This window comes from Ailuropoda melanoleuca, chromosome 6, assembly GCF_002007445.2.
Source record: "Ailuropoda melanoleuca isolate Jingjing chromosome 6, ASM200744v2, whole genome shotgun sequence".
NCBI lineage: Eukaryota > Metazoa > Chordata > Mammalia > Carnivora > Ursidae > Ailuropoda > Ailuropoda melanoleuca.
The window spans coordinates 85,561,251-85,631,659 of record NC_048223.1 but is presented as its reverse complement, the minus strand read 5'-3'; the positions used below and the strand labels follow the sequence as shown (position 1 = coordinate 85,631,659).

The window sequence follows — 70,409 nt, the reverse complement described above, 5'->3', positions numbered from 1 at the left end:
TAAATAAATCTTAAAAAAAATACCACTCAAAACAGGAAATAAATAAAAATTATATAATAATAATACACAACCAAAAAAGAAATTACCAGAATCATTGGTTGAAGTAAGAAAGATTGAGGGAGGAAATGGCAGATAGGATTAGGAGCCAAGGCTATGAAGTGCAGAAAAGCCAGGAACCAGGACAGTGTGATGCGAGCAAGCCAGAAAGAGAGCAAGAGCAGGAGAATATCACAGACAGGGAGCCATTCTCTGGGCTGAGTAGGACAGACTGTGTGTATTTCATCCCCCAGGAGAACCCTACCACAGATCACTTAGAAGAGCCCAAAATACTCAGTTTCATTAGATGCACAGTGTTACGTTACTGCGAGGTTTAATGAGAGGACAGGATGAGGGACAAGTCTTTCTAGCTGGAGATTTACCATGTATCTATCCAGGTCCTGGCTGCATTCAGTGCTACCTGCTAGCAGATGGCTGTCCCAAACTAAATACTCACAGGGGTGATTCTGGGTTCTGTGGCTGATTCAGATATCCAAGAAAGGAAGGATAAGCCCAGGATCTCTTAGCTGGTTGGTATCCAATTGACCTGGGGTGAATGGGCCAGGGGAATCCCAGGAAGTTGGAGGCCATATTCTCTTCACTTTACTGCCCAATCTGACAATTCCCCTATCCCCTGAGGAAGATAAGAATTTTAGCTTGCCTTGTTGGAAAGGAAGTGGAGGGCTGAGAGAGGGGAGAAAGGAAGCACCAATCTCCATAGATCTAACTTGGTGTTATGTCCAAATTCACAGTATCTATGGCAGGATTTTAATGTCTGTAGAAATTAAAGACAAGGACAATGGTACATGTTGAACCAGTGGAATCCAGCCAAATGATATAAAAAGATAAACTTTTGTCCTCAAATGTTTTATTATATAAGAGGAAAGATTATGCAAGGGGTGGTACTAATGTGAGGAGATGGTACCGAGGGCTTGGGAAGCTGTCTGCAAGAAACACAGCACATATGACACGATCCCATTTATGTAAAATTACCGATTTCTATGTGATTGTGAAATATACCTTTAACGTTCTTGATGCACACCAATAAAGCTTTCCATTTGAGATGTTAGCAAAAAATAACAAAGAAAGCTAAAAGTGAAGAACATCATAAAGGTAACGAAATTACTCAATCTGAAAATAGGAAAGGAGTAGAATTAATAAATAAACCCAACTCAAGAAGCATAACCAAATAGAAGAATGTCCAGCAAATGTAATAAAAAAAGATAACATAATTTCTACATGTATCAAGGACAATATTTTGAAAACATTGAACAATGTATTTCTGAATATTCTCTAAATCATGTTCCCCAGCAGCCGCCCTGCCATTATGGCTCCGGGGAACGTGGCCAAATGTCCACCACAGGAAGAAGGAGGAATTAACAATGGAGAAGTGATTTCCAGACAAGAGGGAAAAATCAAAGAAAGCCTTTCTGGGTCTAGGGGGAAAAGAGATGAGAGAGAGAGAGAGAGAGAGATACATATAATGGCAGGTTCCAGTGTCCTTGTATTAATCTATTTGCACATTTAGATTCTAATGTTAAAACGGGGGAAGATGGTAGGGGAAAATTGCCCCTTCTGATAGAAAGGCTAAAACAAAGAGAGCTTGTATTTCTCTACCACTTTGGTACTCTAGAAGGATGCCTTTCACAGGGAGCTCCCACATCATTTTAGAGGACAGGAGGTGGCATGGAATGCTCATCAGAGGGACAGCTAGAGGAAGTGCTCCCCTACCCCCTTCCCGGTTTCTCCTGTGGGACACAAAGACTCCAGAAATTCTCTTGAGATCCTAGTAACGTGTGGGGTAGGCAGCTGAGTTGAGAAACAGACCAGCCATCAGACCACCACAGTGAGAGCAAAGTGACCCCAAAGTAGAGGCCATAGTGGAGATGTGGTCTAGGGCTCCACAAAGTATGGCCTTTGGGCCCACCTCACCTGGTAGTCTGTTAGAATTGCAAACTCTCAGCTCCATGCCAGAACCTCCTGATCGGAATCTCTGGGTGTGGTGCCAGGAATCTGTTTTGACAAGCTCTCCAGGGGATTCTTCGGCATGCTGCAATTCGAAAAACACTGGTGAAGATAGCCTGGCCAGGAGGCTGATGGAGAACGTGTCTAGACTCAGAGGAGTTGGGAGTGGGAGGCTCAGTTGGCAGAGAGGGGCTCACAAAGACTTCGGGTGCCTGCTGGACCCCATAGTCAGATGTGACAAAGTCCATAGCTGGGAGATCTGCCCAAGGACCTGCCCCTCCATGTCCCCAGTGCACACTGTGCTCCAGTCCATCCAGATACCAAATTCAGAAGTGAATATTGATGGATGATTTATCTCTGATAAGAAACATAAGCCAGAAGAGAGAGCTAAACGTTGAAATAGCAGGTCTAACTTGCTGCCAGGTCACCTGGGCCCCAGCTACTGCTTGTCATCCGAGACAGCACTGAGATGGTGGGGTTGTGTCAGAGGCCCCTCTCCCCTCCCACACCTGTAAAGTCTCCAGGGTCCCCTCTCCCAACACCAGCCATACAAAGCAGACACACTTCCATTTTCTAAATAATTTCATAGATCTCACAGTTTTTATAAAAGTCACGCACACACATGGCTAGGAGTGCTAAGAGGAGGAGGATGATAGTAATAAAGCCAAACCTTGCCGCTCCTCCGACCACACCCCAGCTCTCCCTGGACAAGCACTTTAATCCCAACATTAGTCTTAGACATTCTCTCTTTACTTGCTATAGATTTTAGCTCTCTTACGTCACCTTCTCTTCCCTCCATTCTCCTAATATAACTCTATTACTACTTTTGGTTAAATCAATAAACAGAGGCTACCTTATTATGTTGACATTGACAATATTCTTTGTAGAGCTAGGGAGTGTGTTATGACTACAGATCCTTTCTTGTATAGCTTTGTGTCTTTCTCTCCTGGAGTCCTAACATGCTTTCTTTTCTTTCATTAAATAATAAATGCAAAGACAAGGCCTCGTGGTATTAGGTATGGAGCTACCTCTTTTTTTCCCAGGAGATAGAGACCTTTCCCAGTGCAGCTGTCTGCCTGCTCTGACCTGGGCCTGCTGCCCTGATGTCATTCAGAGGCTTTGATTAAGGCAGTGGAAGAAGAAGTTTTATCTCATAAAAGGTGGCAGTTAGCACTTCTCCCTAGAATCCAAAGAGCACTGAGGAGATGAGCCCCTCAGGGCACCACCCATGTCCTAATCCTGCTGTGGGTCTCCTGCTTGCAGCTGCCTCGCTGTGGTGATGTCTCTTTCTTTAAACCTCCACCCACCATTTGGGCAACACACCCCCCAAATGAGGAACAAGACTTCATTTCCCACGCCCATCCTTTTATATGGCTCTAGCACCTTTCCCCAAGTCTGGGTCTTTCATCCCAAGCAGCCCCCTGGGGAACTCCTACCCCGTCACCTAGTCCCCTGCGAACCCTGGGCCAGGAGGGGCTTTGGTCCTCAGAGGCCAGTGGTGGAGGTGCATGCTGCCTGCTTTTGCTCAGCTTTCCTTTGTCGCATTCCTGCCAGCCCGACCTCTGCTGCTTCCTCAAATGATGCACCCATGAAATCCAGTGCCAACGCCCACATGTCCCATGGACGAATACCAATGCTAATTGTCAGGGACAGCGCCCAAACCTACAATGAGGAAAGTGCGCTTCCCTGACCAGTCTTGTAATTAGTAACATACCTCTCTTTTTCCTGGGAGTCAGTACGCTGCATTGTTAAGGGAGGTCCTGTTTGGTTTATCTCCTTGGGGCTGGCCTGAAAAATAAAGAAGCCATATTATGCTTTGGAGGGGGCCCCCTGGGTTACCCCAAGAGGGACTGTGAAATGACCTTTCCAACAATGCCTTCATTTCATTCTCAGCCAAGAGCCTTTGGTCCCCCAAGCCTTTCTGAAGGAAAGGGATATAATAGCCAGCTCTTCCCAAGCAGGGATAGGTGGTATGTTTCCAATTTTACATGTATCAGGGAAAAAAGAAACTGGAAGGAAATGCACCCATGTGTTAGCAGTCGTTATCTCTGGGTGTGGACATAGAAGTGGTTGTGTTTCTTTTTTATACTTTTCTGCATTTGCTTATTTTAAAAAATATATCTATCATGAGGTGCTATCTAACATTTTTTAAAAAATATTAAAAAATAACTATGTATCTATCTATCTATAAAGTAGGAGGGGTAAGAGAACCCTTCTTGAGTTTGAATTGGAAGTAGGTCTATTTGGACACATTCGACCCCTGAGGTGTTAGGAGCAGAGATCACTTTGCAAGAATGGGCACCCCAGGATGGCAGAGACTGGTCACTGTTGGATGCCCAGAACCTCGAGCAGTGCCTGGTCTTTGAAGGAGCAGGGGAGTGAATAAACTTTCCCTACCTTCTGTAATGCCTTTACTTGGAGTAGTTAAAGCAGGGTGTTTGTCTCTAGAAGTTTTACTTACAACATCCTGTTCTCCTGGCACTTGGATATTAAACACTGGGCTGCGAGACAAAGCCAAGAGGTGCCATGTCTGGCCTCCTCCCTGATGACCAAGTTCCTGACTGGACCGGGCTCCACCTGCAGGAATTCCTCCCCTCTGATTCACTCACCAGTGCATTTTAAAAACATATTCTGAGTGCCCATTATGCACCAGGCACTGCTCTAGGTGCTGGGCATTCAACAGTGACCAGTCTCTGCCATCCTGGGGTGCCCATTCTTGCAAAGTGACCTCTGCCCCTAACACCTCAGTGGTCAGATATGTCCAAATAGACCTACTTCCAATTCGAACTCAAGATGGGTTCCTTTACCCTTGCTATTTTATAGATAAATAGGTAGATAGATAGATATTTTTTAATATTTAAAAACATTTGTTGGATAGCATCTCATGGTAGATATCTTTTTTCAAATAAGAAAATGTGGAAAAGTATAAAAAAGAAAAGCAACCACTTCTATGTCCATACCCAGAGATAACAACTGCTAACACACAGGTGAATTTCCTTCCAGAAGTGTTCCCATCCATTAGAGCTATCACCTTCCATTCTGTACCACACTCGAGTGTGTATAGAAACACTTCTGAATCCCTTCCGTTCACGTGGGTAACTCAGCTGGCTGCAGTCTGGTGTGAGGTAGGGCCCAGGAACTGAAGAACAAGACTCTTTAATTACAACAAGCTTCTTTAGTGTATAGATGTCCTTTGTGAGGACATCTGTAAGACCCACAGAAATTTCAGCAATATCAAACTGTGGGGACGATTAGGATGCCAGGTTAGGTCTCCCAGGACTGGAGAGCCTCTCTGGAAAGCAGCTGCAGATCCACAGGGGGGTGGCAAGTTCTCATCTGGGGGAGGGAGTCCCAGGGACAGCTGACACATTAAAGGGATAATGCCATCCTTCTGGTGGTTGGTACTCACAGAGGAGTGAGCTCAGCTGTCATCTCAGGGTGTTAGAGCCTCTTCCCCCAACCTCTTGACAAAGACCACAAGATCCAGGTAGGGATCCAGCCCCAGACAAGTATCCAGCAGAGAAAATGAGTTGGACACAAGGTCGGTTAAACAAGGACAAGAAAAGGGGTAGCCAGGGATTGAGTGGGCACTGGACATGAGGCTCAGCTGTGGCTCAGCTGGGCGTTGAGGCCATGATGTCCTCCTGTCCTGGTTGGAAATATTTCAGGACGTGGGTGGTGCTGCCTTTGCAGAGGAATGTCACTGACACTTGCACAGGGAGGGCCTGGGGCACGGATGCCCTATCCATCTTGTCTTTCCAGCTCCACTTCAGTGAATATGGAGACATGCTAAGGAGTGTCTCCCTTTTATTGTCAAAAATTTGCAATTTTTCCCTCGGTGACCTGCATCACGGCATGGTAATGATAGTAATACTACTAATAGCTAAATTGTATTGAATACTTTGAATAGGCCAAGCACATAACATACATAATTACATACGATCAACCTTATTGTCCCTATTTTACAGATGGGAAAGCTCAGGCTTATAAAATTAAGTAAATGCCCCTAAACCACACAGCTAGTGGAAACAGTGTGCATGCAGACAATCTGAGTTGACACTTAACCACCATGCTATTATCTTCCCATAAAAGTTTCTTCCCTAAGTCTGTTTATTGCTGAACCGACTGCATCTCAGGCTTCAAGGGAGGCTCCTGGTCTTAGTTTGTGAAGCCCATTCCATTCACTGGGTACCTAACCACACACCAGGAAACCCCTGGGTTGCGGTCAAGCATTGGTACTCTTAGGTCACTGTCTTAGGACATTGCCAATTCACGTCTTCAAGGATGACCTTTCTTCCACTGAGTAGGAATGTAGCTACTTCCTGGCTCTCTCTAGCACCAGGAGGAGCTCCTCTCAAGGCTGAAGAAGTCGGTTTGGAGGAAGTAATACTCCCTGGCCTCAATCAGACCGCTATAATAATAAGTAATCAAAAGTTATTACCTAATCCAAACGCTCTTTAGTTCTTCCTAGGTAGGTCAAGGGTCTTCAGTGCTGTCAACTTTTTGGAAATAGCAGCATCCAGAGTATAAGGAGCTGGAGCTTTGAACAGAAAGACACCTGGAATTAAATTCTCTCTCTACCGCTGGAGCTGACTCATAGGGGTTTGAGAGAGCTAACTGTGTGCAATTTTTCCCAGCTGTGGTGATAGCCTGAGCTTAACCACTGTGGGAATATTTATACCACAGAGCTCAGTAAATACTTAAACTCAGAGCTTTCTAAACTGTTTCTAGAAATAAGGCTATGAGCGCACCACGGGCCCACGTTGTCAGAATAAGACACGGGCAAGGTCAAAGTCTCTCATTCGTGCCTCTGGTTTTTAGTTGGTGGTTTTCTGACTACCTCTATACCACACAGGGGAAGTGGGAATTAACATGATTGGTATATTAGACATGTATTGCTGCATAACAGATTGCTCTGAAATTTATTGGCTTAAAGCAATAGTATGTCTTCTCTCCCGTAGTTTCTTCGAGCCAGGAATTTGGGAGAGACTTGGCTGCGTGGTTCTGGCTTGGGGTCTCTTATAAAAGTGCAGGCAAGATGTCTTCTGGATTTCCAGTTGTCTGAAGCCAGAGCTGGAGGACCTGAGCTAAGTTTATTCACTCCTATGGCCAGCAGCTTCACGCTGGCTGTTGGTGGGAGCTATCAGTTCCTGGTTACAGGGACTTGATCATCGGATTACTTGAAGATTTTCACCAGGTGAGAGCTGGGTTCCTCCTGAATGAATAATCCAAGAGAGCAAGATAAAAGCTGCAATGTGTTTGATGACTTAGCTTTGAAAGTCAGATTTAAATTCTGCATTTCCACAATATCCTCTTGGTCACACATCAGCCCTCTTCTATGTAGAAGAGAACTACAGGAGGGTGTAGGAGGCAAGAATTATTTGAAGATCTTGAAGGTTGCCTACCAAAATTTGTATAAAGAAATTGTAATTTGCTCATCCAAGAGGACTGGTAGCAAATCATTTTCTCCTAAATCCCATGGCCACCTGCCTGATATCTGCAGCAAATAGTTCTTTTTTTTTCCCTAAGCAATAAAAAAGGGGGATGGCCATTGGATGGGCAAACAAATGACAGTGTCTGCCACATTATACACTCTCCAGACAAGAAACCCTTCTTGTGCCCACTGTACAATTGGCCTCTACATGTCTCCTCCTAGCTTATTAACCAGAATAAATTGCTCTTGTGTCTTCTATGCTTGGTTTGCACAAGCCAACTTTGTGTCTCTCTGATTGAATAGACAGCCTTTCACGGGGTGGGGCTGTATCTCTGGGCAGAGAGCAGAGAAAAAAAATAAGGCTGATGTGCAAAATAGAGTTTCTTTGCCTCTGAGGANATCTCTGGGCAGAGAGCAGAGGAAAAAATAAGGCTGATGTGCAAAATAGAGTTTCTTTGCCTCTGAGGAGACAAGGGTAAATGCTTCTACCACGTTTGGCCTGATCACAGCTGCATAATTCTGAAGCTGCTGCTTGCTGGGTTAATGTCCAGGTGGAAGGAAAATGTTCTGTGACTGCTGTCTTGGCGGTTGTCTTTGGAAGGATTTAAAACATTTTCAGAGCAATGTACAATGAAGGCAGGAGAGGTGAAAGCAGTTTTTATAACAAAGTATTTATGATTATTAACATTTGATTCCTTGATAGTATAATGGCACAAATGAGTTCCAAGGCAAGAAGATACTGCGCCCTTCACATCACAGACTGGGCTTTTCACTCAAAACTTTAATATGGAGAGCTCAAAACAATAAGTGGTTAATAAATCTTCACCTTGTAAAAAGCTTTGGATAAAGCAGATGCCATGACTTCCTCTCTGGATTCCCTCCAATGCCCAAATTGAAGACTTAAACCCAAAGATTCTCAAATAGAAAATGTGATGTGTTTTCCTCCTAACAGACATATAACTGGGTCTGGGACAGAAGGCTTTGAAAGTAGCTTTCTTTATTAATTAGATCATTTGTCCCATCCACCTCTAATGAGCGTACTGTGTAGAAAATCACACCATGCACCAGACGCGCCAGACTCCATTGAGCCATTTGTGACGGGATCACTAGGCAGGCAGATTAAAGAGCTGCTTTACACAGTGGTGTCTGGACTTCAGCAAGGCACAGGGTGAGTACCCCCTAATTACCACGGAGACAGAAGTGAGGGATGGGGCTGGATGGCTGTATCATAGGGATAGTCATAATTGGTTGTTTTCAAAGAGTCCCAAAGGACAATCTCTATTGACCTGAGGTTCCAACTCTTCCTAGACACTGTTAAATGTGTTCTTGTCAAAATCCCTCATAACAGGGTCTTTCGCAGAGCTAATGTTTTTAATTTTGATAAAGTCAGATATATCCGATTTCCTTCCTTTCCTTTTGGTGTCTAGTCTAAGAACATTGTGGCTGGTTCTACAGCCTGTAGATTTTTTTGTTAAGATTTTTTTCTGAAATTTTATAGTTTTACACTTTATATTTATATCCATGACCCATTTTAAGTCAATTTTTATATGAAATGTCACACTTCGCTCAAGTTTCATTTTTATTTATTTGTTTTTTATGCCTATGGATGTCCAATTGCACCATATGCTTCTGCACCCTCGCCAAAAATCAGGTGGGCGGGGCGCCTGGGTGGCTCAGTCGGTTAAGCATCTGCCTTCCGCTCAGGTCATGATCCCAGGGTGCCGGGATCGATCGAGCCCCGTGTGGGGCTCCCTGCTCAGTGGGGAGTCTGCTTCTCCCTCTCCCTCTACCCCTTCCCCCTGCTCATGATCTCTCTCTCAAATTAATAAATAAAATCTCTTAAAAAAAAATCAGGTGGGCGTATTGGTGGGGGTCCTTTTCTGAGTTCTCTGTTCTGTTCCACTGATCTACGTGACTGAACTTCTGCCAATACTACACAGTCTTGATTCCTGTAGCTCTATAATAAGCCTTGAAACTGGGTAAATGGATTCCTTCCAGTTTATTCTTCCCTTTCAAAAGTTTTAAGGTATTTAAGTTCCTTTGCCTTTCCATATACGATTTTTTTTAAAGATTTTATTTATTTATTCGACAGAGATAGAGACAGCCAGCGAGAGAGGGAACACAAGCAGGGGGAGTGGGAGAGGAAGAAGCAGGCTCACAGCGGAGGAGCCTGATGTGGGGCTCGATCCCAGAACGCCAGGATCACGCCCTGAGCCGAAGGCAGACGCCTAACTGCTGTGCCACCCAGGCGCCCCTCCATATACAATTTTTAAAAACCTGTATCTATAAAAAATTTTGCTAGGATTTTAGTAGGAATTGCATTACACCTGAATATCAATTTAGGGAGAATGAACATCTTTACTGTGTTGTCTTCCAATTCATGAACAAGATGTGTTTCTCCATTTATTTTTGTCTCTTTTTTAAATTTCTTTCACCAACATTGCACAATTTTCAGCATGTAAGCCCTATATTTGTTTTGTTAGATTTACACCTAAGTATTCCATTGTCTTTGAGCAACTGTAAATGGTATTGTAACCTAATTTCACATGCTGGTTGCTAATATATAGAAATACAATTGATTTTTGTATGTTTTTCTTTTTCTTTTTCATTTTTTTTAAAGTAGGCTCCACACCCAGCACAGAGCCCAACACAGAGCCTGAACTCATGACTCTGAGATCAAGACCTGAGTTGAGATCAAGAGTTGGACGTCTACCCGACTGAGGCTCCAGGCACCCCTGTACATTTTTCTTTAATCCTACAATCTTGCTTGAAGGAAATTTGTTAGTTCTAAGAGTATATTTGTACATTTGCTGGAATTTTCTATGTAGACCCTTTGTCATCTGCAAATAGAGGCAGTTTTATGTCTTCCTTCCCAATCTGTATGTTGTTTACTTCCTTCTCTTGCCCTTATTATGCTGGCTAGAACTTATAGCACTATATTGAATAAGAGTTATGGAAGTGGACATCTTTACTTTGCTTATGGTCTCGGGAATAAAGCATTTACTTTTTCATCTTTAAATACGATGTTAGTTCTAAGATTTTTTAGATGTTCTTTATCAAGTTAAGGAAGTTCCCCTTTATTCCTATTTTTCTGAGACTTTTTATTATGAATGGGTGCTAAATGTTATCAAATGTTTTTTTACATCTGATGATATGATTGTGTGATTTTTATCTTTCAATAGTCTAATCTTGGTGGATTACATTGATAGATTTTCCCATATTGAACAAGCCTTGTATTTTTGGGAATTAAGCCCTCATGGATCATGATATGAAATTGTTTTTATGTATTGCTGATTTCTATTTGCTGATATTCTAAGGGCTTTTGCATCTATATTAGTGAGATATATTGTTCTATAGCTTTCTCATTTTGTCTTTCGTTTTGGTATTAGGGTAATGATAGCTTCTTAAAATGAACTGAGTTTTCCCTCCTCTTCTGTTGTCTAGAAGAGATTGCATAGAATTGGTATTAACTTTTCTTTAAATATTTGATAGAATTCTCTGGGTTTGCAAATGTTGTTTCTGGGAGATTTTAAATTATAAATTCAATTCCCTTAATAGTTGTAGGGCTATTAAATTATCTGTTTCATATTGGGTGAGTTGTGGTAGTTTGTGCTTTTTAACGAAATGGTCCATTTCATCTACTTTGTGAAATTTATGTGTATAGAGTTGTGTGTAGTATTTCCATATTAATCCTTCTGCTATCTGCAGAGTCTCTAGCAATATCCTTCTTTCATTCCTGATATTGATAATTTGTGTCTTCTTTCTTTTATTCTTACCACTCTTATTAGAGCTTTGTCAATTTTATTGACTTAAAAATCTGAAGATTTTCTTTATTATTTTTCTGTTTTCAATTTCATTGATTTTGTTCTTCTCTTTATTACTTCCTTCTTTCTGCTTGTTTTGGGATTATTTTGCTCTTCTATTCATAGAATCTTGAAGTGAGAGCTTAGATAAATGAGTTAAGACCTTTTCCCTTTTTTAAAAAAAATTGAGATATAATTGACATGTAACATTCCACTGATTTCACATATACAACATAATGATTTGATATATGTGTATATTGTGAAATAATCATCACAATAAGCCTAGTTAATAGTCATCATGACACACAGCTACAGATTTTTTTTCTTGTTTTTAGGACTTCTTAAAATCTATTCTCTTAGCAACTTTCAAATATACAATACACTATTGTTGACTATAGTCACCATGCTGTACATTACTTCCCCATGACTTATTTATTTTACAACTGAAAGTTTGTAACTTTGGACCACCTTCACTCAGCTTGTCCACCCACTATCCCCTGCCTCTGGCACACACCAATCTGTTCTCTGTATCTATGAGCTTGGTTTATTTTTTTAGAACTTGTGTTTTAAGATTCCACATATAAGTGAGATCATATGGTATTTGTCTTTCTCTAGGACTTGTTTCACTTAGCATGATGCCCTCAAGTCCCATCCATGTTGTAGCAAAATGCAAGATTTCCTTCTTTTTTTGTAGTTGGGTAATATTCCGTTGTATATATACCACATTTTCTTCATCCACTCAACCATAGGTGGATACTTAGATTGTTTCCAGGTTTTGGCTATTGTAAATAATGTTGCAATGAACATAGGGGTGCAGATATGTTTTTGAGTTAGTGGATTTTTTTTCCTTTGGGTAAATATTCAGAAGTAGAATTGCTGGATGATATGCTAATTCTATTTTTAATTTTTTGAGGGATCTCCATATTGCTTTCCACCTTTCTTCTTTTCTAATAAATGCAGTTAGTGCTATCAGAGTCCTTCTCGGCACAGTTTTAGCTGTGTCTTACATGTTTTCATACGTTGTACTGGGTTAAATGCCCTTTAAAAATTTCCCTCAGGACTTCCTCTTTGACTCACGGATCATTTAGAAGTGTTTTGTTTAGTTTCCCAGTGTTTGGGGGTTTTCCTGTTAGCTTTCTGTTACTGATTTCTAATTTGATTCCATTGTGATCCGAGAACACACTGTATAGGATTTTAATTACTTTAAATTTGTTAAGGCTTATTTTATGGCCCAAGATATGGTCTACTTTGGTGTATGTTCTGTGACCCCGTGAAAAGAATATGTATTCTGCTGTTGGTAGGTGGGCTGTTCTATACAGGTTGATCAGGTATGTGCTTTGATGGTGTGTTGAGTTCCTCTATATCCCGGCTAAAGTTCTATTTAGTTGTTCTCTCAATTGTTGACAGGGAGGCATTGAAGTTTACCACTGTAATTCTGTATTTTTCTAGTTCTCTTGTCAGTTCTATCTGTTTTCGCTTCACATATTTTATAACTCTGTTGTTTGGTGCACACATTTGAAATCGCTGTGTCTTCTTGGAGGAATTTATACTTTTCTTCTGATATAAAATTCTTTTGACTCTGGTAATTTTCTTTGCTCCAAAATCTCCTTTATCTGGGATGATGTAGCCGCTCCTGAATTCCTTTGATAAAGTTTTCCTCTGTCCCCTCTGTTCTGCTGTGAAGCCCATCCACTGAACTTTTCGTTTCAGTTGTTATATTCTTCTGTTCTGAAGTTTCCATTTGGGTTCCTTTTATAGCTTCTGTTTGCTTGATGAGGTTTTCTAATTATTTTTACTGTTTCAAGCATGTGTGTAATTGCTTGTTGAAACATTTTTATCATGGCTGCTTTGAAATCTTCGTGTAATAATCCTAACTTCTTTCTCATCTTGGTGCTGGCATCATTGATTATCTTTTTAAACTCAGTTTGAGATCTTCCTGGTGTTTTGTATGATGAGTGATTTTCAACTGAAAGCGGGACGTTTTCATATTGAGTCTCTGGATCTTCCTTAAGTCTGGNACTCAGTTTGAGATCTTCCTGGTGTTTTGTATGATGAGTGATTTTCAACTGAAAGCGGGACGTTTTCATATTGAGTCTCTGGATCTTCCTTAAGTCTGTTTTTTTTTTTTTTAAAGATTTTTTATTTATTTGACAGAGATAGAGACAGCCAGTGAGAGAGGGAACACAAGCAGGGGGAGTAGGAGAGGAAGAAGCAGGCTCACAGCAGAAGAGCCCGATGTGGGGCTCGATCCCAGAACGCCGGGATCACGCCCCGAGCCGAAGGCAGACGCTCAACCGCTGTGCCACCCAGGCGCCCCCCTTAAGTCTGTTTTATCTGGCTTTCTGAGGCAGGGGATGGTGACACCTCCGAGTTATTTATGGGTGGAGGAAAGAGTCCAGGTTTTCGATCTGGCCTCTGTTGATGTTCAAAGTGGAGAGAAGCCTCTACATTGCTGCTGGGGAGAGGTGAATGTTCAGGCTCCCACCATGTTCTCCATTTGGGGGATTGATTTAGTTGCGGAGGAAAGTCCTTGCTCCCTACCAGACCTTCCCTGATGCCATTTTGGCCGGGGTGTTGGGGTTACAGCCTCACAAGAGTGGAAGCATAGCCTCCAAACTCAATTTTTCCTGGTGTGAGCGGGGAAGGGGGCTGTAATTTTTTACATGGTGTTTGATTGAAGGGGGGAAGTCATTGCCTAAAAGTTTTCTGTTTTCTAGGCTGTGTCTTTGCTATAAATCTGGCTAGAGAATACTTAATACCTCTGAATGATGATTAGACTTATAATAGTGATATTTCGTAACGCATATAGATGTCAAATCACTATGTTGTATACTTGAAACCAGTAAAATATTGTATGTCAACTATACTTCAGTTTAAAAAAAAGACAATGAAAGTTCGAAAAAATAAAAATGACTATGAAAAATAAAGTATTCAGTTGTAGAAGAAACAGCCACTGAAACATGGGTGGACAAATGGGGCTGGGATCGTGTAAATGTGTTGTAAAGCCTGTATAGAGGAAAGGAAGGCACTAGGAAGGAGCATAAGAGTGTGAAGTGTGACCTTACTGCTCTGGAGAGGCATTGCTTCGGGACATGATTGTACGCCAGCGATATTCAGAGACTTGAGAGCTAGGAGAAGGACAGCTTGTGTCACTTCCTCAAGAAAGCCTTCCTGGATCCTTCCGTTAACTTTTAAGTTTCCTCTGAGCTCCTGTAGCACTTTCAATTCACAGACCATAAAATCAAGACATAGGGTAAGATATATATTGAGATATAATTCACGCACCATAAAATTCACCCTTTTAAAGTGTACGATTTCAGTAGTTTTTGGCATATTCACACAGTTGTGCAATCAATACCTCTACCTAATTCCAGAACAGTTTCGATATCCCCAGAAGAGCCCTGTATCCATTAGCAGTCACTCTCTATTCCACGTTTCCCCCGGTCAGGCAACCACTGATCTATTTTCTGTCTCTACGTGTTTGCCAATTCTGGACAATTCCTATAAATGAAATAATACATAATGTGGTCTTTTGTGTCTGGCTTTTTCCACTTAGCATAGTACTTTCAAGATTCATCCATGTTGTAGCATACATCAGTACTTCGCTCCTTTTTAGGCTGAATCATATTTCGTTATATGAATACACTATATTATCCATTCATCAGTTGACATTTGGATTATTTTCACATTTTGGCTATTATGAATAATGTTGCCATGAATATTAGCATACAAGATTTTGTGTAGAAATACATTTTCAGCTCTCTTGGGTATATACCTAGGAGTAGAATTGCTGGGTCACATGATAACTATACGTTTAACTTTTTTTTTAAGGAACTTACAAATTGTTTTCCAAAATGCTATACCATTTAGCATTCTCACCAGCAATGTATGAGGGTTTCATGTCTGCACATCTCTGTCAACACTTGTCATAGCCAATCTTTTTGATTAAAGCCATCCTAGTAGGTGTGAAATGATATTTCATTATGGTTTGGTATTATTAACTAATAACTAATGATGTTGAGCATTTTTTCATGGAATAATTTGTCATTTGCCTATCTTCTTTGCCTATAAAAATATCTTGCCTGTTTTCAAAAATTGGTTTATATATCCTTTTATTGTTGAATTGTAAGAACTCATTATATATTCTGGATACCAATCTCTTATAAGATATATGGTTTGCAGATGTTTACCCCAGTCTGCAAGTTGCTTTTGCTTTCTTGAGTATCCTTTGAAGTACAAAAGTTCTTAATTATGAAGTCCAATTTGTCCATTGTTTTGCTGTCGTTGCTTGTGTTTTTGTTATCCTATCTAAGAAACCAGTTCCTAATCCAAGGTCACAAAGATTTATGTCTATGTTTTCTTCTAATAGTTTTATAGTTTTAGCTCTTACATTTACCTCAACGGTGCATTTTGAACGTGGTAGAAGCCCAACTTCATTCTTTTGCTTGTGGATACCCTGTTGTCCCAGCACATTTGTTGACTGTTTTTTCTCTTTTGATTTATCATGACATCATTGTTGAAAATTAGTTGATCATATATGTAAGGATTTATTTTTGGACTTCATCCTATTTATTGACCTATATGTCTGCCCTAGTTACAGTAGCACACTGTTTACATTGCTGTCACTTTAGAGAAAGTTTTGAAGTCAAGTAGTGTGAGTCCTCCAATGTTGTTCTTTTGAAAGATCATTTTGGTTGTTCTGAGTCCTTTGTATTTCCATGTGAATTTTAGGATCAGATTGTCAGTTTCTACAAAAAAAAAGTCAGCCAGGATTTTGATAGGGATTCCAAAAAATCTGAAGACGAATTTGGAAAGTATTGCCACTTTAACAATATTAAGTTTTCTAATCCATGATTATTGCCTGTTTTTCCATCTATTTGAGTCTTCTTTAATTTCTCTCAACATTTTTTATGGTTTTCAATGTACAAATTTTGCACTTCTTTTGATGAATTTATTCCTAAGTATCTTTAAAAATTTTCTGATGCTATTATAAATGGAGTTGTTTTCCTAATTGAATTTCCAGATTATTCTCTGCTAGTGTTTAGGAAATAGTTAATTTTATTCTGATTCTGTATTCCACAACCTTTCTTTCTTTGTTTCCTCTGATTGTGTGTGTGTGTGTGTGTGTGTGTGTGTGTGTGTGTAATTCTTAGAATTTTTTTATATATGAGATCAGGTCATCTGCAAATAGAAAAGTTTTACTTTTTCCTTTCTAATCTGGATGCATTTTATTTCTTCCCTATTTGCCCTCCAGTACAATGTTGAAGAGAATTTGTAAGAGCGAACACCCTTGTCTTGTTCCTGATCCTTGGCAGAAAGATTTCATCCTTTCACCACTAAGTATGATGTTAACTGTGGGTTTTCATTGATATACTTACCAGTTTAAGGAAGTTCCCTTCTATTCCTAGTCTGTTGAGTGTTTTTATCATAAGAAGGTGTTGGCTTTTTGTTAAGTCCTTGTTCTATGTCTATTAAGATAATAGATTAATGTTTTTCCTTGAAGTTATAAAAGTTTTGACCATTATATCTTCAAGTATTGTTTTTGCCCCCTTCTCTTTTGTCTGTCTTTCCGGGCCTCCCATTATGTGCATGTTGATATTCTGCATTATGTCCCACAGGTCTCTGAGGCTCTGTTCATTTTTCTTAATTCTTTTTTCTTTCTATTGTTTATGCTAGAAAATCTCCAGTAGTCTATCTTCAAGTTCACTGATCCTTTTTTTCTGCCTGCTCAAATTTGTTGTTGAGCCCCTCTAGTAAATTTTTCATATCAGTTACTGTATATTTCAACTCTAGAATTTTTATTTATTTTTTAGAGGTGGGGAGAGGGACAGAGGAAGAAGGAGAAAGAGCATCTTAAACTGGATCTACACCCATTGCACAGCCTGACCTGGGGTTAATCTCACCCCCTGAGATCATGACCTGAGCCACCCAGGCACCCCACAACTCTAGAATTTTTATTTAACTCTTTTTATAAATTTTTTTTACTGATACTCTATACATGGTGAGACATTGATCTCATAGTTTCCTTTAGTTCCTTGAACATGTTTAAAATATCTGATTTAAAGTCCTTGTCTAGTAAGTCCAGTATGTGAGCTTTCTCAAACAGTTTCTATGGATCACTTGCTTTCCTAGGTATGGGAATGCTTTCTTGTTTCTTTGCATGTCTTATAATTTCCTGTTGAAAATGATATTTAGGAAAATTTCCTTAATAAACACTTCTTGGATTGTTGGAAGATTTTGGTTAATGTCCAGAGTTATGATAACATTGATTTTCTAATTTTTTGCCAGTGTTCTCATTGCTTTTGTGGAGATTTTCAGAGGCTCTTAATTCCATCATTTCTGCTGACACCCCATAGAATTTTGAATTAATCTCTACTCTAGCACTTATAACAAATGGTATGTATGACCTACTTTATTCCCCTGTTACGCCGTGAGCTCCCAGAAGGAAAGGATTGTGTTTTACTCACCTCCTTATTTTTCCCTTCCAGAGCAAAACCAGGTGCTTGGTAAATAGCAGGCTGTTGTTGAAGCAATGCGTGACTGAACCCCTAAAGAAGGTAACCATTGAGAAAAAGTTTATGTTGACTTGGGATGCTATGGTCTTATTTCTTAATCCTGCAGAATTCTGGAAAAACTATTCTTGCATTTGTGTCTAGACAGTTCTGAGAATTTGTATCCCAATTGTATCACTTTTTAATAGAGTGCCCTAAGGCAGTTTTCATAATCATTTAGAACCTCAGTTTTCCATATATGCAATGTGGATAATAATACTTAAGATCATAATATTGTGATCCTAGCATGGTTCAGAGGATTAGATGAGATGACACATGTAAAGCCCATAACAGTGTAAGGCAATACTGCTCATAATTACCAGTGTTTATTATTCTTGCCTTTCCTAATTCCAGGAAGCTTTAATCATTTCCTGTTTAATTTGAGCAAGGGTTTGGCAAATGCACTTGCTAACAGCAACTGATGAACAATGCTGTCTTCAACTCCTTCATGCCTGAGCTTCCACAAAGGCCTTCCTTGAAACTCATGCAGACAAACAACCAAGGTGCTTCATCCACAGGGCTCATGCACCAGCAGAGCTATGAACAGAAAACACTTGCTGCCCTGTGGCACTGGCCAGGTGTGGAGACAGAGACTGTGAGGCAGCTTTCCACTAGGACTGGAGGGTTTAAAGCTGGGGAAGGTAGGCAACCGCAGGACTTACCTAGAAAGGAAAGCAACCCTACAGATTCATGAAAAGCAAAACAGAGGGGGTCCTCAGACCTTCCAGGATGATGGTCCTGGGGAAAGAGGGTGGGGGACAAGTTGTGCTGGGATCTTTCTAATTTATTTACTTTCTAGTATGGCTTTTCTTGGGGGGGGGGAAGGGTTTCTTTTTTCAATCTTTGAAAACAACTAACTTAACCCAAACCCCTTATTAGATGAAAATGCAGGCCAGAAAAATTCAATGAGTCACCCAAGATCAGACAGGAGGGAAGCAGCAAAGCTCCAAGGTTGGTGTTGTTCTGACTGGGAGTCCAGGATTTTTTCCATCTTATCTGCTGTGACCCTATTAAGTTACCTCTCCTGTCTTGAGTCATGTACATATCTCATCTCCAAGAATAACTTATCTGACCATAGATACTTGGATCTACGGGGTTTGTAGGCTAGATTTAGAATCAAGAGGTTGGGGTTCAAACACAAGACCTGGTGTCATCAGTGAACTTGTGTGAATCATTGTTTTCATCGAAAAAATGGGGCTACAAATCCCCTTCCTACTTCCCTCCTCTGGTTGTTCTAAGCATCACAGAAATAAAAGACATGAAAAAGAATTTTCATTCTAATTTTTTTCATCCACATATTTACTAAGATCCACCATTTATTCCCTTAGCAGTGGAATACTGATACTCGTGACTTTGTTTGGTTTGGAAAATCACTAGCCCTAACCCTTTAATCAGAATCCTAGGCCACCCTGCTTTTCATGCTAATCCCTGCACTAGGAGTCAAGGAGAGACTGCATCAGTGGCTTGAAGTTTGTCACTCTGTCCCACACCTACAGGACGCTGTGTGCTGTGAGTGACTCCACCCAGGACAACTCCCTTTAGCTCCTGCTCATATTTCCAAATGCTCCCTGGACTCAGATACTTGAGTATCTAAGGGACATCTATATTTACTCCCCTCCAAGCTTTTTGGTCTTAGCCATCTTGAGCATGACACCTCCAAAACCTTCGGTGTCATCCTCATGTTCTTTCCTGCCTTCCAACCTGATATAGTTTACAATAATGGAAGTTGTATGTTTCTCCTCAACATCCATGTGGATCTCCCTCCCCATGTAGCCCCTATGTCATTTGGGTAGGAAGGATCACACACATACCTTCGTTGGTCCAAGCCAACTAAGGTAATCTCATCTCTTATCCATGGTGATTGTGTCTAGTAACTTCCATCAAAGCTAATCAGTCCACTGGCAATGGAGGTATAGTGGGGGCATTAAGCTAACTCTCTGATCCATTCTCCTGGCAATAGACATCTCTTCAGAGATGGCTCGATCAATCCCACAATCAAGATTTTTGTTTTACAGTTGTTGGAAACAATGCCTGCCCCTCCTCCATGCAAATAAAACCATCATTCCACCATGTATGTATCTTGCTCTTGAAGCCCTCTTGCAACCATGTATGCACTCAGCTTAAGGATAAATGGACACAGAAAGGGTGAGGAATAGATGGAGTGGGCCTAAGAATCAGAAAAATATCTAGAGCCCTGATCAAACCTTGCCTCCATCATAGTTTTCATTTTTATAAGTTTGTAAATCATCCTTACTTTCTGAAGAAAATTAATATTGAGTTTTGTTTCCTGAAATAAAAAGAATTAAACTAATAAATGTATTCAAACCACTAGCAAATTGTTATATTTGCTTCCAAAACCATGTATCATATCTGTTCACTTCTTAACATTACCACCACCATCACTTTCCTCATTTCAAGGCAATAGCACCGGAAGCTTGGACTGACATGACAGTCTCCATTTCACCTTCCTACCTCCACTATTGGCTGCTCCAATGTAGTCTCCACACAGCGGTCAGAGAAACTAGTTAAAAATGGAAATCAGATCTGGCTACTTTTCTGATTAAAACCTTTCAAAGACTTTAATTTGTTCTTAAAAAAAAAAAAACCTAACCTATCCTTTCTATCCACCACTTCCCACCCATCCTACCTTGCAGCCCTGCTGGACGTGGTCCCTGTATCTCCTACTGCTTCTCCTTGACCCCATCTGCTCCAGCCTCGCGGATCTTTATGTTCCTTGAACAACCACGCCGTTTCCCACTTGCTGTTCCCTCTTGCTGGAATGCTTTCCCCCCTGCCCTCCAACTGACTGCCTTATTCTCATCCTTTAAGTCTGGGCTCAAATACCTCCTTAGAGGTGTCTTTGCTGACCACACTCCCAGTCTCTTCCTATCTTTCCCTTGTTTATCTTCTCTAGGGTACTTATCGCAATTTGTAATGATCTACTTTATACACTTACTTGTTTATTGTTGCTAGAATGTAAGGTGCTCACGAGGACCTTGACAGTCTTGTCTAAACTGTGTACTGGTTTATAATTAGGGTCAATAAACATTTGTTCAATGAACACCCGAGAACCCCTCAGCAAGAAGAAACCTGTATGGAGGTGTTCCCAGAGCGCCACCCAGTGGTGAGATGAGGCCTGGCATGGAGGTCAGGGGATCTCCACAGCCAATGACACACCTTCAACATTGAATGGTCTGACCAGGTCTCTCACCGCCGGGGGAGAGAGACTAAATGAACACCCCAGTCAGCTGCTGGGACTTGAAGGCCAGGCAGCTGGGATCACGTTATACTGCGCTGCTCTGGCCAAACACATCACAGCTTCCGCAGCATCCCCTTCACTTGGAAGCTTGTTAGAAATGCAGAATCTCACCCCCACCCCAGACCTACCAAGCCAGAGTCTGCCCTTAACAAGATCCCAGGTGATCCTGTGCATTTTATGGCCTGAGAAGCCAGGCTCTCTCTCTACCACCTCAAACTGCACTGCCTGCACCAATACCCGAAAATCTCTGAGCCTGGAAGCTTCCCCAAGCACTTATGACCTTAAGCAGTGTGTTTAACCTTTTTGTGTTAGTCTCTCAATTACTTACAAGATCTGACCCTATTATCTTGTAAATGATATCATGGTGATAAAACAAAAAGCCTTGGGCTGAGGATCTCCTGCTGGTCTATGATCTTTGGGATTTGGGGAATTAGTAAGAGAAAGATGAAAGCAAGCTATAGGACAAGATGGAGGTAAGTAAAAATGAAGGACTTCTGGAGGAAGATGTGTATGCATATGTGTGTATATATTAATATGCATGTGCATATATATATTCACACGTGTACATATCAATATGCATACACATATATTAATATGCATACGCCTATATGTTATATAGGAATATGTACACATATCTGCATGTATTATATATTAATATGTGCATGTGCATGTATATTAATATGCAAATGAATGCATGTTATATATGCAAAGGTGCATATATATCTGCATGTGTGTGTATATTATAGATGCATATGTGTGCATAGATATTAATATATATAATGTGCATGTATTAATATATCAATATGCATATGCATGTGTTATATATGTATATGTGTGCATATATTATATGTTATATGTGCATATAAAACAGCAGAGAATGGCCTCAGAGATGACTCAGTAAATCTCAGCTGAATCACTCTTTGTAAAATGGAAGTCCGTAACACCCACCCGGCCATCAGTGGTTCTTAATCCTGGTTTGCATATTAGGATCACCTGGGAGCTTTTAAAAGTCTCAAGCTCAGCCAGCTCTTCAGACCAATTACATCATCGTCTCTGTGGGAAGGACCAATACATCAGTAGTCTGTAAAGCTCCACCATGCTTCTCGAGCTCTAAGTGCACACAAATTACCCAGTGGGGGGTTGTTAAAAGCTCATTCCAATTTGAGAGGTCTGGGGTGGAGCCCGAGAGTCTATATTTCTAACAAGCACTTGGGCGAAACTGTTGCTTCTGGTCCAGAGACCACACTCTGAATCACCAAGCCCCAGATAATTCAAATGTGCAGACCAGTGCGACAACTGTTTCTAAAGGTGTGCAGGAAATTAAATGAGGTGGTAGATGTGATGCATGTTGCATATAGTTATCCCTCAACCCTCATAACTTTCCTATAGACCCTTTTCTTGAGTGACTAATAAGAAAAATCAGGGGATAGCAAGGAATAGCTGATAAGATCCCTGGTGGAGGAAATTGAATATTGTCGAAGACCCACTCTGTGCCATGTGCTTTAAGTTATGCCACCCAGGGAGTCCATTTGGGTGGGCATGGAACAAATTCAGAGATAAGAACCTCGCTCCAACTTGGTCACATACTGCATAAAAGGCAAATCCTGGATTCATGCCTTGGTGTCTCCAATGCCCACACTTAAGTGCTTTCCAAGCTGCCATGCTGCCTCTTCCCGAGCAGAGTGAAGGACTTGCGTGTATTTCCACAGCTGCAGAAGGAGGGGCAGCTGGGCTGAGGGCGCCTTGCAGGGAGACAATGGAGCCCATTGTAGGAGCAGCTGGACGGATGGAGGAAAGAACAGGTGTGTGGTGTCAGGCCCAGAGAACAGCTTACAACGGGAACAGCAAGTTACCACAACCAAGAGGAGAGGAAAGATTTAGGGATTATGGTTTTGGCCTTCACCCAAGGCTTTTCCAGCACTCGTGGCCTTAGAAACATTACCATCACCAAATGCCATTTACTGCATATTTGTTGAGGCTCAGGCTGCTTCTCTGAGTGTAGTTCTCGGAATGCCCTCCTAACCAAATCCCATGTGCAGGCAGACTTTGGAGATTTATATTTGGTAGACTTCCAGTAACTGTTCTGTCGGAAAAGTGAAGGGGAACTCTTAGGGCCATCTGGGCGTTCTCTGACCAAGGGGCATGCAATTTCTGTTCCCTTTAAGGAGAGATGGGGAATCACATCATCAACTGAGGTAGAAAATAGCTAGACAGCAGGCTTCTGTACTAAGAGCAGAAAAGAAACCTTGCCTGAAATCCTGCAGGAATCAAGAATTCACCCAAAGGGCCTCACCAGGGAACTCCCAAGCTCTTCGGAAAGGTACCGCCGGGGCAGGTGCTCAGGATGAATTTATCATTGAGTTCGCACTGCCACCTTGTGGTAGAAGCTAAGCCCTGCGTGGTCCTAACCTGCCAAGTATTTATGCGTATCAGATCTTTGCTTTTTTTCCCCCTCATTTTCTTTTCATTTAGCTTATATGACAGGACAGAGAGTAATGATATTCACTGAGAGAGGGAAAATAATACTGGAGGCAGTTTGATGGGAGAGAGAGTGAGCTTGTATTTGAGCAAATTGAACCACAAGTGTCTCTAACAGGGAAACAACAGAAATCCTATCAATTTCATGGCAAGGAGAAAGATATAAATAAATTAGGCCTGTTACCTTCTGTTGAATTTATTTCTCTATGTGGAAAATCTGCAAAAATCCCCTTACTTTTAAGCAAAAATATAGGCGTAGTTTAGCATGATTAATTTATATTTCCTTTTTTTCCTCTTTCTTTCTTTCTTTCTTTCTTTCTTTCTTTCTTTCTTTCTTTCTTTTCTTTCTTCTTTCTTTCTTTCTTTCTTTCTTTCTTTCTTTCTTTCTTTCTTTCTTTCTTTCTTTCTTTCTTTCTTTCTTTCTTTCTCTTTCTTTCTTTCTTTCTTCATCTCAGGCACACAGTCCCTTCCCTCCACAGAAAAATTGTTCCAGTGGGGATTTGGGGGCGGGGAGGCTAGGGATTGTACATTCCTATACCTCAGAGATAACTTGCTATTTTGTTTGTGACTGTAATTCAAGTCCATTTGTCAATAGGCGGAGCCATCTTTCCAGCAAGAAGATGGGGGTGGGGTGGGGGATATTATTCTACTGTACTTTTACTCTTCACAAAAATAAACTTTGAAACAAATGGATTTGAGAATGGTAGGTGATCTTAGAAGACAAATTTTGTGCCTTTTAAATTGGGTTTCATACAGTTCTAGGCTCTGCAGAGGTGAGATTGGGTGGGTACTCTGGGTACTCTGGGTGCCGGTGAGCAGGTGGCAACAGCCCATCCCTTCTGCTGAGCTTTGGTGTAACATTGTATTAGCCTGCTCTGGCTGCTATAACAAAATACCACTGCTGGGTGACTTAAACAACAGACATTCATTGGCTCATAGCTCTGGAGATAGAAATCCAAGATCAAGGTGGCATCAGGGTTCATGTCTGATGAGAGCTCTCCCCTTGGCTAGCAGACATTGTCTTCTCACTGTGTCCTCACGTGGCCTTTCCTTGGGGCATATGCACAGGGGAGAAAGGACAGAGAGAGGGAACTCTCTGGTATCTCTTCTTACAAAGAGATTAGTCCATTAGATCAGGGCCCCACCCTGATGACCTCATTTCATCTTGATCATTTCTGTAAAGACTCTATCTCTAAACATAGTCACATTGGGGGTTAGGGCGTCAACATGTGAATTTTAGGAGGGGACGAAACCATACAATCTCTAACATACATCTTGTTTGAAAAAGACTTAGACTTTTCATAGAGTCTGAAAACCTCATGTCTTTGTCTGAGCCTGTTCAGATTGAGAAGATAGAGAGGATGGGCCAGAGAGGGCTTGTGATTCACCCAGGCCCCCCAGTAAGAGGATGGCAAGGCTGGAGCCTCATCACCACACGTGAGGGCTGCACGGGGCTCTCCTCTCCTGTAGGTTACATTTTTAAATTAATGGAGACATACAGGTTAACAAGTCAAGCAACGAAAACTTAAGGGAAAATCCAGAATGGGGCTGAGATGCTCTGCACATTGAAAGTCAGTGGGGGACAATTCTGTTGAAACACGTGATTAAACCAAGCACACCGTGCAGCTCAGAGGGCTTGTTTAATTTACCTAGAATGAGGGAAAAGAATTTAGTTTTGACCTAAGACTTGCAGAGATTCTGAAGGAAACTTCTGGGTAATGTTGATAATGCTGATTACTATGTCTGACTCCATGTGTGTGGACACATCAGGACCCTAATCTCTACTTTTGACCTTCTTCACCAGATTAGCACAGTTTTTACTCACAAAAGCCAGGAAGAGATAAGGAAGCGTGCACTTTTTCTGAGAGACTGGAAAGGATCTCAGACCTGTCTCACGCCATCAGCACCGTGTCTGACACAGACACGGCATCTTTGCCACCATGCAGTCCAAGCAGGAGCTGGGGGAGAGCGTGATGGCAATAGAGATGGATGGTGTGGGCTGGGGACCAGGCTGGTGTGTCCCCCAAAGCCCGTTGTGTCTGTGTGTGGGGGGAGCAGGGCACTGTCTCTACTAGTGGCGCTGGGAGCCGCATACTCCCATGGAGGAAAGAGACCTGGGGTAGACTGCTTAGCAGGAGCCTGAGGGGGCAGGAGAGTGAGGAGGGAGGGGGGACACTCACCAAAATCAGTGAACAGAGGGGGCCAGGAAACAAACACTTCAAGGGGACAGAAGTAACTGCTTTCTTCATATGTTTTCCTGACTGTAGAATTGCCTGACGAATTCTATAGTGAACAGGGAGAAAATCAGCAGGCAGGATGAGGGCTGTGAATGGGCCTGGGTGGGGGCAGGGCAGAGCCGGGGGGGAGCCTCAGAAGGTTCCAGGGCTTTGGGGGTTGTGCTCTAATTTTTTTCAGGTGCTGACCGTCTTCTAGGGACTGGCTGATTCCTCTCCTGCCCGGTGCCTGTGCCACGGGCTTGCAGGGAGGTGGGCATCAGAAAGGACCCAGCTACCTCCTTTGTCCCTCTGGCCCAGGAGGTGAGCTGCTCCGTGGAAGGACAGGGTAGGATGCTGGAGGGTGGTGGCAAGGAGGGCAAGGAGGGCCTCTGCACACAGTGTCCACAAGGACTTGAGATCCTTAAAGTGCTTTGGGACACGGGCAGAGAAGCTCAAAGGTGACAAGACTCCCTAAACCCATTCCATGAGGGAGAGGTGGGGTGTGGGGAGAGACTTGGGGCTTCCCATGGGGCTTTGGTCATTCCCTGTGGGACGCTGCTTCAGGCCATGCCATCTCCTGCCAACCCAGTCCAGTGTGGAGATGCCCTGAGCCCACCTTTTCCCCTCTACACAGGTTTGGGGTGCAGGGCTGGAGCTATAGGCGTCCTTGACTGTGCCTGGCCAACCTGCATCCCTCCTCACCTCTTTGAGCACAGGCAAGGGCAGCATCTGTTTGGGGACACTGGCTACTCTTGCTGGGCATCCTCACCGTCTTCATCTCCCCCCCTTCTCTCTCTGAGTCTGGGGGTCACCTCCCTTCTCTTCTCATTGTGTTCCCTTTTTCCACCTTACGGGGTTAGTGTCTTTAATGGTGGAGTGAAGGGCAGGTCCCCAGTAAAGACAATTTAAGGACTTATGGACTGTGGGGGCAGGGTCAGTATCTCTGGGCTCTGGACACTATCACATCTGTGGTCACCCACTCAGCCGGTGTGCGAGCCCAGCTCAGGCCCCGGGACTTCCCCAATCAGTCCCACTGCAGGACTGAAGACAAGGACCCCGCCTGGTCCCTGGAGTGAGGCTGAGTGGCATCTTGTCTCCCCAGCACCCAGCTCAGGGCATGGTCTAGAAAACAGGGCTGTGGGAAGGCTGCTTCCCTTTCCATTCCTCTTGGTTTTGCCAAATGACTGTACCAGCCTCTGTTGAGTGCAGACTTGCGAGTTATGTTTAAGTGACCTGATTGACCGCATCTGCAAAGCCGAGCGGCAGAACCTGGTACACAGGGACCCCAGATGCTGTTCTTGTGACCACCCTATCCCCACCCCTCCGGGGACCTGTTTCTTCCCTGTTCCGAACCTGGGGGTCGAGCTTCCATCTTTCCTGCATCCGAGTGCCTGGGGCAGCCGGCTCTCTATCATCAGACCTTCTGCAGAGCCCACGACCTCCCTACCAACAACCTCCACTTCCCTCTGGGACAACGGGTCCCGCCCAGGTCTGTGACCTGCCACACCTTGTCCCCAAATGCTGACTCTGCTGGAGGTGCAGATGTGCATCTGGGAATGGGGACCCCATCACTCTCACAAACCCAGATGCCTACAGGCTCTGCAGGGAATATACAAGCCCCAGCTGATGGAAGGGGAGGAGCCCCGGGCAAAAGGCAGAGCTGCCTTGAGTTCTACAGACTGTCTCCATGGAGCCTCCTCCAGGCTGGGGCGGGGGGGGGGTGCTCATCGTCAGACATCTGGACTTTTAAATACATTATCTTGAGTTTTTAATGCTGGCAACTAAGCAGCATGCAGCCAGCTGTCTTTGACGGGCGGGTGCTGGTGGCTAACGGTCGGTGAGCACTGAATGTGCCAGGTGATGTTCTTGTCTCTTCTGCTTGGTGAAGTCACCATGTCTGTCACCACATCTCACAAGCTGGGAAACAGATGCACACACAGTCGCTTGCACCAGATCTCAATTTAATAAGTGGCATTGGAACACTGACAGCCTGGGTGGGCCCTGTGACAAGTAACTGGTAGTTTTCATGCCTTTCTATGTAAGACTCTGAGCCCTGACAGCTGTTTTAATGAGGTTCCGTGTGCATGGTGAGTACACATTACCTTGCTTAAACCTCACAGCTGCCCCGTGGAGGCCTTACATTATGGGTCAGGAAGCTCAGTTCCGAGAGAGCAACTTTCCCAAGGTCTCTCAGCCTCTGTTTGGAGGGCTGTGATGGCAACTCGTGTCTGTCTGGCTCCAAAGTCCCAGGTCCTCCCTTGCAGCCTGGGTGCTCTCTGAATCCCCCATGTCTGACCTAGGGCCAGGCCCAACAGGGCCATCCCGGGGGGTGGGGGTGAATGAGTGTCTGGAGCTTGGCTTCTGAGGCTGCTGGGCAGGACTCTGGGGCAGCCACCTAGCACGGGGCTTAGTCTAGGGTGTCAGAGGTGGGCCTGGGTCTCAGCAGCCCCCCGGCGAACCTCACCGGGCTCGGTCCAGCTCGCTTCTCTGCAGTGAGAGGCACTGCCAAATTCCCCTGTGGACCATCTCACTGCCCAGGGCATAGTTGATGGCATTGATCGTGGGCACTGTTTTGGCAATGAGGGCAGGCACCTGTTGGGACAGAAAGGTTCAGGGAAGAAGCCTCACAGCCTCGGTTCCTTTCCCTGATCCCACGTGGTGACCCTAGTCCCACCCCCACCGCCCCACCCCACAGCCACCAGTCATCTGTCCCGGGCTGGATTCTGCAACTCGCAAGGCCTCCTTGACCAGTTGTCAGATGATGTACAGAAACACACTCTGTCCTGGGCACCAGTCTCAGCCTTGGTCCCAGAGTGTGGCTGTCCCCGTCCTCTCACGTGAGGCCAAGGCAATGTCAAGCAGCAGCCCTGTGTGGCCCCCAAGACACGCAAACTCCCAGTGCAATATGAGCGTTCAAAGGAAGAGAGGAAGAGACTACCAGGAGACCCTAAAGCAGGAAAGAGAGATGGGGCAAGACAGAGAGATGCAGAGATGGAGAGACTTCTAACTCTGGTCCGGGAGGTGTCTGTACCATCTGCAGCCTGGGGGAGATGGAGCTCACATCCGCGACGGTTGTGTAGAGATACAGGAGGGCGTAGGGGCCCCAACCGAACAGCAGCGTCCTGGCTGGCAGAGTGGTGTTCACCTGCGGAGAGAGTGTCGAGGGAGGGAGGCACTGACTTGCTCTAGCTGGCTGCGACCCCACGCGCCGAGGGCCCAGGTGGGCACTCCGCAGAGTGGGGCAGCGTGACCCAGCTGTGGGAAGGGGCTAAGCCGGCGGACCTCGGGGCCAGACGGGCCTCTCGGGCGTGTCAGCTGTGTGACCCTAAACCTGTCATTGAAGCTTATTTGACCTCAGTTGTCTTGTTTGCAGAAATGGTTTGATAATGCTTCCCTTACCTGGACGCAGGGACTAGGGGCCGATTATGAGCTCCCTTCCTGGTCCCCTCTCTTTTTGAGGAACTCTGGGCTCCGTGAGTGTGGCTGGGTGAATGAGGCTCCCCAGGCTGAGCTGCCCTCACACCTCAGCCCCAGAACCAGCTCGCCATCAGCCATCAGCAGCTGCAGCCTCCTGGCGGGTCTACCTGTCCTGGGTTCTAAGCGGCTTGTAGAGAGCAGGCCTGTGCTGCCGCCTCTGGCCACAGAGTGGCGCACGACTTGCGATCTAACTTCAGGATGAACGCTGCTTCCCGCACCCGCTCAGATGTTAAAAGGCTAAAAAAATCAGTGCCTATTTTCTCTTTGACTCCGCCTCCCTTTAACAAAGAAGGTGACTTAAGTTGAAAGAGGCCACATTTTTTTCATGAAATAAAAATATGTTAGTTGGGAGACATTTATTCTCTCGAATTGCCCCTCCCTCATTCCAAAAAAGAAAAGAAAATGAATCATGGAACACTACGTCAAAAACTAACGATGTATTATTGTATGGTGACTAACATATCATAATAAAAAAAAAAAAAAAAGAAAGAAAGAAAGAAAAAAGAAAACAATGTGCTCTGCATGGACGGAGCGGCTCCGGGGCGGAGCTGAGGCCGGAGGAGCATTGAGCCCTCAGCTGAGACGGAAGCCTCTCTGCTCTGGACCGAGGTCCCTGGGCCCACCCGCAGCGACGTCTGCTAAAGCCATGGCAGCTGATGGTTTCAACTCAGGCCAGGGAGGGGGAGAAAAGAAAAACGGTGTGGCAGCCCTCTCTCCTGGCCGATTGAACTTCCAATAAATGTGGCGACTTTGAGCCACCCAGTGGTCGGGCAGGCTGCACGGAGGACAGCCCGGGGGCGGTGAGGGACAGGAGAGCCTGAGCCCAGAGCCACGATTCTGGTCCCTGCCCAGCCCTCGTCCTCCAGTTGACTCAGAGCAACCTGGATCTCCGGCTAAAATAGATATGCACAGTCCTTTTCCAATTTACAGGAAAAAAAAAAAAAATATATATATATATATATATATATATAATGTGGCAGATTAAGTGTTTCAACAAAGATTGAGTGTTTCTTTTCCACACTATGACCACTTGGGTCATGGAGTCCCAGACCCGGGTTTGATCCAACTCTGTTATTACTAGCTGCGGGGCTTGTAGCTAGTTACTTAACACTTACGGCCTCAATTTACTACCCTGTGGCAAAGTGATAACAAAACCTTCCTTCGAGAGTGGTAGTGAAGATGAAATGTCTTAATGCACAGAAAAGCAGTATGAGTATCTGATTTTTTTTTTTTTTTTGGAACTTTGGTGCTTGTTACAGCTCATTTGCTAGAGATTGTCCAGGTAGAAAACTGTGGAAAGGGGATATTAATGCAGAAATTCAGAAATGGCCAGGAGGGCTTATTTTGAAAGATTGTTTTTCTTGGATAAATGTGCTTGCAGGTGTGATTTTATGTTGTGGATAACAACAGTCCATGCCTGTGATTAAATTAAACATCTTAGAGCAATTTAAAAGGAGCATTTGAAAAGTACATCATTTTGTGCCAACCCACATATCCTTGGGAAGGATGAAATGTGACAGCATGGATGGGGTCCAGCAGGGTGCCCTGGCACTTGAGGTTATGGGGTCCGGTAAGTCTGAGCAGTCCTGACCCTTCCTCCCAGGTCTTGGCAATGCCTAGCAATGGGGAGGGTGCATTCCTGCCCTAACACCCCAAGCTCTGTGAATGCTGAATTTTTTCCTGGTCACTGAAAACACAGAAAACCCCTAACTACTGTCTCTCACATCATTCATGTTCCCTGAGAGGGACAGAGGGATTTCTTCTGCTCTGGGAGCTGGTCCTCACCTGGAGGTGGCCAGTCTTCCTGAGTTTCTGCTCCATGAGCCGATAGGATACGAGTGTGATGAAGAGAGGCAGGAAGAAGTTGAAAAAGGCCATGGTGAAGAGGAAGCTGGTGAAATTTCTGCAGGCAGAGCGGGCAGAGGAGTCAGGACCATCTCTCGGAGGGAGGTGGGGGAGATCAGCTGCCCTTGAAGGCTTCGCAGTCTTTGCTCTAGAGAGCCACACATGAGGAACTGCTCTCATCAGACAAAAGCTCTCAGTGTGGTCGCCCCCGGGTCCCATGCAGACTCCGCTTAGAGACGGGGAGCCACTAGGTCCTTCTTGAACTTGCCTTTAGGAGCCAGAGGGCGGAGATGAGGGAGAGTCCTCCTTGAACTCTCTGTGGGGCAGTTCAAGTGCCAGTCCTGCTTTCCGTATGTGCCCCAAGCATGGAGAATGGGACACTTCAGTTTGGGAAACATGTTTACCAAGTGGAAGGTAGGTCAGTGGACCAAGAGGAAGGATCATTCACAGGGATTTGAAAAGGGTCCGCAGATGACTAAGAGACTGGACACTGTGTCACTGAAGAAATCATCAAAAGGACCACAGGAGATCCTGGGGTCCCAGAGAGGGTCATGGGAAAGTGGGAGTGCTGACCAGGACCAGGTGGGAGTCACAGGAAGGCAGACTCCTATTCTGTGAAGGGAAGGCCATGTTACCTTGGTGCTGCCCAGTAGGGAGGGGTAGGAGGAAAGGCTGCCAGAGGACTGGACACTGGCTGGGAGGATACCTGTAGGGAGTGTCCTGGAAGGACACTCATACCAGACTTGGGTTCTCAAGCAGGTTTCACCTGGAAAGCCTGTCATCAGGGGCAGATGTGTCATGAGTGAACATGTAAAGCAGATGAAAGCAGCGTGGCTCGAGTAGAAGCAAGAGGGGGGCTGGAGCCCATGTGGGCCCTCCCCAAGATGCTCCCTAAAGGGTCTCTCTAAGCCCTGGTGTCCCCAGAGCCACATGGATGGGGCCGCACTAGACAAATGCTCCATGATGGTGGGGGCCATCATGCATCAGTCTTGTCTCTCTAGGGCTTGGCCCAGGGGTTGGCTCACAGCAGATGCTCAGGAAATGCAGGGAACTAAACTCTATGCCAGGGAGGTCCCTCCCAATGCAAAGACCTTAACGTTCTTTGACTGTCTTGAGCAAAGGACACAGCTCCCTTTAGAAACTGATCAAGTCAGAGCTGGGACAGCTGACTGTGCTGAAGATGGCAAAGGGGTCATGGGACTCAGCGACTGTTGTAACTGACACAGGCCAACAGCTCACCGGGTAGTACTCGTCTTGGGCACAACTTTATACCCCAGTTTGTGCATAACATGCCCAGTACCGGGCCAGCTTTCGGAATGGGTCTTCCCTAGTCCCACGTCAACTTGCAAGTGGGAATCAGGACCAAGGAGTTGAGATTGTCTGGCAAATGTTGACATTTCCCCCATTTGGATTCTCAGCTGTGACAGTGTTGTTATAAGAACTCAAAGCAAAGATTCCCAAGGAAGGGAGCCTTGAATTTGCTCCTTCCCCTCACCTGTCCACCCTGGAGTAGTCCAAGGTGCAGCACGTTCCCAGAGGCTCATAGTCATAGTGGCCCCAGCCCAGGAGGGGCAGTGCTGCCCAGAAGACAGAAGACAGCCACACACAGATCACCAAGGAGATGGCCGTGTTCCATGCCAGTTGGCGGCCTGCATGGGAGAGAGGAGGAGGAGGTCGAGAGGAGGTGCTAGCTAGGCAGAGTGCAGAAGAATGGACTTCATGGTCACACAGAATGTTCCTAAATCCTGGCTCTGATGCTACTAGCTTAGGGCCTCAGGCAAGTTAAAAGTTTCTCTGAGCCTCTATTTTCTCCTCCACGAAATGGGAATGATAACCCCTGTCTTAGAGGGCTGTTAGGAAGAATAAGAGAGATAGTGGGTGGTGAAGGCCTCCTAGTAGACACTCTATACTATCTTCTTTAGAGGACGGAGAAGCAGGGAGTAGCACAGAAATGGGTGTGCTCCCCCAAGCCAGCTAGGAAAGAAGCATGAGCAGTGGTTCAGGCGAGGGTCATAAGGGAGGGAAGCAGAAGTCTGGACTCTCCACTGTCCTTAGCTGTTGCTCAGACAGAAGTCACTGTCCCTGCTTCCAGGATGCCCTCTGAGGACTCTTGATTTGGGGTGCCATCTCAGTGCTGAGGGCAGGGGCTCGGTCCCAACAGCGTTTTTCATGTGACCAGTCCCGCTGACTTGACCTCCTCCATGCACCCTCGTCCCACGCCTCTCTCTGTAGCAGCCTCATCCAGCCCTTCCCATCCAGCGGTTCTCCTGGTCCCAGCTTCAGAATGCTTTTCCCTTGGGCCTCCCCTATCTATGGTCTATTTGTCATGTTCTTTTGTGGACAAGGCCCCAGGGCAGAGGGCAGGACTCCAAGTGGGGTTCGATCCGAAGAGAAGAGCAGATCTACACACTCCCTCATCCTGACAGTGCCTCCACTGACAACAACCCCGGATCCAGTTGGCTTAAATGTGTCCTCCTGCTATGGACTGAATGTTTAAGCCCCCACCAAACTCCTGTGTGGAAGCCCTCATCCCCGTGCAATGGTATTCCAGGGGAGAGCCTTTGAGAGGTAATGAGGTCATGAGGTTGGTGTTCCCTCAATGTGATCAGAGCCCTTATGTGAGAAGACGCAAGAGAGATGACCTCTCTTCTCCGTGTGATGACACAGCAGGAAGGCTGCTGTCTGCAAGCCAAGAAGTTGGCTCTCACCAGAACGCAGCCACGCTGGCAGCCTGATCTCAGAGTTCCAGGGTTGAGAAACTGCGAGAAATCCATTTCTGTTGTTTAAGCGTCCATCATATGGTATTTTGTTATGGCAGCCCAAACCGATGAAGACATCCCTCCCCCTAACTGTGGACACAATAATTAATATCTACCATGACCCATGTATTGCTTTTTGGCTTTGGAAATGGATGACCACGGTGACATGTCCAGGGTCACCCAGTAGGGAGTAGACAAGCTCACACTCCCTCCTTTCCCCTTCCCTGTTTTCATAATGCTCCCGGTGCTGTCCAGCCCAGGAAAGGCTTTGCTCTAGGGACCACGGAATAGGGATCAACTGCTCTATACTGAGGGAGAGAAGCGTGTTGCTGTCCGAGAAGGTGGGCAGTGTGTATGTGCATGTGTGTAAGTGTGTATGTGTGTATATGTGCGCACACAGTGGTCTGAGGGAGCTCCGGGGGCCAGACTGGGATAGGAGCAGCAGGATAGGAGCTCCGAGGTCAGATGGAGCAGGTGGGGCTAACCTGCCCCTAGAAATGATAGTCTTCGTTCTGATCATTTCTATCAACTTTTTGGCCTGGGGAGAGGTGTGCAACTTTGCCAAGGGCGGGGGGCTGTACATGTGGAGTGAGGGCAGATCTGCAAATTCCAAAGGGGCCATGCCCCGGGCTTCAGGCCATGCTGCCATGGCCACCACAGCAGCCTCCAAGCCAGGCAGAGCCACAGTTCAGGACGTGGGGCCCAGGAGACAAAGGGAGGGATTGCCTCAGGAGGCATCCAGGCCATGCCCGATCCCCCCTCTGCCTCTATTAGCTGGGTGACCCTGGGCAAGCGACTTAACTTCTCTGAGCCTCTGCTTCCCAGTCTGCAAGTTGGGGTTTGCGATAAGGGTTAGCAGAGTCACAGCTCCTCAAAGTATGTTCCCACGTCCCTGGTGGTGAGTGGGATTCTGGATGGCCGGTGGGTGAACATGCTTTTTTATTTTAATGTGCTCTAAAATTATAAGGACATTAAAGTTGTGATTTCAGAGATACTGCTTAGGATGAGACTAGAGCAGGTGTTTAAATTTTTTTCAAATGAATCACTTTAAAGAAAAACAGTCAAGTAAATAACAGAGCAGGTGGTACAGTGACATGGCCAATTATGAAGGTGGTATTTGACAATACGGCTTGGGAAATCTGGGGCTGGACTGGTCTTCATGAAGCCCTGTAATGGTGGAGGTCCCATGGAAGTATGAGAAGCAGGGTCACATGCCCACTACACACACACACACACACACACACACACACACACACACACACACACCGCCTCTCTGCCCCCCAAAGGGGCCTGTCTGCAAGGGCATTTTCTTATCCACGATCTCATTTGATTTCCAGAATAAAACTGGGAGGTGGCTTATAAAAATCCGCTCTTAGAGGAGACAGAGGTTCAGAGAGGACTCCTGACTTGCCTGAGGCTGTGCTGACATTGAGGCCACAGGCAGCCTTTCCAGCACGTGCCCTGATACCTTTCCTCTCCATTCTCCCCGCCTCCCTCCTTTCCTGAATGCCCACACCACATACTCATGGACACCCACGCCCATCCACACTCCCCTGGACTGGGAAACACACCAAGCAGACCTTTGTCCTGCTCACCTTCAGTGTGTAAATGTCCCTCCCCTCTGGGAGCACAAAGACTTACGCGTGCAATAGTGGTGATAGCGCCCCCAGGCGATGGCCGCGCTGCTGCAGATGCTGGCCAACGACGCGATAAAGCCCTGGAAACCATGAGCCTGGCAGCCATCAGAGCCATAGGGCCAGCGCCTGTGGGAGACACTGGGGCCAGTGACGCTTTCCCTCTGTCCCTGCCCTTCTCCCACACCTGCCCCTCAGGAGCTTGGAGGGCACCCTTCTGAAGGTTGGCCCAGCTCCCCAGAAGAGGGCTTCATTGTCTGTTTTTCCTACGAGGAAACAGGGGCCCCAGAGGTCAAGTCCCCTAGGAGAAAGGGTGGAGCCCGATGCAAACTCCCTGGGCTCAGTGTCTTTCGCTGCATCTCAGTAGGACGAAAGGGTCCCTCCGTGTGCTCAGAAGCCTCCAGCGAGGAACACCCTGGCAGGAAAGCCCGTGCCTTTATTCTATAGATAGGGAAACTGAGGCTCAGAGAAGAAAAGGCACTGAGCCAAGGTCAGACAGCAGATGAAGGCAAGGTCAGAGCGTAGACCCCAGGGCTCCCAGCTCTCAGCCCCATGGGTCAAGCAAGAATAAAAGCTTCCATTGCTCCCTCCCTGAACCCAGGAAAGGGCAGGAGGAGATCAAGGCAAGGAGTCCTCACGGGTTCTGACCCCCCAGACTGGTCAGCCCTGAGCATGCACACCCAGGTGGACTCCAGCCTCCATTTGAGTGCCTGGAACCAGAGCAGGAATGTTCTGTTCACTTAAGAAAACAATCTTGTAAACACCGGACATCATGTTGAAAGATCCTGGTTTGCATATTGTTTGCACCTGGTTTTAGACACTTGTTAAAATCCTATGGGCTTTTGCAAACACGTCTGTCGGGCTTCGTGGGTGCCATGCATCGTTTTCAGTTATTTCCACGTAATAATAAGTGAATACTTCCAGCCACATAGGAGTTAGGTAATAATATTCAACTTACAGGAGAAGCCAAGAGAAGAAACATGAAGCCAGGACTCGAATCTCGGCAGCCTGGTTGCAGGGCCTGCGCCCTTCGTCCCTACAGTCAGCCAGCTCTGCGGGTGGGGTTTGAGCAACTCCTGTGCTTCAGAAATCAGCTGTGGCTCTTCAGGGATAGTGTGGAATTTGGATTTAGCCATGTACTCCCTGCCCACCCTGTCCCCGACAGTTTTCTATAGGTGGGAAGAATGGCTCTGGCCTGGCTGCCCAGAGCCCAGAAGTCAGGCCCCTGAACTCAGGGAAGGGGTGGGAGGCTCGTACCGGAGGAGGCTGGATGTGGCTGCTACAAGGGCATTCAGGCTGATCCCAGTGTCCGCCAGAGCCAGGCTCAGCACCAGCAGGTGGGTGGGGGTCCGGAGCTCCGGGGTCTTGCAGAAAGAGAGGATGGTGAGACTATTGAGGCAGAGGCCAGCGAGAGCTGGAAAGAACGGGGAGGCTGGTGTCAGGGCTGGAGAGGCCGCCTAGGGTCAGAACCAGGGCCTGGGGTGGACGGAACCTCAGCAACCTGCCCCCTTTGCGCTCAGCAGCCTTGTCCGTGCAGCTCGTCAAACATTTCTGAGAAGGGCTGGCCCTCAGATACTACAGGCCGTAAGAGGCACACCCTGCCTCCTTCTTACTCAAAGCTAAGGAAGAAGCCAATAAGGTGCACCGCAGTTCACGCGGGGAGAGTCGCAGTCACTGACAGCTGCTGACACCTGTCACAGGGCGGGCACTGGGTTGAGCACCTTCTGTGGGTCCCCCCGCTCTGTCTTCCCCTGGATGCTGTCCTCCCCATGTGCAGCTGGGAAACAGGCTTAGAGAGACTAGTTGACTTGCCCTGAATGCACAGCTGGTGAGTGGCAGAGCTGGGACTCAGACTCACGTCTGTTTAATTCCAAAATGCCACTCTGAGAGGGAGAGCCTGGGAGGAGGGGTTGAGGTACGAGCTGGGGGCTGCCCGGACAGCAGGCAGTGAGGCGAGCGGGAGGGGGCAACCTCAGGCAGCAGGCAGACCAGACCTGGAGCTTTTGCTCGGTCAACCAAGCTGCTCCTTTTGCTCTCTGAACCCTGGCTTCCCCATCGAAAGGGAGGAATGGGGAAGGATCCTGCCTTCAAAACTCCAAGTGTTTACTAGGAGGACAGGGTGTGGAAGAGCCTTCTAGAAAAGGGGTGCAGCATGTGCAGAGACTTAAAGTGGTAAAATTTCAATCATGTTTGAGGACTGAGGGGTTGCTGGAAGGTGAAGCTCCTAGAAGAGAGGAAAATGGTCAGGGCCGCCACACGATGGTGTCTGGGGCCTTTGGGACCAGCCTAGTGGCTGCCACTCCTTTCTCACTGTGCATTCTCGTTGGGGGAGGAAATGGGCTGCTGATTTCTCTGGATCATCTGTGAACAAGGGCTGCATTCCCGATTAACCTAGTCCTGAGCTGACTCAACTCCAGGGTCTCAAGTCCCAACTCTGGCCTCAGGGAGCATCTTAGGGATTCTGGGCTGAGGCAGGCACCTCAGGGAGTCAGACAGCCCCTGTAATGGAAATGCATAGGGCTGGGGAATGGACATGGTGGGAGCAATGTGGAGCTGGAGCAGATGGGGGCAAATGAAGTTAAATCCTGAGTGTTTATCGAGGTTAGCACTTAGCACCCATGACCCCTTCTAACCTTCACCACCACCCACTCGGGGTCTGAGAAACTGGCTGACTGTTATAGTCACACGGAGAGCAGGTGACAGAGCTGTTTGTCTCCAGAGCTGATCAGAGGCCTGAACTTATATGAGATTCTCAGCAGGATTTCCAGGGTATAGATGAAACTTTCTCCCAGCTGGAGGGACATGGAAAGGCCTGAACCTGGTCCTTGGTCATGTTCTGGGCAGGTGTCCTTCGCTCCCCGGACCTTGCCTGGCTTCTCTCTCTTGGCTCCCAGCCTGTAGCCTGCATCCAACAGGTACACCCATCAGAAGCCCCATGGGTATAGGCACAGAGGAGTAGGGTTTGGGGACCTCTTCTTGTCAGCTCCATAGCTGTGGCCTGGATCTGGGAGGCCACTGGGTCCCTCCTCCACCCAGGCCCTTCCTGGCTCACCTTCTACCAGCAGCACCGTCCCCACAGCCAACACCTCCAGCTCCCCAAAGCCGGTGGGCAGGGACCCAGATCCTGCCATGCTGGGCCCTTCTTCCTGCCAGCCTGACTCTTCTCTGGCTCTCTAAGCCAGGCCCCACCTTTTAAAGGGCCATTCCACATGCTGGCGCATGCAGGTGATTATGCTAGACCTTGGGCTCCTCCTTGCTGCCCCCTGCCCTAAATTGTGCTTTTGGCCCAAGTAGAAGGAACCCATTCACCAGTTGGACAGTGCAGCCTTTGTGAAGCTGGAATGTAACCCTTTCTCATTCATTTCAGCCCAATTGGACAGGATTAAGTTCCCAGAATCCAAACGGTGTGTGGCTGAGAGCCAAATTAGAAAAGAGTTGCATAACCAAGGACGAGGTAGGGAGCAGAAAGAAGGATTTGAGCGGCAGCTGTGCCTGAGAATTGGTTAGGAGCCAGGCCCTTCCATGTGCGTCCTCACGGGCTAGGGGGAAAGGATGATAATTGGCAAGCCAGCCGTTGTCATAGAAAGAATCCCAGCTGGGACCGAGTCGGAGTTTGTGATTTGGAACTTGCCTTTAACCAGCTATGTGCACTGGGGTGGGACCCTTGGGGTCTTCTCAGTTCCCTCCTTTGCAAGGTAAACAAACATCTTTTCCCACAGCTTGCATAAGTCTTGGTTAGAAGAATAGGTCATGGATCTGGCCTCTAGGGCTGCAGCTCCCAACTCCCACGGGGCATTTACGCTACGCAAGCATAAAAGTCTCCCAAGGCATGAGCTTGAAACAGAGGGGCTGCTGTCCTAGTGGTCCCTCGCCCCGCTAAGAGCCTTGGCTCCTACAAATGAGAAGTAACGCATTGGCCGATGGTGAAATTTACATCCAGAAACACTGACCTAGAGTGATTTCACTCAATTTCAGATAAAGAAGCCAAGGCCCGGAGTTCTATCAGCAATAGAGCTACAGTTTCGGCCCCGCTAAGAGCCAGGCACTGGGCTAATCGATCTGAGGATGATTCCTACAGCAACTCCATGATTTAGAGACCACCAGCCTTTGCATTTCCTGTGAGGAAGCAGGCTCAAACAGTTAAGAATTCACACAGTGATTTGTGAATGAATCTGAAACAAAAGCATGATCTCCTGTCCCCAGACTCCGGGTCAAGCAGCTCATTCTATTCCATAAATGTTCACTTTCCGTGCTTTTCCCGCTGTGGGTCCCCACTTAATCAAGCCTAACCATGCCACAGGGCTGAGCTGATGGCCCACATCCTCCTGGAAACTTGTTAACCCAGTTACCCCTTTTACCTAATTTCTATCTTGCATTACTGGTTCATACCTATGTCAGGATTTTTTCATGCCTACAAGATCACGGAAGACTTCAAGGGACAAGGGAAAGCAGGACAGGGCCAGGAATCTAGGGTAGAGCTCAGTTAGGCCAAAGAGAGATGGGAAGACATCCCCAACATAAGGCAGAAAAGGCAGAGATGGGAATAGTAAGGGCTGCCCTTTTTGGTTTGGAGAGGAGGACGGGCAGGTGGGAAACATTGAGAAAATCATATTGGGTGGATTGGAAGAGAGGAAGAGAGGGAAACCAACATTTCCTGGAAGCCAAGATTGTCAAAACAGGCCTGGGACATTATGCTTGCGCTGGGGCCTGGGTATCTGCTTGGTCACACTTCTTTGGTCTAGGCTTTCCTAGGCCTTTAGGTGTGAGGGACTGGGGAATCTTTTGGAAAAGCTGAAGGAGCCAGAATGGGCAGGCTGGACCAGAGAGCAGAGCCTTGGGGTCAAACATGAAGATTGAATGAGTGAAGGGTGATGTCTATGATGGGGCGAGGTGGGAAGCAGGCAACAATCAGCAAAAACTAAAAGTGCTTTCTCCAAGAACTTCTGAGATCCTGCTCTGGGACTTTCCTGAGTATGATACCAGAGGAGAGGGATGCTCTCTGCCCTTACACAGAGACACCTCATGCCTTTGTCATTGATGATGATGTCCTCCATGAGGGCCTGGCTTGGACAGTGCGTCCTGAGACCGGATGTCCAGGAGGCATTCAGGGAGGCAGCTGCTTGCTCAGCAGAGTGAGAAAGTTCATGAGTCCATGGGACATGCCTCTGCAGTCTCCCCCAGATCTTTCCAATATCTCTAGGACCAGGTGCTTGTAAGTACAGTGAAATTGAATGGTTACCACTTAGGAAGGAGCTTCTATTCCCACAGGCCATCAAATCAGGGAAACTTGGGGTGTTTAATATTCACAAGCATGTAGAGTAGAGTAACATTACTTCCCTTTTTCAGATGATGAAGAGACTGTGTGTGTAACTTACCAAGGTCACAGCCTGTAAATGGAAGACCTGGGATTTGAACCCTGACCCTTGAGCTTGGGCTCTTTCTAATGTCTTTATCACCTTCATCTCATTTCTTTCTCCCAAGAGAGAATTTCCAATGGCCCTCATCAGAGGCCAGGTCTGTCTTCATCTTCTCTGAGCCCCCACACCCCGGCAATCTGTGGAGCCCACCGGCCTGGCTAGCATGGGGAGACTTGGCAGGTGCACAGCCAAGCTGGCCGGTCCAGGAGCCACTTGGCCCTGGGTGGCTGCCCACCCGCCCCACCTTGCCACTCCCTGGCCTCTCTGGTCCTGGGGCTGTTGTCACGGAAGAGGATCCCCCGCCCTCACCCTCAGGGCTGAGTGATTCCAGGAGCAATAAGCCGCTGAGTGCTGTGGCCAGGGCTCCCCTCCCTAATCCCCAGTCTGTCCCTGTTTATCTGATGGCTTCAGGAGGGGGGCGGGGAGGGTTGATGAGCCAGTGGGCAGCTGCTGGGCTTCCTGGGCTGGGATGACAGAGCAGTCCAGGGACAGGCCCCTGCCCGGGCTACAGAGGAGCCAGGAGCCATGAGGGTGGCAGTGGGCATGCTCTGGCTCCTGGCCCTCTGGGGGCACCCCAAAGCCCAGGGCTCCTGCCCTTCTCAATGCAGCTGCAGCCTCCACATCCTGGGTGATGGCAGCAAGGCCAGGTATGGCACCAGGTGTGCGGGATGGGTAGCCTCTCCCCCCCGGCTCTGTAGCAGCTAGGCTGGGTGGGCAGGGCTGGAGGCAGGGCCCCCAGAATATGGCTGGGTGAGACCTCCATCTTCTGGGCCCTTGAGACCTAGGTAGGGGGCTGGTTTGCTCTGCATTGTCCTCCAGCCAGCAAGGCATGGGAAGTACCAAGTCCTTTCACACATGGGGGTGGGTGTGGGGCACAAGTGTGCCCACTCCAGGAAATCCTCTCTGAGTACTCTTCCAGGATCTGGTGGTGAGGAACCCTCTGAAGGGCAGGGGGAGTCTCACCCTTCCCTCTTTCTTTTCCTCTCCTTCCTTTCTTTCTCCCATTCTACCATCCCCCCTGTACCTCCCCAGCCTATTTTCTCCCAGGCCTCTTCTATTCTCTTGCCTCAGCTCCTGGGGATACACAATCACGTCCCAGGTATTTCTTACCATCTCACCCATAATGCGACGACCTGTCTCCTCACTCTGGCCCAGCCCCCAGGAGCCATTTCTATGGGCTCTCTGAAAGACCAAGAGTGCCCATTCCATGCAACCAAGCACCCCTCCATCCTCAGCCTTTTCTTTCACTTCCCAAGCCCCACCTGAGCCCCAAGAGCACCTCCATCCTGTCCTCCTCCCCTTCCATGGGATGTTCCAAAGCCCCTGTGATTTGTGGACCCTCACTCTGCCTCCATGGCCCACTCTCCTTTTTCTCTCTAGCCATCTTCACACCATCTTTTTCCTGACATCTTCAACTTATCCACTAATGACCATTGCATTTCCCAACTTGTTCAGGGATTTTAGCTCCTGGTGCAGGGCCTTTTCTACCATCTTTTTAACACTTTGGAGTTGCATTTTCCCTCGTCTTAGATGGGTGCTGGGAGCCGCTGATGGTTTCTATCAGGACAGCAAGTTATCAGTGCGACTCTTAAATCATCCTGGCAGTGGGTGTTGTTGGGTTGATTGGGCGTGAGGGGATGGAGAGAATGGAGAGGCACCCCCGAGAAAGGATATCCCATGTGGTCTGAAAAACAAGAACTCCATTCTTGACCCAAGTCTCTGACACTCCAACGATACGAATCCCCAGACATGAGGATGCTCTCCCCAAGGAAAGCCAGGGCTGAGCCCTGAGCAGGCCAGGAGATAGCGCGAGGTGAAAGACAGCGTGACCAGGGTGATGAAGAGCGTCTGCTGTCCCTACCTCCCACAGAAAGCACCGGGCTCAAAGGCACACAGCATTGGGGGCAGGCCTGGTCTTAGAACCCAGGGCTTAAAGAAAAAGGTTTAGGAAATCGCTGTCCGGGCAGAAGGACCATCGCAAGGAGCTTGCAGTGCTGGAATGCCGGAAGTTGTGACAGTAGTCAGTAAACAGCATTGCGCTCCGACAGGTGACAGATGCGCAGAGCGGGTACACACATGACCTCATTTAAACCCCGTAACCACCTTGTGGGGTGGGGTCTATTCCCGGAAACTGAGGAAATAGAAGTTATATAATATCTCAAGGACATATAGCCAGCAAGCAGAGAGCCCAGATGTGACATTATATGTATATAATGAATATATCTATTTGAATTTATATTTATATATTTTAATGAAGAAAAGCCAAAGCGGTCACAAAAATTAAGGTGTAATTTAACAAAGGAACACTTTTAACACCTACGTGCCGTGCCGCAATGCACAAAATCTCAGGATTTCTGAATACTCTTCACTTCAGTGCACAGCGGGTGGTGTGAGCTGTAAGGAGAGATAACAGTTTAAGCTCGGGGTCCTTCAGGCCAGTGACGAGACCAGGGGCCCCCTGGGACGCCCGTGAAAGGGTCGGAAATCGAGAGCCACTCCCCTCCGCGCGCCGAAGGTCAATCAGGTTCCCGGCCCATGCCCAGGGCCCACCGCAACTCCGAGCCCGGTTCGGGGGTCCGGTGTCCCTGTGCAGACCAGGAGAGGCCTCGCGAACGGAGGTCCGGGAGGGAGCGGGGGAGGATCTCGGACCCGACAGGACCGTCGCTCTAATGTCCCCCATTTCTGTGCCCAGGACGGTGGTGTGCAGCGACCCCGACATGACCCTGCTCCCCGCGTCCGTCCCTCCGGACACGTGCAGACTGCGCCTGGAGCGGACGGCCATCCGCAGGGTACCCGGGGAGGCCTTCAGGCCGCTGGGCCGCCTGGAGCAGCTCTGGCTGCCCTACAACGCCCTCAGCGAGCTCAGCGCCCTGATGCTGCGGGGCCTGCGCCGCCTGCGCGAGCTGCGCCTGCCCGGGAACCGCCTGGCCACCTTCCCCTGGGCGGCGCTCAAGGACGCCCCCCAGTTGCGGCTGCTGGACCTGCAGGCCAACCGGCTCTCCGCCGTGCCGCCCGAGGCCGCGCGCTTCCTGGGGAACCTCACCTTCCTCGACCTCTCCAACAACCAGCTGATGCGGCTCCCGCAGGAACTGCTGGCCACCTGGGCTCACCTGCAGACCGGGCCCTTCCTTCCCGGCCACCGCACCAGACTGGTGCTAGGTAAGAGGAGGCCTCCTCCGCTTGGAGCCATCTTGGGGAGCCTGGGGGTCTTAGGCAAATTATAAAGCCTCTCTGAGCCTCTATTCGTTGCCTGAAAAATAGAAATCATGCCTGCCTTGTGGGTTCGAGTGAAGATTGGGTGAGAGCCACACACGGCCGCTTTGGAGCTCAAGCTGCTGCCAGTTCAAATCCCAGCGCTGCGGCTTACTAGCTGTGTGTCCCTGGGGAAATTGCTTAGCTTCTCTGTGCCTTGGTTCCCTTCTGTAAAGAGAAAATGATGATAATATCTATCTCAAAAGGTTGGAGTTGTGGGTAAAAAGACAGTCGTTAGCACACAGTAGGTACATGTGACAGGCACAGCGATGTGCCACCCAGGTCCCCGCCAAAGTAGGACTGGCTGCCCAGCTTTTGCAGGCGCGGTCAGCAGCAGCCTTCAGCTGTCAGCCTTTGCTGCAGAGTAGCCTTGCCGGAGACCACCCACCCTTTCTGGGCACAGCCCCCATCCGAAGACTTGTGAGGTGGGAGTTTAATGCCCAGCCACTTGGCATGGCTAAGATGGGCTGTTTCAGCTCCGGAGTCCCCCAGGGGTCCCCCAGGCCCCCATTCCTCTCAGCTCCATGTCTCCCTCCTGCTTCCTTCCTTCCTTTCCTTAGTGAACATGCAGCATGCTAATCTTCATCTCAGGGTTTGCTTCTGGGAAACCCAACCTCCAACAATCTTCAAAGCATGTGAACACCCCCATCCCCTTGAGAGTCTCCTCCGAGCACTAAGTACGAAGACATGGCAGGAAAGTGGTCCTAGCTCTTTGCTCATTGGTCAGTCCTTCCTGGCCATCTGCATTAGTGTGGCCCTGAAGCTTCCCTAAATGTCTTGCCCCCTTATAGAATTTGACCCTCACCACGTCCCGGGGTAGATAGGACAAGTACAACACCCTTTGTTTTACAGATCAACAAACACAACCTAGGGGTTAGTAAGTAGTGGTTATGTCTAAGGTTAGGTTTAGGCCTAAGTCTCATGTCAGATAGACTGGGTCTCTTTCCTCTGTCCTATGTGGGGATGGTAACCTTGGTGGCATGGTGGCAGAGGATGGGTGGTGGGGAGTGGATGAGTAGTAGCAGAAGGGAGACCTCCTAGCGGGATGTGCCTGGAGTATGCCTTGGCTCATATGGGGTTCAGCACGAGGGGCTGGGGCAATCTTAGAATGGTTTGGTGCAGTTCCTGCCCTATGGCCCAGGAGAGTCTCAGGAGGAGGGAATATTTAGAAGCCTCACTGCCTGGAGGCAGGGCAGGGAACGGCAAGCCCCATTCCAGCTCCATCCACCCTGCAGACTTTCTCACCTGATAAAGGCTAACATAAAGTATAGTACTTACATAGAAAAAATTATTTATTTGAAAACAAAATTTAATTAAGTGCCCTTGAAAAAACATTTTTTAAATCTCCAGGTCATGCAGCCAGGAGAAGGCCCCCTGAGACTCAGTTTCCCAAAGCAGAGTTGAATGGGTTACCCCAGCTGACCCCTCTCTTTGATTCCTTCTTGTTTGTAATGAACCAGTGGCCTACCAGGTGAACCAGATCTCTTTTCTTGCCCAAGGCACATGCATAGCCACAAGGATGACAGGTGGAATAACTCATTCCAGAAAATTATTAATTTTGATTTTAATTACATAACTCACACCTGGATATATGTAAACCTTTAAAGTATTACAGAAAAAGCTAAAGACTCTTTTGTTCCCTCTTCTGATTCCAATTCCTACTCCCCCTTCTAATAGGTAGCCACTGTTATGCTTATTTGCATGTTCCCCATCTTTTAGAATGCATTTACATCATATACATATATTCACATAGAAATTCTTTCTGTGTTTTACATAAAATTTCATGTTGTCTAGACCATAATGTATATATCAACCAGCACTAACTTTTTCACTCAACAATATGTCTTGGAGATCTTTCTAAGTTACTACGAATGGATCAATTTCATTTTTTGTAAACTACTGCATAATTGTCCCTAGCATAGTGATACTACAGTTAATTTAGCCATTCTCCCTTTAATGGGCCTTTAGATTGTTTCCATTATTTTACTAACACCTATGATGGCACAGAGAACATTCTTGACAACGCATCCCTGTGCCCGAAGACAAATGTTTCCCTAGGATAGGAACTGAAAAAGGGATCCTAGGTCATGGAGTATGCACATTAGACATTTTGCTATGAGTCTGATAGTCTCCAAGCGGCTGGGCCAGCTCTGACCCCTCACAGTAGTGAGTGAGACCACCCATGGGGTGTTCCCACTCTGAAAGTTTATTGTCTATCAATGTGGGGTCTTAGCTCTAGGTGCTGGGAATAGAGCAGTGAGGTAGATGAAAATCTCTTCCCTCACGAGGCTAATAATGAAAATGGTTGGAACATTTAGCTTTTGCCAGTCTGAGGGGTAAAAGTTTCCCTGTCATTCAACTTTGCATTTGCATTAAATCTTCGGGGACTCTTTTAGAACGGGTGAAAGCCAGCTAGCTCACCACCACAGCAGGGCACTGATGATTCTCAGGGTGCAGATGTGTCATTAAATGTGTTTAACCAATGACACAGGGTAGCAGCTGCCAGAGGGATGGGGCGAGGATGGGTGGAGGAAGGAACTGGCATCTTCCCAGCTGGTGTTCAGAAGGACCAGAGAGTCATGGCTGTAGAAGCAGATGAATGTAACCTCCTCAACCCTTGACATTTCCCCTTCCAACTCTATCAAATATATGTATGTAAATAAATCATAGGCCATTGATTCTGAGACATACCATCAAATTTAATAACAATGTTTGCAGGATAAAAAGACACCACATTAAATGCATTCATCTCATATTTCAGAAATGCAAACATATAGAAAGGAATTGTGCCTTAGAAGTGAGGACACATGATACCCCTCTCTCTGTAGAAGGCTTTTGGGCAGGGTGGGTACAGTGACCTACTTTCATCTTTATAAAGAAGTTCAACTTTAAAGTAAAGAGGGCTGGAGATATGACATAGGATTTGATTTCCTGGCCTCCTCGCTCCTCCCCCTTTGAGCTTGTGCCAAAGGGACCATGGCTCAGAACAGTCACCCTCATTGCTGGGGTGATGCCGAAAGTGCCACATAAGCTGGGAGGACAGAGGCCAAGGGTCAGGGGTCATGAAACATTTTGAGAAATGGATTTTGGCACATGGCAGGGATTGCTGAAATGCTCACTGCCTGACCAGTAGCCTGAAAGGATCAGTCCAAGAATGGCAGCAGGAATTGCCAATTTTGTCAGCACGCTGCATGGCTGACCCAAATGCTTAATGTGATTTATCTGTATTTTCGCTTATAGCACCTCTGAAAGGGAAGTACTGCTATCATTCAAGATTAAGAATCAGCCTTAAGGTTCCACAGCTAGTGAGGCAAGGAGCTGGACCTGGAGGCCAGTTCTGCGGACTCTGAGCTCAGGACTGCCTTATCTTCCCTGAGGGGGAAGAGGAGCTGGGCATGGGGATCTGAATATCAAGGGCTCACCTCTTGCCTCCCCTCTCACCCCTGCAGGGCTGCAGGACAACCCCTGGGCTTGCGACTGCCGCCTCTATGACCTGGCCCTTTTCCTGGAAGGCTGGGCCCCAAATCTGGCCTTCATAGAGGCCACGCTGAAGTGCGCCAGCCCACGCAGCCTGGCCGGAGTGGCCTTCAGCCAGCTGGAACTGAGGAAGTGCCAGAGTCCGGAGCTCCGTCCAGGGGTGGCCAGCGTCAGGTCTCCACTGGGCAGCGCGGTATTGCTACGTTGTGGGGCCACCGGCTTCCCTGGGCCAGAGATGAGCTGGAGGAGAGCCAACGGGCATCCACTCAACGGCACAGGTGTGCAGCTACAGGGACTGTACAGGCTGATGGGGGAGGTCGGGGGACAATGGCTCTCAAGCTGTCCTACGTGTTCCAGGAGCCACTCCATCCAGGCTCACCCTGGAAGGAACAAGATGCTGCCATTTTGGTGGAAGATATTCTTAGTATATTTAATATTTAGAGTAAGTGTCCAAGTTGTAATTGTCAAGCCAGTATCACGAGGCGTAATTAACCATGTGAGTTACCATCTGTTGAGCTCCTCTCATGTTAAGTATATTACTCACACAATGTCATCGAACTTTAAAGAACAACCTGATTATCCTTCTTGTTTTGCAAGTAAACAGACTCTGAGAGTCTAGATGCTTGGCTTACAGAGCACAGCCTGTGTTCTTTTTGCTGTGTAGACAGAGATAGTTCATCTCCGGCAAGGGATGGTGGGGTTTGCAGGAGTCACAACCCACCTATGGGCAGAAAGGGGGGTCGAGGAGGAATAATTTCTTAGTGCCTGACCACAAAACCTCATGTCTCTCACCATTTTCTTCGGTGTCTCCTTCAATTAGGTTGGCAAATGTTGCTCTAAGACTGAGTTTGAAATCAATTGACAAATGAAATTGGATAAGGATCTCCATTATGTAAAACAGAGTTGAAAATGCTAGGATTGAGGCGGCAGTGGGTCTGGACAGGGTGGCCAGGCACTTCCAGCTGGGCCTCTGCCTCATGCTTACCCTGACCCACCTTACCGCCCCCTCCCCAAGCGCTGCCTGCTGGCCTGAGGAGTCCGTTCTGTAGGACTCCAGGGCCCTGAAGAATGTTGCTTGAAGACCTCAGATTTAAAAGACAGATCACCTTTAGACTTGGCCTGAGCCTAGGTCTTCCCACTTTGAATCCCCGGTAATCTTGGTCCCCTTGGCTAGTCTAAGAAAAGTTGAATGACTCCCAGTGTTTTCCCGGGATGACAAGGTCTGCTGTGTATACAAGAGCATGCACGGTCCAGGGGCTGTGAACTTGGCCCTGGCGGGAAGCTGGGGACCAACAAACCCATTCATTTTCCCATTTATGCCTTTTCCCCCTGCAGTGCACCAGGAAGTCTCCAGTGATGGCACGAGCTGGTCGCTGCTGGGCCTGCCTGCTGTGTCCCCCCTTGACTCTGGAGACTACATCTGCCAGGCCAAGAACTTCCTGGGAGTCTCTGAGACTGTCGTCTCCCTGGCCATCACTGAGCCTCTGGCTTCCACAGAATGGAGTGGGAGCCCAGGGGCACTGTGGGCAAGGACAGGTGAGGAGGCAGAAGCTGCTGCATACAACAAGATGGTGGCCAGGCATGTCCCTGACATCCCTGGACCTGCTGTCCTGGCCACTGGGCCCCCTGTGCCCAACATGAAGGGGGAGCTGACCCTCCAGCACTTCCAGATGGGGATCCCAGGAGAGCGCACAAGTGGGCCGGCAGGACGCCAGGAGGCCCGAATGGTGAGGTCTCTCAAGGTGGTGGGAGACACTTACCAGAGCGTGACCTTGGTGTGGAAGACCCCCCAGGCTGGGAACACAACCTCCTTCAGTGTCCTCTACACGGTCTTTGGGCAGCACAACATGCGGCGGGTGGCTGTGCACCCTGGGAAGACCAGCGTCACCATCCACGGGCTGGCGCCCAAGACCAAGTACGTGGCGTGTGTGTGTGTGCGGGACCTGGTGCCCCAGAAGGAGCAGTGTGTCATCTTCTCCACGGACGAGGTGGTAGACGCCGAGGCCACTCAGCGGCTCATCAACGTGGTGGTGATCAGTGTGGCTGTCGTCATCGCCCTGCCCCTCACCCTGCTTGTGTGCTGCGGGGCTGTGCAGCGGCGGTGCCACAAGTGCCACACGGGGGGCGCGGCTGAGGCCACAGGGGCCTATGTCAGCCTGGAGAGGCTGGGCCACAGTGAGGATGGCTCCGAGGAGCTGTCCCAGCACAGCCTCAGCGAGGCCGACAGGCTCCTCTCGGCCCGGTCCAGCCTGGACTCTCAGGTCTTGGGCACCAGGGGGGGCAGGCGGATCAATGAGTACTTCTGCTGAGGGGCGCGCTCCCCTCCAGATGCCCACACAGCTGCTCCCGTCCACTCTCCCTCTGCTCCTCCCACCTGCTTACTCTGACACCTGGGTCTACACCCACCCACTCTTGGCCGCCCGGGTAGCTGGTTCCTCGTACATTTACACACAGCGACAACCGTGAACACTTACTAAGCACTTACGGTGTGCCAGGACGTATTCTAAGTGCTTTATGTACATTAACTTAATTCATTCTCATCACAGCCCTTTGCAGCAGGCCCTCTGTGTTCTCCCCATTTTCCTGGAGAAGAAACCCAGGGATTAACCAACTTGCCTGTATCAGTCAGTTTTTTCTGTATAACAAATAAAAACAAAATCTCAGCAGTAAGCAGCAATAAGCACTCATTTTCACACAATGACAGGGTTGACCGGGGTGGCTCTGCTCCATGAGTTCTATTTGGGGCCCAGGATGGAGAGTCCGTGGCTACTTGGAGCAGACTTCTTTCTTGGAGGGGTCGGATGACATCAGAGGAATGAGCAGAAATACACGTGGCTTGAGAACTGGCACGCTGCCATCGCCGCCCATATCCTACCTGCCAAAGCGAGTCCCATGGCCAAAGCCAACTTCCACAGAGCAGCGAAAGACAGTTCTCCCAGGGAGGTGATGGTGGGGCAGGAAATAGTTTGCTGAGCAGTGACCAGATCTACCACATTGTCCACAATGTCCACAGCTAGGAAGTGGCTGGAATCTGGACCAGGAATGGGTCCTGGAGTTGGCAGTCCCTGCCACTCCCCTCTCTGGCGTCTTGATTATGTTTATGCAAACTCATAGACACTCACACACACAATCTCTTTATGCATTAGCCACATTGTACAGTTATATACACAGAGAGACACATGCTGTGCCCTCCCTGTATACACTTAGGGATTCTAACATTTTTTCCTCTGGGTGCCATTCTGCCTAGATCATCATTTAATTTTCAATAAATTCTATAGGTTTGGATAATGCCAAGGAGACTCCTGTTCATTTACTCTCAGGTTGGAGGAATCTGAGTCTGAGAGGCCGTTCATTGGGGGGGGACACAGTACATTCAATGCTGTGGGGCACACGGCTCACCTCTGTCCCCATGTAGCAGTTATTTGACTGAAACTTACCTGGGTTCCTGAGGGTGTCTCAGGGCCTTCAGGAATTATTCAGGAATTTCCCATTTCACCGTGGGATTCCTGTACAGTTTGCTTAAAACTGGGAAACTGCTGAGATATTGTCTCTGCATGCAAGTGAAAGTGAGTGTTCCCAGCCAAAGGGTCAAGGTTGTGTCTTGTCTGCAGACTGAGCTCTAACAAGGGAAGCATCCAGGGTGTTTGACGCCAAGGTCATTGGATAACAACTGAGGAAATTTGGGGACAGCAAGTGATCCAAGGAAACTATTTTGCTGGTACCAACTAAGAGACCCCATATTGTTTTGAACCATTGCCATATATGAAACAGTGTGATGTAATGATTTCTTTTTTTTTCTTCAAGATTTTATTTATTTAGGAGAGGGAGAGAGAGAGAGAGAGGAGGGAGGGAGAGAGAAAGACAGAGAGGGAGTGAGCAGGGGGAGGAAGAGAAGGAGAGGGACAAGCAGACTCTGTGCTGAGTGAGGGGCTCAATCCTAGGACCCTGAGATCATGACCTGAGCTGAAACCAAGAGTCAGACCCTCAAACAGTGGAGCCACTCAGGTGCCCCAATGCAGTGATTTCTAAAGTTACTGTACTCCCTCTCACATTTACAAAACATCTTGCAACATATGACCTTACATCATATTTTCCTGTTTTCTTTCATTTGATCTTTACAACAACCCATTATGGAGGCTGGGCTGCTTGATTTTACGGATGAAAAAACTGAAGCCCAATGAGTTGAATAATTTATAGAGGGTAGTGATTGATTTTTCTTGGAGGGTCTAAGCCTTTGATAACTTTCTGCCAGGCTGCAGGTCTCTATTCAGTGTTGATCTCTGAGATGCAATCTATAGCAAGTTCACTATGGAAATGGATGTTTTCAAGTCATTGAAAACCATAAGAACCATAAGACTACCAGTATACTTGAGCTTGGAATTTCCATATATGAATATTTTCTGTCCATCACCTGGAGGATACATCTGACTATAACTTACGGGCCATAGCCATTGGTAAGAGGAATTATTTGGTTGGAAGATGACAAAACCACTGTCTACCTCATGGGTCAACAAACGTATATCCTGCAAAGAAAATCAGATAGTAAATATTGTAAGCTCTGTCACTACTACTCAACTCATATGATGGAATGTGAAAGCAGCAGTAGACAATATGTAAGTTAATGGGCATAGATGTATTCCAATAAAATGTTATTTACAAAAACAGGTGGCAGGCTGGATTTGGGTCCCAGGCTATAGTTTTCCAAACTCTGATGTAGATTTATCAAGGTATTTCTGCTGTTGAGACCCAAGCCTCAATTCTGATTGTTTGATGTATGAGATTGATGGGCACTCCCCAAATTAGAACAAATATAAGTGCAATAGATGATTGACAAAGCCAAACAAGATTGAGCGATTATTGGCCCAAAGACAACTAACATCCACTCAGTTTTATTAAACCTTGTTTAAAGAAAATTTAAGAATTGAAAGCAAGAATTTGTTAGTATTTATCCAAATTCACATGAGTGTGTGTGTGTGAGAGAGAGAGAGAGAGTTCAAACTTTTCAATGATTCATTAAGACCTACTTTGGTGGTCTGGATGGAATGACCCCCAAGATGGTCAGCATCCTAGTACCCATCTGTCAGTCTTCTTTTGTGTGTTCTCTTTTCCCTTGTTTGCTCTTGTAGAGAAGAATCATCCTGGATTATGCTCATGAATGAATATTCCTGTAACTGGAAAAAATGAACTCCCATTGTGAAAAAATAAAATGATGTCTGGTTTATATATTGGTCTTTTGGTATATGAGTCTGGTTAGTATAAGTTGGTCCCTGAAAACCTGCTTAGAGTCCAGGGAAAATAATTTCTGGTCTCCCAGTGATGAAGACCAGCCTGCACCATGGTGACCCTACAGCATGCTGTACTTGGAAGCCTTGTTTGGAGGTTGATTGAAATTGTGGCATCTCCGTCGTGTCTTTTTCTGACTGCAACATGGTTATATTCCTTTTGACCTAGGGAGACGGTATGTCCCATGTCACTTATCTCAAGTTACACATGTAGGTTGTAGGGTACAAAAGGCAAGTAACAGAAATTGTATCCTGGAAAGTGGATGTAGGCTACTAAAATTAGGCTATCACTCAAGGGACTCAGTTAACAGTGTGTTTAGAGGTCCTAGAGCTGCAATTTTTGTTTTAACTATCATATAAGCCAGTAGAGACAAAAATAAACTTAAAACTTGACTGTGTTATTTGATTGCAAAGGCATTGTAGTCAGGATAGGTTAGGCTGATGCTATGCTACCAATTACCCCATTTTGGTGGCTTAACATAGAAAGATTTATCTCTGCTTTTACAGAGTCTCTTGAGTCTGTGGGGAAGTGTGGATGGAGGGAGGGCTCTGCGCCGTTTATTCACTCAGGGACCCAGGCTGATGAAGACTCCACCACCTGAATGTCAACAATTGCTGTAACAAGGGGAAAGAGAAACTGGAGAATCATGTAGGGGCTTTTATTTTTTATTTTTATTTTTTTTTAATTTTATTTTATTATATTGTGTTAATCACCATACAGTACATCCCCAGATTCCGATGTTAAAGTTTGATGCTTCATTAGTTGCGTATAACACCCAGTGCACCATGCAATACGTGCCCTCCCTACTACCCATCACCAGGCTATCCCCTTCCCCCACCCCCTCCCCTCTGAAGTCCTCAGTTTGCCTCTCACAGTCCATAGTCTCTCATGTTTCATTCCCCCCTCTGATTACCCCCCTTTTCTTTATCCCTTTCTTCCCCTACCGATCCTCCTAGTTCTTATGTTCCATAGATGAGAGAAATCATATGATAATTGTCTTTCTCTGCTTGACTTATTTCACTTAGCATTATCTCCTCCAGTGCCGTCCATGTTGCAGCAAATGTTGAGAATTCGTTCTTTCTGATAGCTGAGTAATATTCCATTGTATATATGGACCACAGCTTCTTAATCCAGTCATCTGTTGAAGGGCATCTCGGCTCCTTCCATGATTTGGCTATTGTGGACAATGCAGCTATGAACATTGGGGTGCATATGGCCCTTCTCTTTACTACGTCTGTATCTTTGGGGTAAACACCCAGTAGTGCAATGGCTGGGTCATAGGGTAGTTCAATTTTTAACTTTTTAAGGGACCTCCACACTGTTTTCCAGAGTGGCTGTACCAACTTGCATTCCCACCAACAATGTAGGAGGGATCCCCTTTCTCCACATCCTCTCCAACAATTGTTGTTTCTTGCCTTGTCTATCTTTGCCATTCTAACTGGCGTAAGGTGGTATCTCAGTGTGGTTTTGATTTGAATTTCCCTGATGGCTAATGATTTTGAACATTTTTTCATGTGTCTGTTAGCCATTTGTATGTCTTCATTGGAAAAGTGTCTGTTCATATCTTCTGCCCATTTTATGATTTGTTTATTTGTTTCTCGTGTATTGAGTTTGAGAAGTTCTTTGTAGATCTTGGATACCAGTCCTTTATCTGTGGTGTCCTTTGCAAATATATTCTCCCATTCCGTGGGCTGTCTCTTAGTTTTTTTGACTGTTTCCTTGGCTGTGCAGAAGCTCTTTATCCTGATAAAGTCCCATAAGTTCATTTTATCTTTTATTTCTCTTGCCTTTGGAGATGTGTCGTGAAAAAGGTTGCTCTGGCCGATGTCATAGAAGTTGTTGCCTATGTTCTCCTCTAGAATTTTGATGGATTCCTGTCTCACATTGAGGTCTTTCATCCATTTGGAGTTTATTTTTGTGTATGGTGTGAGAGAGTGGTCAAGTTTCATTCTTTTGCATGTAGCTGTCCAATTTTCCCAGCACCATTTATTGAAGAGACTGTCTTTTTTCCACCGGATGTTTTTTCCTGCTTTATCAAAGATTAGTTGCCCAAAGAGCCGAGGGTCCATTTCTGGGTTCTCTATTCTGTTCCATTGGTCGATGTGTCTGTTTTTGTGCCAGTACCATGCTGTCTTTGTGATCACAGCTTTGTAGTACAGCTCGAAATCCGGCATTGTGATGCCCCCAGCTTTGTTTTTCCTTTTCAACAGTTCCTTGGAGATTCGGGGCCTTTTCTGGTTCCATACAAATTTAAGGACTATTTGTTCCAGTTCTTTGAAAAATGTCCTCGGTATTTTGATCGGGATAGCATTGAAAGTGTAGATTGCTCTGGGTAGTATGGACATTTTAACTATGTTAATTCTTCCAATCCATGAGCATGGAATATTTTTCCATCTTTTTATGTCTTCCTCAATATCTTTCAAAAGTGATCTATAGTTTCTAGCATATAGGTCCTTTACGTCTCTGGTTAAGTTAATTCCAAGGTAACGCATGGTTTTTGGTGTTATTGTAAATGGGATGGATTCCCTAATTTCTCTTTCTTCAGTCTCGTTATTCGTGTATAGAAATGCAACTGATTTCTGGGCATTGATTTTGTATCCTGCCACCTTACTGAATTGTTCTATAACTTCTAATAGTTTGGGAGTGGATTCCTTTGGGTTTTCCATATAGAGTATCATGTCATCTGCAAAGAGAGACAGTTTGACTTCTTCTTTGCCGATTTGGATACCTTTGATCCCTTTTTGTCTTCTGATTGCTGTTGCAAGGACTTCTAGTACTATGTTGAATAATAGTGGCGAGAGTGGGCATCCTTGTCGTGTTCCTGATCTTAAGGGAAAGGCTTCCAGCTTTTCCCCATTGAGAATAATGCTTGCAGTAGGCTTTTCATAGATGGCTTTTATGAGATTGAGAAATGTACCCTCTATTCCTACACTCTGAAGGGTTTTAATCAGGAAAGGATGCTGTATTTTGTCAAATGCTTTTTCTGCATCAATTGAGAGGATCATATGGTTCTTGAGTCTTTTCTTGTTGATATGATGTATCACATTGATTGATTTGCGAGTGTTGAACCATGCTTGCATCCCAGGTATGAATCCCACTTGGTCATGATGGATAATCCTTTTAATGTACTGTTGGATTCTATTAGCAAGGATCTTGTTGAGGATTTTGGCATCCATATTCATTAGAGAAATCGGTCTGTAATTCTCCTTTTTGAGGGGGTCTTTGCCTGGTTTGGGGATCAAGGTAATATTAGCCTCATAGAATGAGTTTGGTAGCTTTCCTTCTGTTTCTATTTTTTGAAATAGCTTTAGGAGAATAGGTATTATTTCTTCTTTGAATGTTTGGTAGAATTCCCCAGGAAAACCGTCTGGGCCTGGAGTTTTATTATTTGGAAGGTTGTTTATCACTGACTCAATTTCTTCATAGTTAATTGGCCTATTTAAGAAATCTATTTCTTCCTGTTTCAGTCTTGGTAGTTTATAGGTTTCCAGGAAGGCCTCCATCTCTTCCAGATTGTTTAGTTTTTTGGCATATAGCTGTTGATAAAAGTTTCTAATAATCCTTGCAATTTCAATGGTGCTGGTCGTGACCTCTCCCTTTTCAGTCATAATTTTAATAATCTCAGTCCTTTCTCTTTGTTTTTGGACAAGTTTTGCCAGTGGTCTATCAATTTTATGGATTCTCTCAAAGAACCAGCTTCTAGTCCTGTTGATCTGCTCTACTGTGGTTCTGGTCTCTAATTCATTGATTTCTGCTCTAATCTTGGTCAACTCCTTCCTTGTCAGTGGGTTAGGCCTGTCCCTCTGTTGCTGTTCCAGTTTCTTGAGGTGAGAATATAGAAACTGCATTTTAGATTTTTCTATTCTTTTGAGTGAGGCTTGGATGGCTATGTATTTCCCCCTTAGGACTGCCTTTGCAGTATCCCATAGGTTTTGGACCGTTGTGTATTCATTCTCGTTGGTCTCCATAAATTGTTTAATTTGTTTTTTGATTTCCTGGTTTATCGAGTCATTCTTGAGCAGGATGGTTCTTAGCCTCCAAGTGTTTGAGTTTCTTCCAGGTTTTTCCTTGTGGTTGAGTTCCAATTTCAGAGCGTTGTGGTCTGAGAATATGCAGGGGATAATTTCAATCTTTTGGTATTGGCTGAGACCTGTTTTGTGTCCCAGAGCATGATCTATTCTTGAGAATGTTCCATGGGCATTTGAATAGAATGAGTATTCTTTGGTTCTGGGGTGTAGTGTTCTATATATATCTATGAGGTCCAACTCGTCGAGTATGGCATTCAAAGCCTTTGATTCTTTGCTTAGTTTTTGCCAGGGTGTTCTGTCTATTTCTGATAGTGGGGTGTTGAGGTCCCCTACTATTACTGTGTTCTTATCTATATGTCTCTTTATTTTGGTTAAGAGTTGGCTTGTGTATCTTGCTGCTCCCCTGTTGGGGGCATATATATTAATAATTGTCATATCCACTTGTTGAATACTTCCTTTAAGAATAATATAGTGCCCTTCTGTATCTCTCTCTATGGCCTCTAGTTTAAAATCCAGTCTATCTGATATGAGAATTGCTACTCCAGCTTTCTTTTGAGGTCCATTTGCGTGGAAGATGGTACTCCATCCCCTTACTCTAAGTCTGAATGCATCTTTGGGTTCAAAATGAGTCTCTTGTAGACAGCAAATGGATGGGTCATGTCTTTTTATCCAATCTGCAACCCTGTGGCGTTTTATGGGAGAGTTTAAGCCATTTAGATTGATAGAGATTATTGACAGATATGATTTTAATGATGCCATTTCTCTTTAAAGTCTTTGTATCGGTTGTGACTTGCTGCTCTGTATCACTCTTGGGGCCTTTTTACCTTTATAGAGCCCCCCTTAATATCTCCTGTAGGGCTGGTTTCGTGGTTACGAAATTGGTTAATGATTGGCGATTTTGGAACGTCTTTATTTCTCCATCAATTCTGAATGACAGCTTTGCTGGATAAAGGATCCTTGGCTGCATGTTTTTCTCTGAAAGAGCTTTAAAAATGCCCCCCCAAGCCTTTCTCTCATTCCAGGTCTCTGTAGACAGGTCTGACGTAATCCTGATACCTTTGCCTTGGTACGTGAGAAATTTCTTTGCCCTGGCCGCTTTCAATACTGTATCCTTGGATCTAATATTTGCGAATTGCACTATGACATGCCGTGGCGTAGGTTTGTCCTGGTTGAGCTTGGATGGGGTCCTCTCTGCCTCTTGGACACGAATGCTTGTTTCCCTTGCTAGATTAGGGAAGTTTTCAGCTACAATTTGTTCAAATATCTCTTCTAGACCTCTGTTTTTCTCCACCCCTTCAGGGATGCCGATGATTCTGACATTGGATCGTTTCATAGAGTCAGTAATCTCCCGTAATCTACATTCGTGGGCGTGGATTTTTTTAAGACCAGCTTCTATTTTCGTTTTTTCTTCTACTAACCCATCCTCCAATTCGCTAACGCGTTCCTCTGCCTCGGTGACCCTGGCCGTCAGAGCCTCTAGTTTTGACTGTATTTGGCCCATAGAATTTTTAATTTCTGTCAGATTCGCTCTCATTTCTGCCCTTAGGGATTCTATATTCTCAGCAACGCTTTCTCTGATGCTTTTTTCAAGTTTACTCATCATCTTGACCATTGTTGCTCTGAATTCCATTTCTGATAATTGGGATACATCCATATGTATTAATTCTGTGGCCGAGGCCAATTCTGTGGCAGAGGCCACAGACTCATTATCTTTTCTTTGCTGGGGGGGACTTCTCCTTCTCGTCATTCTGATGAAGAGAGATTGCAGGGTTGTCCAGAGCCCAAGTGTTGACTGGGACCCAGGCCGTGCGCCCTTGTTTTATAGAGATCTTAGGGATGTGGGCTTCTTCCTTAAAGAGTTTATTTATTTATTTGAGAGAGAGAGAGACAGTCAGCAAGAAAGGGAACCCAAGCAGAGGAGTGGGAGAGGAAGAAGCAGGTTCCCGGTGGAGAAGCCCGATGAGGGACTCCTTTCCGGAACGTTGTAAACACACCCTAATCCGAAGACAGGTGCTTGGTGACTGCGCCACTCAGGCGCTCCGGGTTGTGGGCTTCTTGATTTTTCAGCCTGCCTTCTGGGGGAGGGGCCTGCCTGCCGGTACTCAGAAAACCCTGTTTGGGTAGAGTCTCTGTGTCCCTTGCGAGGGGGGATGGGGATGGGCACCCTGTGAGCCGGTATTTCCGGGCTTTTGTTCTCTGGCGGCTTTCCCTGGCGGTTTGCTATGCCTCTTCTGAGAGAGCAGCAGCGGCTGAAATTCAGCCTCTGTCTCAGAACAGAGGGATCGCGGATCGTTCTCCACTGATGTTCTGGCCACTTTAACTCTGTTTCTGTTGGTGCTGCTCAACCCTGCAGCATCCCGGGCTGTGCGCCCCACACCCGGCGTCCCAGCCCTCACTTCCAGGGCCGGCACGTCTCTGTCCTTTGTGTTTCCAACCCCGCCCGCCGCCAGCCGCCCCGCGCGGGCTCCCGGAGCTCCCCGTCTCAGTCTGGTGTCTCACGGGTGCTGACCGCGAGTCCGCCTGCTCCCCCGTGCAGGTGGCCCTCCAGCCGCCAGCCGCCCCGCGGACGCTCCCGGAGCTCCCGGTCTCAGCCTCGATCCAGTGAGCACACCGGAGCTCCGGAGCTCCGTGAGATGCTTGGTGGTGCACGCTCCCGGCTCACGGACTCAGTCTGCCGTTTCCAGAGTGCGGGTCCGCGGTCCGCCCGCTCCCCGGTGCAGGTGGCCCGCCAGCCGCCCTGCGCGCGCGCTCCTGGAGCTCGCGTTCTAAGTCTGTTGTCTCGCGGGTGCCGTCCGCGAGTCCGCCTGCTCCCCCGTGCAGGTGGCCCGCCAACCGCCAGCCGTCCCGCGTGCGCTCCCGGAGCTCCCTTCTCAGCCTGCTGTCTCAAGCGTGCGGGTCCGCGGTCTGTCCGCTCCCCCTTGCAGGTGGCTACCGCTTCCCGGCGCCCTGACACGGCGGCTCCCTCCCCCTTCTGTTTAGCTTCCGATATCTGTGCGCGGTTTCACGGCTCCCCGCTTCGTACCTCGATACTCAGCGCTGGAGATGTTCATTTGTAGAGATCCAGATGTATCTTCCTGCGTCTCAGGCTGATTCCGTGGATATTCCTGCGTCTGGTACCTATCCAGCTCAACTCAGGGGACCGGCTGAAAAAGGGGTCCCCTACTCCTCCGCCATCTTAACCTCCCATGTAGGGGCTTTTAAAACATATTTCCTCTAACATTTCATTAGCCAGAATATTAGTCACCTATTAGTCACCAGCCTGCCTATTTTAAGAGAGCTTGGGAATGTAGTCATCTGTGTGTCTATCACAGGCATGCCACAGAGCATGGGTAGCCAGGAAGACATCTCAGATGTGGTTGGCAGCAGAGGGAGGAGTGAGGGAAGATCACCAGCTTGAGCAAGAGGGAAGACATCATGTCTGCTTCTTGATATGTCACCTATTTCTCTGCCTGAGCCATCCCAAAGCTCTACTGACATTGGGGTAGCATTTTCCAATCGAATATATAGAAAACTGTCTTATTAAGCTTCTATTAAGACTAGCCAGGGAACCACCAGCAAGAAGTTAGTTATATCTAATTGTTTCATAAACAGAGTGACACCCCCTCTCTGATGACTATCTCTACGAATAACTCTAAGAACCAAGTTCCCCAAAAACATTCTGCAGGAAGGGAAATGGGGGTGTCATATTCTCAAACCCCTTCTCCTTGTTGTTAAATCTCTTGAGTTTAGGGACACCACCTAGTTATTCAAGGTAAATGACATAACCCAGCTTAAATTGTCCCAGTCTCTTGCCTTAATTGACAACACAGCTACGCCCCTGTGCCCATATGCCAAATAAGGAAACCAGAAGATGAGGGGGTCAGAAGAGGAGAAGGAGCAGTGCAGAAGAGGCCTGCATAATTCCAGAGATGACATGCCAGTGGATGTTTTCTCAAGCTTTCAGCAAACTTATGGAAGATTAGGTTCAGCTGGATTCATTGGAATAGGTTAGCATGGGATGAACAGAGAAGAAATTGTGGGGGATGGAGATCTCTTTAGGTCCTTATATTTTGAGGTGAGAAAAGAATTCACTAGTGGGTTGTGATGCAGTGATTTGAATCACATTTTTTCCAAAAAGCAAGCTTGACAAAATCTTGGCCAACCTGGTGCAAGTCTCTGGAGTGAGATCAGAGTAGCCCCCAGTCAGGCCAAACTCACTGGGCCCTTGGGCCCTCTTCACCCTCAATTGTTGTATATGGGTTGCTCTGGGAAGGGCATGATCTCATGCAAGCAATCTTTGCAGCTGAGCACGCACCCATTCCTTGAAGGGGGCCTAGACTGCACATCTCCATGTCTAGCACAAGCTTTGCGCCCATTGCACTCTCTTTGTTTTGATTTTTACCTTGAGAGGACTTCAGACATCTAGCCAGATTGTAGAGCTAGACAAGAAACTAGAACAAATATATCTGGCTTGGATGGAAAGCCTGGAGTGTAATCAGCTTAGTTGGTGACCCATTTCCCCCATCACTGGTTAACTACTAAGCGGATTTTCTTCCTTGAGGCCTTTTGTAGGGTATAATGTATATCATGAGTCTTAGGGGAACTCATGGAATGTCAATATTCACCAGGAAGTACTCCAAGTAATAAGGAAATAGACTATGCTGCTCTTCACGATTCTGTTGGTGTAGGAAGGGAATTAACATAACTACTGTATGTTAGGTACTTTATTTTATACAGCCTCAAAGTTTCTTAGAACACTATGAAGTATTTATTAATTTCCTCACTTTGCAGAGGAGAAACTGAGACTCATGGAGGTTAAGTGACCTTCCAAAGGTCTCAAGACAAGGAAGCATCAGCTAGAGAGAAGACTCCATGGCACAGGGTCTAAAAAGTTTTGCCCACCAGTGAATTCGCTTGCACCTAGAAAGTGTGTGCAGATGGTCAATAATTATTTGTTGAATTATTAAGGAGTGGCACAGCAAGTATCCAAAATCACATATATCTCACCTTAAAACATAAGTCTCTCATTTTTATCATGTGAAATACGTAGCATTCAGGGAAAGTTGTGAGATCCAGGATAAGAAACACACTTTTGCTTAATCAGAAAATGCAGTCTTGTGGCTTAACCTCTGCACTATGATGCTTCTCTGACTTTGCTCATCCATGTGGCAGAGGCAGCTGTCTTAATGCAGTATAGGATTGAATCCATCACATGAGGTGAGGGGAGAAAGCCAGTGATGGGAGTGGTCACATCTTTGTCACCCACCATCTGCATTAACTTCTAGAGAGTGGTTGAAAATTCGAGCTTTCAGGAGTCAATTGTAATGGATGAAGAATGAGATGAATTCTGGCCAGATAACTAGAACCACAGTGCTCATAATAGTATTACCTGCTTGTTTCTCAGATCATTTTGTAAGAAACTGAAGGAAGGCAGTATGAGTGCTGAATAGGACAACTGGCTTAGAGTTTGCTTTCCAGACTTAAGAATGAGACAAAGGGTGAATTTTGTGAACTTAGTTAAGAGACATATTTCCCTCTTCATGAGTTCTTACTGAGCTTGTGATCTGGGCCATAACAGAACTCAGAGCATTCAGGGGCTTTGCCACTACTGTGCTGACCTACATCACCATGGATTACCAATAATAGGATTTGCCACTCGGAAGCTTGGACTATACTTATTCAAAACTTGCAAGGTAGTTCCTTACAGAGGAATATGGCTTCAGTTTCTCATTATTTCCTGCTAGTTCTGGTCTTTCTGGATTCACACGCAGCTCAACCATCCTGTCTGCCAGGATGTATCTGTTCAGAGGACAGTTTCGGCAGGTGCGCTGTGCTGACAGGATGCCAGGAGGTTGTAGGGGATGGGCTTTCTTTGGGGATGATGTGGAGTGGGAACAGGCCTAGATTTGGCAGGAAATCAACAAAATCTCTAGTTAGTGCGGAACTTTGGAGAACTGTGCACTTTACCAAAATGGGTCTCTTTTATTTCATGTGAATAACATCTATTTTTTCTTTTAATTCATACATTTAATGCCAGAATAAACCTGTTCTCACTTCCCTGATGTTCATCTTTTTTGAAAGATATATGTATTTATTTTAGAAAGAGAGAGAGAGAGAGTGTGTGTGAGAGAGCATGTGTGAGTGAGGGGAGGGGTAGAAGGAGAGAGAGAGGTGAGGTAGACTCCCTGCTGAGCTGGGAAATCATGCGTGGCTCGATCTCAGGACCCTCAGATCATGATCTGAGGGTAACCAAGAGTCAGTTGCTTAGCTGACTGAGCCACCCAGGTGAGCCACCCCCTCTCCCATGTTCATCTTAAAGCTTTTGTGCTTTTGTGGTTTCTTGTACAGGGCTCTGCAATGCATGTCTATCTCTTTGGGAAAGATCCCAAAGAACCATCCTGAAGAGTTAAAGCTGTTGAGAATTGAAAATTCACCCTTATTTGAACTGCCCCAAGGGTCCTTCATCAACATGAGCACGTTGGAATACCTCTGGCTTAATTTTAACAATGTCACTGTAATACACCTAGGAGCCCTGGAACACCTGTCAGAACTGAAAGAGCTGAGACTGGAAGGGAACAAACTCTGTTCAGTACCATGGACAGCATTTCAAGCCACTCCTCTCCTGAGAGTCTTGGATCTCAAACACAACAGGATTGATGTGCTCCCTGAGCTAGCTCTTCAGTTTTTGGTCAACCTGACCTACCTAGACCTATCCTCCAATAGACTTACAGTTGTATCCAAGAGTGTCTTCTTGAACTGGCTGACCTACCAGAAACACCAGCAGCCTGGCTGTGGAGCCAAGATTCTCTCCAGCATGGTGCTGGCGCTGCATAACAACCCTTGGCTATGTGACTGTCGCCTACGGGGACTTGTCCAATTTGTAAAGTCCTTCAGCATCCCAGTCATCCTGGTGAATTCCTACCTGATATGCCAACGCCCTCTCTCCAAGGCAGGGCAGCTTTTTCATGAAACTGAGCTCAGTGCTTGCATGAAGCCACAGATCTCAACCCCCAGTGCCAGTGTCACCATCCAGATGGGACAGAATGTGACCCTGAGATGCCTGGCACGGGCCAGCCCTTCACCAACCATTGCATGGACTTATCCCCTGAGCATGTGGAGGGAATTCGATGGTAAGCCACAGGCACGTCTCAATGTATCTGGGGGAATAGTGAGGCCTTACAGCAACCCTACCCTCAGTAGGGAGGTTCTAAACTGGATCAGTGGTGAAGTAAGGGTTTGGGTAAGATTGGGATGGGCCTGAATTACACCCACCACAGCAGGAAAGTTTCCAAGATAGTGTTCCACTATTGGCATGATTTTAAATGGTTGCATACAGATCCCTATGGGATGTGTGTGTGTGTGTGTGTGTGTGTGTGTGTGCATATGTGAATATATATATTGGAGTTGACTTGATATAGTGTATAAATATTATAAAATTATATATGAACAAATATGTTCTTTGAGAGTCTTCTAGATGCAAAATACTATATACCATGTATTATTATTTTTTTAAAGATTTTTTATTTATTTATTTGATAGAGATAGAGACAGCCAGCAAGAGATGGAACACAAGCAGGGGGAGTGGGAGAGGAAGAAGCAGGCTCATAGCAGAGGAGCCTGATGTGGGGCTTGATCCCAGAACGCCGGGATCACACCCTGAGCCGAAGGCAGATGCTTAACAGCTGTGCCACCCAGGCGCCCCTATACCATCTATTTTTAAATCATAGAATTTCTTACTAGGACTGATTCTAGATGTTATCTATTACTTATTTCCTAAAATTCCTGGAGCAGACTCATTTGGGGTACTTGTTCGAAATAAGATTTCCAGGCCCCTGCCCTGGAGATTCAGATTCCCTGTGTCCAGGGGAGGGCCTGAGAATAATGTATATTAACAAATGTTCCCTCTTCTTCCCTCCTCCTTCCCATGTAATTCTTATCATTGGGATAGGTTGGGAATTCCTAGATATTGACTGAATTTTACACTTCCCACCACTATGTTGTTCAGACCTTATTGGCTTGAAGTTGTAATACTGGGACCCTGGGCGAGGAAGTGACCTCCATGGGACCCACCACTGGGATTCAATCCTGCCTCTCATGTCCTGAAACTCTATGCTCTGTTTTCATACCTCAGCTGGAATCACCTTTAATGCTACCCTGAAGGGTTGGGACACATCACAAGGCCAGGGATGGCCTCCTTTGGGATATCTTAAAGTTGTCTAGAAAACAACTAGAAATAGGAGTAAAACTTGAGAAATATAGTCAGTTACCCATATATTTGTTATGCATAGTGACAAACCGCTGGGAGACTTAAAAATACCTAATGAACTGAACTGTTGACTTTTCCCCCATCATTTTAATCACATCTTATTGGGTTGAGATTAAATACCAGTGAAGGAGAAATGTAGGATTTATTGTTGTAGCATCTTGAAGAACAGTGAGATGCATGCAGATGTTTTTTTAATGCTCTGTAGTCAGTTTCTTTGGTACCGTGTTATACATATTCTCTCAGTAATAACAACAGCTCACACTGAACACTTACTATCAAACTTAGGGAATGAGTACTATTATCATCCCATTTTACTAATGAGGAAATTGAGGCCAAGAGAATCTAAGCAACTGGTCCAAGACCATATACTTATTTAGGGATAGAATCTAGGCATTTGGCTCCAGGCTCTGAGCCTCTCTATATCTGGGAGATAAAAAGGCAATTCTTTTAAATATTTTTTTAAGATTTATTTTTTTATTTTAGAGAGAAAGAGAGAGCACAAGTGGGGGAGGGGCACAGGGAGAAGGAGGGAGGGGGGAGAAGCCAACTTCCTGCTGAGCATGGAGCCCAACACGGGGCTCTATCTCACGACCACGTGATCATGGCCTGAGCTGAAACCAAGAGTAGGATGCTTAACTGACAGAGACACCCAGGCACCCAAAAAGGCAATTCTTGAAGCTCACAATATCACACGGTTGCAAGGGATCTCCCCAAAACCATGCTGTTAGCACAGCAAGGCTTCCGGTGGTGGTTTGGTGGGAGCAGCTAGTGAAGTTGGAAGTGGGGTCTTTATAGGCAGAAGAATGAGGTTCCAGATCAGTCACTGCCTCTGAACATCTCTCACTATGGGCAAGTTGCTTAATCATTCCAACCCTCAACTTCTTATGTATAAAACTGGGGTGCTTACCTTACAGGGTTGCTGAGAGGCAAATACCGGGAACCAACCATACGCTTAACAAATGATCACTTTCAGCTTAAAAAAAAAATAACTGGCATTGCTGAACACTGTCCAGCTTTCTATCAGAGACGTGTTTATCAGAGCTGTCTCGCTCTCTCTCCACCCAGTGTTGATGTCGTCTACTGCAGAAGATACTGCTCTGTCGGAACTGGTCATACCTGCCGCCCACCTGGTAGACAGAGGCAATTACACCTGTGTGGCCTCCAACTCCATTGGCAGGAGCACCCTCGTCATCTCCCTCCACGTCCAGCCCGCCCAGGCCCTGCCTGCACCCCATGCTCCCTCTTTCCCTTCCGATGGCAATGCCTATGTTGACCTGCGGGTCGTCAAGCAGACGGTGCATGGGATTTTGCTGGAGTGGTTGGCAGTGGCGGATGCCGCTGAGGAGAAATGTTTCACCCTCTACCTTGCATGGGATGAAACGCTCAGGAAGGAGGTGGTGCACATCGGCCCCGGAATCAACACATACACCGTGGAGGACCTCCTTCCCAGCACGAAATATGAGGCATGTCTCAGCCTGGAGGGCCAGCCCGCACGCAGGGGCCGGTGTGTGGTCTTTGTGACGGGCAGAGACCACGGCGAGCTGGAGGCACGGGAGCGCCTGCTGCACGTCACTGTGGTCCTGTGTGCTGTGCTGCTTGCGGTGCCTGTGGGCGCCTACGTGTGGGCAGCCCAGGCTCCCCACTGCTGCAGGGAGTGGGGGCTTCACTGCTGTCGTCAGCGCAGGAAGACCCCCAGGTGCCCCCGAGCAGCGCCGCAGCACTGGGACTGCGCCTACAGAGAGCACATAGCTGTCTGTGAGGACGGCCTGGGCCCCAGAGATGCTGAAGGGGATGAGGATAAAGACAGAGAGGAAGACTGGGGCTGAACAGCTCAGGCTGGACATGGTGGGGAGGGTGGTATGGAGTATGGGCCTTTAGTCCCTAAACCAACCCTCTGTGGCATCTCAACTTGGCTTGACCCATTTATTCAACACTATTTATTGAGTGCTTACTCTGTTCCAGGCACTGACCTTGACACAATGATCAGGAAGACACAGTTCTTCTTGGAAGGGATGTCTGTGGAGCTTTGACCTGTCCAATTAATTATCTTATTATACATGGTGGCTGGAAATCAATAAATGTTACTCTTTCCATACATATATAGCCCTGTAACAATTACACAGAACGTGGCACATGTGCAATCCTGTTGGAGAAAGGTAGAATTCTACTCCTTTCTACAGCCAAAGGGCTGACGCCCAGCAAGTTACGGTAACGTGTGCAACATCACCCATCTAGCCGATGGCAGGGGCAGTGCCTGAGAGAGGCTCTCATTCCATTGTTCCCTCTAAATGTCTGCTCTGCAGTATTCTTGGGTCTCCTTCAGAAATCATTATTCTTCCCCAATGAGATCACCTAAGTTTGATGTTCCCAAGAGCTGCCCAGTGGGGCAATGAGAGGCTGGTGTCCCCATGAGCAGTCCTTGGTGCTCCTGAGAGCCTGGTGTGCCATCAGCACTGAGAAAAGGAGATCGGCTGCAGCCCAGGGCTCATGCTCCAGTGATTGCTAGAAAGGAGAGTTGCAAGAGCCATAGTCAGAAGGAACAGAATCTATATAATCTATATAATCATTATTATTATCATCTACGGGGGGGGGCGGCTATGGAATCCTGATTCCCACCTAGTCTCATGCGATTCTGAGCTTCAGGCTTATTTTTCTAGCCCTGTGTCCCTAGCGTCTCAGCACTGAGCACAAGTGTTTATTACATAAATGAGGCCATAACCCCCACTCTCTTCCCCTATTAAATGTTTCAAGCTCTCCTATTAAACCCCTGAGAGGTGACTGTCTCCTCTTATCTGGGTGCACATGGAGTGGAGGCTTCCCCATGAACCCCAGAGAAACCCATGTCCTTCTAGGCAGACCTGCCGCTGGTGATCTTTCTCAGGATTTAAACCCACAGCTGTGTTTCTGCAGCTTCTCATGGGCCGCAGGAAAATTCCCTGCAGACTGTTGATTGTAAGCTGGTCTCCCTGCGACGTTCCAAGAAATATTTCCTCCCTGCTTCCCACCTTCTTCACCAATTCCTACTCATCCTTCCAGGCCCATTTCATGTATCACGTCCTCCAAGGCCTCAAAAAACATAGCTACAGAGACATTACCACACCTAAGAACATATATGTTAAAATTGTATATACATATAGTTTTATGTATATAAACAACACATACATGCATGTAATGCGGTAGAGAATTTGTTCATGAGAAATTTCCCATGATACACTTTGAAGAAATGTGGTCAGAGCAAGGCAAGCGTCTATCGGCCTCCGTGTGTTTTCCTCCATAGGATCGGAGGCTATCCATAGGTCGTGGCGGGTACAGCAATTGTGAAGTGGCCTGGGGCTACCATGAAGGCAGGAGGGCTGCCTCCTTCTCCCACTGCTCTGCCCTTTCCCCCACCCCAAATAAATAAATCTTATTTTTTAAAAAAAGATGCTATAGTTTCAGATTCACTTGTCATGCTCTTGGGAATCTTATCTATTTAGAGCTTAGACCAAGTAATTTTAAGGCGAGCGCCTTTGGTTCAGGAGACGTTTGTAAGAAGGGCTACTTGTTTTTGGAATGAAGCCTTTGCTGGCTCCACACGTCTGTCTGCCATTGTCGACCTGAGGGAGGGATTTTGTCCTTTTTCTTTTTCCTTCCTTCCTTCTGGCTTGTTGGAGCCTGTAGACCTAACACCTGGAAGAGGGTCTGGCACAGACAGTGCACTTAGAGCAGTTGCTGTTAAAGAACGACCGAGCATGTTATCGATTAGTAAATAAATGATGGAACCTCATTCAGCTAAAAACCTGCATTTGCACAATTTCATGGTGTCACGTCCCAACATCACCAGCCTGTTGCTGCAAAATAAAGTCTCTTACTTTATGGGTCAATTTATGGTGGTTTAAGCCATCGCCACTTCATCCTGGAAACTACAACAAATCTCACAGCAACCCCCCCCCACGTTATTTCTGTGAATCTCCTGAGGGACCCTCGCCGTGTCCACGCAGACTGTGGCAGCCTCAGTCCTCACATGGCATCCTCTCTCCCTGTCCTTCCTCCCATGGCCAGGGCCCTTGAGGACTGTCAGAGAGGCATCCCTGCCTGCCAACAGATGCCAACATCCGTACTAGGTGGGCTGACCCTGGCTTCTCTTGAAGCTTCCAGTCCTCCCAGTAGCAGCGTTGCAGAAGGCCTCAGAGAAGCGGGAGGTTCTGACTGTGGCCCAGCTTTTGCCACATTTTGCCAGCTGGACTCTGAGGGACAGCTGCTCTGTACCGAGTCCCACAGGTTCTCTTAGGGACAGTCTCCTCAGTTCCTGACTCCTCTGGGTGCAGATGTTCCAACACAGTCTCCAGGGCTGCACGAGTCCTGAGCTGGGGCGTGGGCTCTGCCCTCCTCCCCCTCCCTCCCAGTCCACTCTCCTCACCTCTCCTCATGCAGAGGAGAGGCTCCCGGAGGCTCCGGGGCCTATCGGTGGGCAGAGACATCCTGGAGGTCAGCACAAGCCAGAGTCCTCTCCTCCAGGATATGGTGCTCTAGCCTGCGGACGTCCTCAGACGTCTTCTCCTACATCTAAGAATAGCAGGTGTCTCCTGAGCTTCTATCAGCAGATACAAAGCTGCTGCTAAGTGCTTTACACAGATTAGCTCTCGTCATCTTCATAGCAATGATTCTTTTTTACACCATGTACTGATGTGGGAAGTGAGGCCCAGGGAGGCTTAGTCTCTTGCCCAAAGTCACACATAAGCGGCAGAACCAGGATTCGGACCCAAGGCTGTCAGACTGGAAAGTACCATGTTATTTCATATAGTTAGAAAGTCTGACCTCAACTGTAGGAAAAAACACACAGTGTCCCGCAGGTTTCCTGGAGGCACATCTGTAGACACATCTGTTGATTACCCATCCATTTTGGGGGGCCCTGAAGTGGGAAAGCCTCTCTAAGCTGAAACCCCAGCCTCCCAGCTCTTCAGCTGGGGGCTTAAAATTGTGCCAGCTTATAGGTCAGGCCCGTCCCAGCTAGGCAGGCAGCCCCTTGGCCCCCACCATTCCCTAATGCAGTAGAACTTGGCCCCGCCTCACTCCCACTGGATGGGGGTCACTTCCAGTACCTCCAGGTTTGGCCGTACCTTCTTATTCTTTCTCGTAGGGCTCTTGCAAGCAACTAGGTACTTTCCCCACACTTATGAGAGCAGGAACTGCCCCACAGGCTCAGTTTCCAAGACGGCCTCTACCTTGGTTCAAGTTCTGGATCTGTCCCGGAGCCCACGCCCCTTCCAG

At 46.8% G+C, this 70,409-nt stretch overlaps 3 protein-coding genes across 5 annotated transcripts; 2 read left to right on the top strand and 1 right to left on the bottom strand.

Annotated features, from left to right (window-relative positions):
• Nucleotides 1-27,698: 27,698 nt before the first annotated feature.
• On the bottom strand, nt 27,699-38,596 carry RGR (retinal G protein coupled receptor). Of its 3 annotated transcripts, none has more exons than XM_034661780.1 (7): nt 38,510-38,596; nt 36,715-36,871; nt 35,465-35,598; nt 32,560-32,713; nt 31,005-31,122; nt 28,774-28,887; nt 27,699-28,334 (listed from the first exon to the last, which is right to left on the bottom strand). In XM_034661780.1, exons 1-7 carry the CDS (start codon nt 38,586-38,588, stop codon nt 28,203-28,205), a joined length of 888 nt encoding a protein of 295 aa, XP_034517671.1. In that variant the 5' UTR covers nt 38,589-38,596; the 3' UTR covers nt 27,699-28,202. The 3 variants fall into 3 exon arrangements, with proteins under 3 accessions (XP_034517671.1, XP_002915435.1, XP_034517672.1); XM_002915389.4 differs by having other exon boundaries at nt 35,465-35,586; XM_034661781.1 differs by lacking the exon at nt 28,774-28,887 and having other exon boundaries at nt 35,465-35,586.
• Nucleotides 38,597-41,399: 2,803 nt separating this feature from the next.
• LRIT1 (leucine rich repeat, Ig-like and transmembrane domains 1) lies at nt 41,400-50,015 on the top strand. Its single transcript, XM_002915375.2, has 4 exons — nt 41,400-41,521; nt 43,567-44,033; nt 47,576-47,881; nt 48,939-50,015. Exons 1-4 carry the CDS (start codon nt 41,400-41,402, stop codon nt 49,910-49,912), a joined length of 1,869 nt encoding a protein of 622 aa, XP_002915421.2. The 3' UTR covers nt 49,913-50,015.
• A 12,591-nt stretch (nt 50,016-62,606) lies between these two features.
• On the top strand, nt 62,607-66,985 carry LRIT2 (leucine rich repeat, Ig-like and transmembrane domains 2). Its single transcript, XM_002915388.1, has 3 exons — nt 62,607-62,716; nt 63,242-64,023; nt 66,225-66,985. Exons 1-3 carry the CDS (start codon nt 62,607-62,609, stop codon nt 66,983-66,985), a joined length of 1,653 nt encoding a protein of 550 aa, XP_002915434.1.
• Nucleotides 66,986-70,409: the final 3,424 nt, after the last annotated feature.

Coding starts and splice junctions, on each gene's coding strand:
- RGR (XM_034661780.1), bottom strand. CDS start 38,588: ATGGCAGGATCTGGGTCCCTGCCCACCGGCTTTGGGGAGCTGGAGGTG. Junction 32,714..35,464: donor CTATCACCACTATTGCACGC/GTAAGTCTTTGT, acceptor TCTCCCATGCAG/GCCGCCAACTGGCATGGAAC. Junction 31,123..32,559: donor GACTACTCCAGGGTGGACAG/GTGAGGGGAAGG, acceptor CTCTGCCTGCAG/AAATTTCACCAGCTTCCTCT.
- LRIT1 (XM_002915375.2), top strand. CDS start 41,400: ATGAGGGTGGCAGTGGGCATGCTCTGGCTCCTGGCCCTCTGGGGGCAC. Junction 44,034..47,575: donor CCGCACCAGACTGGTGCTAG/GTAAGAGGAGGC, acceptor TCACCCCTGCAG/GGCTGCAGGACAACCCCTGG. Junction 47,882..48,938: donor GCATCCACTCAACGGCACAG/GTGTGCAGCTAC, acceptor TTCCCCCTGCAG/TGCACCAGGAAGTCTCCAGT.
- LRIT2 (XM_002915388.1), top strand. CDS start 62,607: ATGGCTTCAGTTTCTCATTATTTCCTGCTAGTTCTGGTCTTTCTGGAT. Junction 62,717..63,241: donor TCAGAGGACAGTTTCGGCAG/GTGCGCTGTGCT, acceptor TTTCTTGTACAG/GGCTCTGCAATGCATGTCTA. Junction 64,024..66,224: donor CATGTGGAGGGAATTCGATG/GTAAGCCACAGG, acceptor CTCTCCACCCAG/TGTTGATGTCGTCTACTGCA.